At 38.3% G+C, this 60,907-nt stretch overlaps 2 protein-coding genes across 2 annotated transcripts; both read left to right on the top strand.

Moving 5' to 3' along the window:
- Positions 1-21,013: 21,013 nt before the first annotated feature.
- LOC121053098 lies at positions 21,014-21,844 on the top strand. The gene is made up of 2 exons (XM_040519500.1): positions 21,014-21,040; positions 21,188-21,844. Exons 1-2 carry the CDS (start codon positions 21,029-21,031, stop codon positions 21,758-21,760), a joined length of 585 nt encoding a protein of 194 aa, XP_040375434.1. The 5' UTR covers positions 21,014-21,028; the 3' UTR covers positions 21,761-21,844.
- A 9,271-nt stretch (positions 21,845-31,115) lies between these two features.
- On the top strand, positions 31,116-32,576 carry LOC112201426 (putative pectinesterase 11). Its single transcript, XM_024342300.2, has 3 exons — positions 31,116-31,577; positions 31,659-32,086; positions 32,219-32,576. The coding sequence occupies exons 1-3, from the start codon at positions 31,191-31,193 to the stop codon at positions 32,415-32,417; spliced, it is 1,014 nt and encodes a 337-aa protein (XP_024198068.1). The 5' UTR covers positions 31,116-31,190; the 3' UTR covers positions 32,418-32,576.
- The last annotated feature ends 28,331 nt before the right edge of the window (positions 32,577-60,907 follow it).

Here is a 60,907-nt window from a genome sequence, read left to right as displayed (position 1 = left end):
AGATCTCTATTTCGTGGCTTGGTTTTCAGGCTGTGCGACTGAGTTGGGACTACTATTTTGGTGGATTTGTTGATTGTGGTGGTTATGTCAATCTTGGTTCTTGGAGGTTGATAGGGTGAATTCCCCCTTATCATACTTTTGTAAGTGTATGACACAGAAAACAATGACTTTAGAACCAAAAATAAAATAAGATAATAAAACCTGAATCACTTATAAGTTACAACTCATGAACTTCTATGAAATGAGCATAAAACTCTTAATATTCAAAATTTTAAATCCAACCTGGATCCTAAACTTTTATACAATAACCACATGGATCCCAAACACAAACCCAAGTGATTATAGGTCCAAAATGCCACCCAAACATAGATCTTCCGGACCTAATCTAAAGAAAACTCTAACATGGTGTGTCGTGCACACCAAACAACCGCCACCATTAGGAATTCTCTCAACTTAGTCTTCGTTGTCAAGAAGACTTGTAGCAAAAACTTAACAGTACGTTAACCTTGATCAACAACGACCACCATCAGAGGACCAACTAGTGCCCACAAATCACAAAAAATCCTAGCAGTTTCAGCCATGTTCCACAAGCATCCAACATCTTCTCAAATTCACAAAACAAATTCTAAACATCATTTGCAACTAACTTCAAACGGAACTCCACCAATGTAATCCTCAAAGAATTAATTTCACCCATGCCACTAGACAACTACTATCATCAAAAGGTCTAGGTGCACATCTCTTATGTTGTTTCTGCCACTAATCAATCTTAAGATACCATAAATCTTAAAGAATCTCCCAAAAGAAAAACCCTTGAAACTTTTTTAGCGAAACCGAAGCCTTCTAGGTTTCGTGGAGCAAGCGGCGGCGCTCCAATCCCGTCTGCAATAGGGCTCTCTAGCGCTACAAGTGGTAGAAGGATGAGGCTTCACCTCCTTCGTGTGTTTGCAGAGGTGGTTTGACCGGAGGTTCAAATATTGCTTCGGGTTTGTAATCACACCCTGTTTTGTTCTGGGGCGGCTTTCAGGATCGACCAGGAGGAGGCAACGACAGGCTTTCGGGGTCTAGAGGAGGACCGGGTCGGAGACGTCCTTCAGGCGAGGAGGAGATGTCCACTGAGGCTTTTGGTTCATGTTTGCAGGGCCAGATAGGTGCAGCGAGCAGTTTTGGTAGGTGGTGAGATAATTGCTATGGCCATCAGACTGACGAGGGGGTGGCGGACGGCTTCTTGGAGGTTCCAGATCCGGTCAGTGAGGGTTTGGGAACATAGGGTTTGGGCAGCGGGTCTTGGGCCTCTGCCTTCATGGGCTGCAAAGTTGTAGTTCAGTGAATTGGGCCTAATTAGTCCAATTCCCCTATTTTCTCACTCTTGGTCGAGTTTGAGCTTCTTGGGGGTGGTCTGTCCTACTCTTTGTCCTGCACCTGTTTCTAGCATGTTGTCGAGGGTGTGTTGAATATTGCGACGTACACCAGGAGGGTCTTAGGCATCAAGATTTTCAGGACATTGGTTCCATTTTAGGGCAGTGTAGGATTATGGGGTTTTTAAATTCTGCATTTTTTTTCAGCAGTTCTTTTAGGATTTTAGTCTTTTGGACTTTAGTTTTTTTGGATTTCTTTTGGATTTAGTTCTCTTCGTGAGCATGCGTTGTAATATGAGGGGTGTTCTGTACCCTTCATGCTTGACTAAGTGAGGTCGTATGATTTACCATAAATGGATTAGTCTTCCGTTGCCCTAAAAAAAAAAAAAATCTTAAGATACCGCTAAAGAGGAGCATATGCTGAAAAGAGTGTACAAGATGGGGCACACCAGCGAAAACCAAGTCCAAAATCAACGCCGCTAAAATTCTTGACATCGTTGTACTACAAAACTTCAAAAGGATTTGCTATCAAGAAGAAGAAGAAGAAGAAAAAATCATCTAGCTAAGAATCACTAAAAATTCAATAAATCAACTTCATATATACGACGCCGAAATCCTAAAATCTCCTTGTTTCCTAGTTACATGCAAACTTTAACCATAGAGATCAAGAAACGCAAAACTGTGAAAATTAGGACACTATCTTCTAGTTAATTTGTAAAATAACCCAAATAGAAATGAAAGAAGCCGAGAAAAGAAGAAAATGGCTAGAGGCTTCAATTGCTGGTCAACTGCATTCCTGCTACAGCAGCTCAGGCTCTCAACTTGGATCTCCCAAATTTTAGAAAACATAGAATTTTCTTCTTGTGATCGGATATTTATTTTTGTTTGCCCGAAGATTTGACTGGTCAAATTTCCACTATTTTAACAGTAGTTTCAATTTATTTTCCCAAATAAGGGAAAGTACTAGACTTAATGTAAAATAATTATTGTAAACTAAATGTGAACATATTACCAATCAAAATCAATCTGTGTGAGGGAAATAATATTCCCATGTGACCCTAACAGAAGCTTTGAATCATTGTTAAGGGAATATTTGACCATAAGAGGGGTTCTCATTTCTCAATAAATTTCAACTTGATTAAATTAGTGAAAAGTACAAGTTAACCCTAACAAGTCTCTGTAAGGTAAACAAACAGGAGCACATGCTTTAGACACAGGCCGCGCCTTTGTATGGTCACTGGCGCATGGCATTTAGTTGTTCTCCAAAATTTTCGTCAAGAATGAAGTACTATATATGTGTCTAGCTACTTGTTTAATCAATAGTAGTACATGTTACTCTAAATGACTCTTTATTAAGGTTCTTTGGTTATCACGGGGAAAATCAATTTTTAGATGACTCTCTATATAGCGGTATAGAAATAATTCAGAGTCGATCCATACCATTATTTAAAAAAATTGATTAAAATCAGTGAAATTATATATTTTTTAACCAGTCAAATGATTGTTTCGCTTATGACTCATAAATGTAGAAAGCGAGAATGACTTTTTAGTATTTTGGCTAATTTAAAAATTCTTGTTTAGTTACTTTTTTTTTTTTTTTTTAAAATAAAGGGTCAATATCATTAGATGACCAGCCAACAGACCAGAGTCTAACATACACTTAAAGACAGAAAAATGGCGAGATAACAACCACGCTCCTATCTAAGCAATGTAAACTCATTACAAGACAATTTTGAGCCCGCTTTGTAAGCGAACTCATAAATAAAGAACAAACTCCGTGTCTTCTAGGGCAAAATCATCGATTAGCATCCCCATTAGCCAGGGGCGCAATTGTGGTACTAACAGAGGAGCCACTTCCTAGCAAACAAATAGGAGCAATTCCTTATCCATAAGCCGCTTGAAAATGAAACACCAATCTTATTCCAGATAATTACCAACTCCCGTAGCAGTCTTGATCTGAAAACGATTGGGCATAACGAAACTTAAATCAAAGCAAAGGAAAAATGGGCTCGGCCACTCCCCGACAATCACCACAAGCTCGATCCAAAAAGAGAAAGAAAAGGAATGGCCCACATCTCCAGGCCCAACCCAAAACTCTAGTTAGAAACTAGGATTTCCAGTCGAGAAACCCGGAGACGTAGATCGGACGACTCCGGCAAAGCCACCAAAGCTTGGCCCACCTCGGCGACCCGACCGGAGCTGAGCCCATCATCCTCTCCTCCCTTCCAGATCTGCATGTAGAGCATCGTCGGAAGAGCAGCGACCAATCACCAATCCGACGGCCGGCCACTATCTTCCACCATTGTGGGAGGAATCTGGACCTCGACCCGGATTCAAGCGACGATCAGACTGCTTCCCTGCAGGAACAGCCCGCCGCCCTTCTCAGATGCTGCAGCGCTGGTGAAGTCCCTGACCTGATCGCCCTCCTCTGACCCACAACCACCCAAATGAAGACATCGTTCGAACTGGTTGACCTGAAAACACGATCAAAGAAACCCCCGATCGGAAGCTTCAAGACGCGAACATGATCGACGCTTGAGGACCTGCTCCGCGCCGCCGTTGGACCCTGCCACATCACGATCGCCGCCTTGCTCGAGGGAAGTACGCCTCCCCCTGTCGAAACCAAAGTTTCGAAAAACCCTAGTTCGCTCCGAGAAGCTCGGAGACGTCTAGCTTGCACGCTTGTTTAGTTACTTTAGTTAAAGTTCTAAACAGATTTAATTTTTTTCTTTCTTTGGCCATTCAAATATATCTTCAAAATGCATAGGGCTAGGAGTGCTGGTTTTCTTTCCAATATTCTCAATCAGAAAATGAAAGTAAATTTGAAATATAAATACCTATCAAGGCTAATAAAGTAATCTGGGGTTCACATCCAAAACCAATTAGCAATGGATGGAGTGGCCCAAACCCTTATAAACTCATAGGCAAAGTCCCATTTTTCCCATGTGGGATGGTATATATTCTCAACACGCCCCCGCACGTGTGGCGAATTTTCAAGCCATACACGTGGACAACTTTTTGGGTGACGTGAAGCCTGTGTAGTCGTTAGGCATGCACACGTAGGTAACCCGCTCTGATACCATGATAAAGTAATCTGTGGTTCACATCCAAAACCAATTGGCAATAGATGGAATGACCCAAACCCTTATAAATCCATAGGCAATGTCCCATTTTTTCCATGTGGGATGGTATATATTCTCAACAAAGGCAATGATAAAAAAAGCCTGATATTTCAACTAGAGGAGCGACCTGCTGGCTCTATGATGAGAGGGCTGAGGGCCTTAGAGGAGCCTTTAAATAATGAGATCGAAAAATGATGTAAATTTAAAGATATATAAAATACAGAGAATCGATGGAGATGCATTTTGAAATTAACTAGCTAATAAAGTAGAAAAGCTTGCTAGAATGGTTCTAACTTCTAAGTCATATATGTGGCCAGTTCAAATCATAATTATGTTAATTGTCAGTATATGTTGTTGTCGTGTAAATTTTTTAGTTGTTATATTGGAGGATTTTTTTTTTTAGTTAAAAATGTCATTCATTATGCAATTCAGCAAGCAGTACAATAACGATCGACCTCTATGGAGTCGACAAAAAACACCGACACATAAAAACTACTACAAAGTCACCCTATATTGGAAGGTGTTGAATTCATTCATTATGAATTCAACAATGTCATTCATTATGAATTCTCTTTATGTATTTTCATACCAACTCATTTCTCTGTCATTTCTTACCGTTTGGGTTATATGAAATTGAAATGATCAGAACAATTTGATCCCAACTTTCCTCCTGCTCTCTTTTGATGACAAAGCCACCAGTTTCCCACTTCATATAAAATTAGCAAGATGGGACCTCTTAATCTCCAGACTATTCAATGACAAAAAAAAAAATTGAGTACCTGGTCAAAGAAATTTTTGTGACGGGTCAAATAAACATCACATGCTATGTTGAGGTCGGTATACAATGCATCCCTTTTTAACTTTTCTAGCTAGCAAAGAAGGGTGTTTCAAATTTGTGTTAAACCAAGTTATTATAGTCGGTTCAAAAATCATGTGGGATTGAGAATATGAGCATTTGGCAGTTGGGGAGTGACCCACATGCACACATGTGAGCAGCATGGGATGGGTACCCTAGAAGGGCGTGGACCCTTTGTACTACTCCTAAAACTCAAAAGAAACTGGTCAAACCCCACCCTCTATGATTTTGTCTATGCAGCTTCGTTTAATTAAATTTAAAAAGCGCAAACAATAGGGTCTTCACGTTACAAATGGTTGGCCTTCATATATACCCCAGAAAAATATTTTGGTTCCCAGAGACAACAATGTCAGTCTGACGTTTGAAACCGATCGATCGGGCTGTATATTATGCTGGGGGGTTTCGGGGTTTGATTTTATTCAGATTTCTGTAAGCATTGCTGGACTTAATTGGTTTCATAACTTCAAAGGGTGCACACTTTGCTCAAGCACCCATAACATGACCGACTAACAGTGCCTTACTTAACAAGTATCATATGTTTATTGACTGATTATACATAGATCCTTAAGTAATGTTATTGATTTGCATGCACATAATAATGATGGTTGATTTCTACTGACATTTGAAATATTTTCACTCAAATCTTCTGTTTTAACATTTTAAATTATAAAATTTTAACCACTACATTTAAAAATCTCATTGTGTGAAAATAAAATATTATAAAGTCTTCGTATTAAAATTTTATTTAAGTTTAGTTGTAGATAAATTTACTCACAATGTTCTCTAGTCAATCAAAGCTGCTGAATTAATGCTTAACACAAGTTTATATTGCTAAGTTGAAATGTGAAAAATTAAAAAATAAATATAAATAAATAACCTAGATGACTACATACTAAAAAATAGTTGAAATGTGAAAACACGAGCTTAAAAGTTTAATGAAACCTTATGTCGAGAACGAAAATGAAACAAGCAATAATCTAATGCAGAAAAATATACGATCAAGCCGAGGAAGCGATCTGTATCAGGCCCGGCGCTTGCTGTGGAACCTCAAAACCAATTTCGTTAGGGGGAGGCGACCAGTTAGGTCACTGATCTGTAACCTCCTCATGCCGTCCCATTTTACCTCTCTTGCCTTCAGTTACCTCCTTGAGCTCTTTCTAGAATATCATCATCCATTAAAGGAATCTCGTAACTCCATATAATCATTGGCGATTGATATCCGCTCCTCATCACATTTCCCCAAACACATGTAATGTGGTTATTCTTGTGGCTACGATCATACACTCAGATTACTGCAGCAGAGGTTAGATATCAAAACTGATAATCGCACCAGTTGCTTGAATCCATTATTATTTTGATGTCACTCCCAGATCTGCAAATGGACCCAATAAAAAACCCACTAAAGATGTGCTTGCTGGCTCTGGGTACTTGACTAGTTCTCTGTAGGCAGAAACTGAGCAAAGGAGGAAGGAGCCTCCCCCACACAAAGGGACCCAATCCCTCATGGATGTTGTCCTTCTTGTTGGCAATGGGGTAGAAATATTGGAACAATAATCCATCATCCACTTTCCTCCACCACAACTACCATTTCACTCCATTTTGAAGGTAAAGGTAATATTCAAGTAACTGCAGAAGTAACAAGGAACTCGGAAACAAATAGACTATCTGGCTACATAAGTGAGACCTAACCAGAAAAGAGCTTGAAATGCAATAGCAGGCCGGTAACGATTGGAAGACAACCAATAGATGTTGCTAACTCTCTCCCTCACGTGCAGAGGCAAAGAGAAATACAACAAAAGATCAAAGGGTGTAGCCTTGGCAAGCGCCCTCCAAAACAAACAGAGATTGGAGGTTTTGTACCTAAGAAATTGTGTCAATCAAGCTCAGATATCATGTTAGGCAATGAATAATTCAAGCTATAAGGAAATAGACCAATCATGGATATGCTATAGCCTATTAACACTAGTTAGATTTGAGAAGAAAGATGACTGACACGTTAAATCCATCGGTATATGCTATAGCCTATATTCGAACATCACCAGGAAAGATTTATACTTTATATAATGTTGTCCCTGCAGTTAGCACTGTCAGTTATTCTCTTTGTGGAATACAGGCCAAGGAATACAAAGCAAGTCAGGACTAATAAGGCATTAAGTTATTCCCATGCATGACTTGTAAGTTCTTAAAGCGGTGTCAAAGAACTGAATAAAACTATGGTATGTTAACATTTCTCATACATCAACTATTTTTACCCCTCTAAAGACTCATGTTATCACTTTGAGGACTAATATTACTATTGTCAAGACTCATATGGTAAACTAAGAAAATTTACCACTTTAAGGACTCATGTTACCACTTTGAGGACTAATATTACTATTTTGAAGACTCATTTGACCACTTTTAAGGTAATTGTATGCATGTCATACGTTAACACATTGTAGAATTTTCTCAAATAACTTAGCTATAGAGTAAGTTCAACAACGCAATATGCTCTGCATAAACTCTAAGGTAACATCAAAGTTATCAAAGTGGGTAGCACTGACCTATAGTGCTGAAGAAGCTAGCTAGCTACTGTAAATAGAAGTTGCAATGAAGAATGAAGTCTGCGGCAAGCAAATGCCCTCTTAAGAGAATCCGAAACTTTGTTTGATCCTTAAGCTGCAAGCTTTCAACCAAAGAAAATAGATGCAATACCTGTTGCCTAGCTTAGAAAACACATGCCGCTGGCATCAAACCAGAGAATATATTCAATGCCCTTCATGCATTAACAAAATGGTAAACCAATCTAATTATTATTGCTATTCAGAAATCATCACCAAATTCGGAGCCTATTTTCTTGTACTAGATGTTAAAATGTTATATATTGTATTATTCTCAACTCTCTCTCGTTATCTATGCAACTTAAACCACTCTAACCTCCACAGTAACTAGTTTATGATAGAAGCTTTATAATCCATCACAAAGATAAACATATAGATAATAAAGATGTTCGTGTGTAAAAGTGTCCTGCAATTTGCATAGAACAATATTTTGTACCGGAAACCTGAAATCTCTGGAACACAAAACATCAGATTCCTCACATTTTTGGATAAACCATAAATTAGACACCAATAGAGGGGTTTGAAGCAAGGAGTCAAACAAACATCTGAGCTCCAACTCCAAGCTACATAAAAATCTGATAACAACAAAAGAATAAGCCTCAATCAGATAAAATAATATTATAATATAAAACAAACCTGGCAATGGATTGGTTAAGAAATCTACATTACATCTTCAAAATTATTAACTAAATCATGCGTTAAGGTAAAAAGTCGAATAGATTGCATCGACTGCACCAGAGTGAAAATCAAAATATATGATATGATCGAAGCAATATTCATACAATATTACCCTGCCCTCGTGCAATTTGTGTAAAAATACTAAAAACGCATAGAATTCAATATAAACCAAATAATCAAGCAAAGGTATAGTTATTGGACATACTATACGAGTATGCACCAATATTCATCTTAATTAAGAGCTAACCGGACAATATATGCATAGATAAAAAATATAGAAAACTCGGGTCAAGTAAGATCATTGATTCATTGGCCAAAAGAGAAGAAAGAGAATATAATTGATTTTCATACTGATTTGACTCGTCTGTAAGGCAATTCAATCGAAGGAAGCAATCAAACAGCTAGATATGCCATAGCCTATATACCAAGATAACACATCTATCCTCACTAGACAATACTCTTCAAATCAACTGAAATTACAGGAAAACTCTTTATGATCGGGCTGGAACCCTTACCATGTTCTTCTCAATCTGATCTGGTCCTGTTTCAAATTGGAGAAAGATTGGGAATTATTCAATCTTATAGAGTCATGTACTAGCTGATGCAGCATCATCAAGATTCCCAGTACTTCATAGGCATGAACTTCCGGTTAAAAGTATGTGAATCTTGATGATGCCGCACCACCGAGAACTGACTATCACTGTGACCGAGGGGCGCAGATCATCGCCCCCATGCAAATTACTTCACATGAAAAGCAGAAACCCTAACCCTAAAAAGAAGACAAATTAATCCACCAAGTAAAAGTAGAAAAAAGTTTAAAAGAAATGGGTAAAGCAGACAAAAGCTATTCTATGAATCATTACTACGGAACTACAGAAGCAAGATCCACCTGAATGAAATTCCAATGGATCAAACAAAAGCAGAAGCAATAGATTTGATGCGGATCGAAATCTAAGGGAAAGACTCAGGACCAAAGGGAGGGATTTGTAGTTTATATTAAGAGAGGGTATATACACAGTGCCACTTTCATAGTGGTGTGCGCAAGCTTTTCTATATAAAGCCTGAGGATCTGGCTTTTTACACGTGGGAGTAATGTACGATCTACGGCCTAAATGACCCAGATCGCACAAGCTTTCCAACTTTTACAAGATGTATAATTTGGGACTAGTTAGAACCAGGCCGACTTTATACTTTCCGGCTTTAATTATGCTGAAAAATAAAAAACTGTAAATCTTTTAGGTGAATAGCTATGGGAAAATGAATATATTCGCATGACTTCACTGAGTATCCTAAACCCCGAAAACAAAATACTGCCATGCCTATTTGGCCTAAGTGGCAAGAAAATTGTTAGAAGGTAAAACCTATTACATAGTTTTTTTTTTTTTGAATCAATAATAATAGGGTTTTCATTCACTAAAGCTAGAACGGCACGGATACATATCAGTCACTGCTCATAGGCAAGTAAGACGAGCGATATGCTAGCACCACTCACTACTGCAGATCAATGCTCACTTATTCCAAGTGAGCCTATAAACTACACAAAGGAATAGTAAATAGGCTAAGTCACAAAACAAAGAAACTTAAATTTTCTACTTGCCCTTCTCACTAGGGCTAGGAGGCTTAGTCAGGTACTCAAAACAAGCGGCTTGTGCAGCAGCAATCTTCTTTGATTTGGGTGGATTTTTATTTTTTGATCCCAGTGGCCTGCCTCTCTTCTTTGTTGGCTCTATAGTAACTGCCACGATCGGCTCCTTTGGCACCAGAATGTTGCCCGGGGCTTCCAGGAGTCCAAGAGACCTAGCTGAAAACTTAGTCGGGAAACATGGGGTCTTCAACTTCTTTGTTGGAGCATCATGCATATCCACTTGTTGGAACAAGTCCGGGAGCAAAATCTTCAGCTTTTTGGGAGAGGCCTCAGAGGTGGGAGGGCATACCCTCTTCTCAATTCTTGGCTCCACCTTGGCAGAAACATCAGTGTCACTATCCAACTTCTCAACAGACTGCCCCGTATCTTTATCTCTTTAATGAGAACCAGCACAATAGGTTCAATCCCAACAGTATCATGAGGATCAGAGACTGGGACTAAGGCCAGTGAATTATCCATTTTTTTGGGAAGCAACTTCTCCCGTAGTATGATAGGTTTAGGGCCAGGAGTGTCATGACTAAAAAGAGCCCTGTTGACTGGTGGAAGGACCGGTGTTTGTACCCCCTGGAATCGAAACATGTCGTCCATGAATGTACTTGCATTAAAACTCAGCGATGGAGCAGTGATCTCCACTCTCTTATCAATATTGGCTCGAACTCCAGTATGTATAGTATCCACCCCACTAATCGGACACCGACTCCCATCATGCATCAGAAAATGGCAGGAGTTGCACATACCTACCAAGTTTTCGAAGAAGAATGAGATATCCGCTTCTATCCCCGAAGCAAGGCGGAGCGTTTTCTGCATAAAGAAGGGTTTGGACAATTCATGAGCAACTCGAACCCTAACTTTACCCACAATGTCGAAAAGTTTATCATCCATTTCTAAAAACTTTCCCACCACAGAAGCAATAGCTTGATCATATCTGGGTCCTCAAACGCAGGTGGGATGTTGGAGATCCTCACCCAGAAGAATAAAGAGTTCATCTGCACCGAACTGATCGGCGACATGCCATCATATTCATTCATCACAATCGGGGCATGGTTAAAGCGCCATGGACCACCACGCAACACCTTTTTTCGATCACATTGGAGGTCAAAAGAGAGCACAAAATGGTTTTGCTCTCTCTCTGGGATCTTAAATCCTTTATTGAGCACCCATACTCGTCTGAAGAATCGCCTGATGTGGTTGAGGGCAGCACGCTGCTTTGCCAAGGGTTTGGCCAGTAGGTAGGATTGCTGAGGACGGCATTGTGCACCCCCAGTTCGACGAGACAGATCGATAACTTCATTGCTGGCTAAAGCAAGAGATGCCGCAAAGGAGGCAGTGACATCCTCAATGGACTCTATGAAGGTGAGGAGATCACAGGAAAATCAGCCAGCGGCCGCTGTAATCACTTTTAGGGTTTGGATGCGTGTAGAGAGAGAACACACGCTTAGGGTTCAAAGAAAAGGAGAGTTATAAACCTATTACATAGTTGGTACTTATTCACTCAAAGAAACTCGGCAGGACATGTAATTGTGGTCTAAAAGCCGAACCAAAGTAACTAAGGAAATAAACCAAAGGCCTAAGCCCAAAAACCCTTTCATGATCCAGGTAGCACGGATCTGGTTAAGGCACAAAATCCAGGTCCACACCAAATTGACGCCAAGTCGATCCCCTTGGCCTCCTTATTGGGGTCATCACACTGATGGAGACCGGGTCTCCGACAGCTGAGTTCGCCACCAGGAATAGTCCATCCAACATCCTGGCAGCACAATTCAATCACAATGTACAAATAAATTTTAAATTTAACGACTAAAGTAATAAAGCTCTATACCTCAGACTCCATATATAGTTTAGGACAAATTCTTTATAGTTCCTGCTTTACTAGCTTTTGATCTCCTATATTGAAAATGTGATTCTCCATATTAAAGTAAAAAACTTGATATGCAAAACATGAAACATCAGGGCATCTCCAACCCTTTAGTCAAAAGTCATAGCCATTTCAAAATTTGACACCCCTAGTGTCATTACTATTTATTCAGATTTTGCATCTCCAACCCCCTTTAGTCAAAAGTTATAGCCATTTCAGAATTTTAATCATTTTAGACAATTATTTAACTACAATATGAATTTTACATATCATATTTAATTACTTTATATAATTTTTTTGAATCATTACTTTATATAATATATCGTCATTAACTGATTTTTCATAAATTTTTCTTTTATTTTTTCAGTTTTTTTTTTGTTTAAAACTCCGTTACTTTATTATTAGCCGTTGAATTTAATCCATCGTATTTTTCTGACCTTCAGATTAGAAACTAAGAAATTATATATTTACATTTTTGTTTTAGGTACCAATTAATTTGGACCTTCCATTTTGAATCGAATTAATGAAGAGTGAATCAGGGCCACCCATTTCATAACCGTTGGATGCCCACAACGGCTTCTGGTGCATGCGGGCCCCAATGTCGAGCATCCTTCAGCCGTGTGCCAAGCGTTGTTTCTCCTTCAGGCCCCATTATTTTGTTGTTTTGCGCAAGTCTCTCTTCGATCAATTCTCCCTCTGGCACGTAAAGGCTTGCGACTACAGATTGGAAAGTGGAAGGTGGGGCCCAGTCGTGTCCCACTGAAGCCATTTTGGCTTTCTACTTTCGTTTCTTAGTCATTTTGACTTAACTTTTGACGAATAAGCCATTTTGACTCCACTTTGGTTTAGGTTGGAGATAATGAAATTGGGCTACCCTAACCATTTTGACTTTTGACTTTAGGGTTGAAGTCGGCCTCATATCCAAACAGACCAGGACATATTGTAAAATAGTAATATTGTATACAAAGTAGGTAACTAGAGAAAGTGTGTGGTCTACGTGTAAAGACACAACACATCAGAAGTAATTAACCAGTTTAATCTGCATATTAATGATTACAATTAATCCTGTCAATAGTTCTATAATAGTCATGCCGAGTTGGAGTGTTGTTCGTGCTTATCACCAATGCATGATATGATTTTGTCACATTTTATATAAGGATTGCATGAAAGTAACAATAAGATGAGTAATTAACATATCTTTGGAATGAAGATAAGTGGTTGAGTTAGCTTTGAGAGCATATATGTGAATATTTCGTTTTTCAACAATGAGTTGAGTTACAACGTTTCACCAATGCTTCAAATAATTTGGAATGGTAGATTTATACATAAACATGACAATACTTGGATGAAACGTTTTTCTGGGTTTTGGGGATTGATGATAGACACGTTACAATCCTTACAGGGCAGAAATCAAAAATTCACTCAGAAAGCACAATTTTAGTTACGTAGTGAAAACCTCAATTTTGAGATTAAAAACACTGTGGGACTCTTACTCTTGAGAACCCAAATAAAATCAATCAACATATTGATGAAGGATATGGTTCTTTACAAACACATATAGCTCTCTACGCGGCTACAATCTCTAGACTCACTAGAGAGGTGCTTGTCTTGAATCTCGACCTTCTTCTTCACTTGAACGAACTGCAAATATCGCTCCACTTGCACCACCAATCTTCTCTACTGATCTCGAGATCAATGTATGTATATGAATGAACAATGAAACACTTAGACACGGAACAAGTGTTTCATGGACTCCTATCGAACTCTTTCTAAGCAAGCAAGACGCATAATAATTCTTGCATCAAAATCCCTACATAATCAACGCTGCTTTTCTGAATATATTGAGAAGAAAATAAATTCTCAACAATTAAGACTTAACCCTAATTGAACTCCTACTAGGAAAGATCTTTTAATAAAAGATATCCAATTAAAATAAACAAATCCTAAATCACCTAGGACTTCAAAAGCACGATTTTATTAGTTGAAAAATATCTTTGTCAAATAAAATCTAAAAACCAAAATATACTTTCTAAAATTGGACTGCAAAAAACGTAGGGTTTACTAGAACTGACTCGGGGATTGCAACACATGTTGCAATCCGGTGCTTATGCATGAGATGCAATTACCTGAAATTCTCTGAGATTAGTTTTGATAAACTTTGTAGGCTTCTTCAGTGCTTTGTATAGGGATGCCAACACATCAAGTGTAAACCTTGTACCTACAATCTCCCCCTTTGGCATTCCTATACAAAACATCCTATTTTAGGCACACCCCCCTCAACAAGTACTTGAAGATCATTACATTCCATCAGCAATATGCCTTTCCTGAAACACTTATCAACACACCTTGTAGAAAGTAAGTTAAAGATAAGGCATAGGAGTGTCAACACAATTTCAAGATCAATATCAAAATATTTAAACAATCAAAACACAAGTTGATCAAATTCACCAATATCTCCCCCTTTTTGTCTAGGAATGATAAAGGCAACTTATGTAGCGAAAGCTATGTAGAATCAATCAGTTGGAAATAGTCCAAGTATCAATACTCCCCCTAAGTGTGATCATGCTATGAAAGATGCAAGAATGAAATGCAAACACACAATGAGTGGGTTTGTATCCTTGTACAAATGAAAGAGACAAAAGCATAGTTTTTAGACAAGAGTGTTAGCACCAATCCTCAAACATGAAAGTAATAAGTTAAGGTCACATGAGTGAAGAGATTTTGACAACAACAAAGTAAGCAAGAAGATGATCGAGTATTCTGTACCTTTATTGTGTAAGTGAACATAGCTCAAAGTGGGGTTTGTAAGAATCTCAGAATCAGATAAAGTAGAACACACATAAGAAGTGAAGAAGGATAATCACAATCAACTCAAATCTCCTCTTATGACACCGTGTGGGCATAATATTTTTTCTTTTTGCCTTTCACACACTATGAAACTTTTTCACATTTTTTTTCTTCAAGAAAACTAAGACTCATGTAACAAGTTTTATGCCAACAACTCCCAAGTCAGTTGACTTTAGGGTACTAGATGTAACAAGGACATCCCAAAGGACATATCAACTCGAGTCAATAGTTTCACAATCCACCGGGGTGACCAAACCATTCCCTTTTCTTCCCAAACCTCATATCGTTCACCACAACCAAGGCCTGTTTACTTTGGGAATAGCCTGGACTTGCTCTAAATATTTGTACCTTTTCAACAGGGAGCAACAACAATATTCACTCACTTAGTATGTGTGAACTAAAATCCAATCAACCAAGAGGATACGTACCACCACAAAGGAGTATGTGTGCATGTGAGAATACAAAATGATAAAAAAATATGTTGTTCATGCTCAAGATTACAAAGTGATGCAAGAACCCATTCAAAACATGTTATTCGACTCATGACAATCATATTTAAGGAAAATATCAAAACACTTGTCAATCTAAGTTCAATTCGATTGCTGTCAGACACGTAGGGATACAAACCACACATGCAATCTTGATTTTCCAGAAAACTGAAAAAAAAATGCAGAAATAAAAAGCATAATGCATTTATACTAATATGATATCATACACTATGAATTCATGCAAAATGGATCAAGTGAAGTGAGAGTATCAATACTTAGAGCATCTACCAATGGTGCTTCTAAGTGATTCAAATCGAGCTGTGTTTAAGGGATTAGTAAACGAATCAACCAATTTATGTTCAGTAGGAACAAAAGCAAGTTCAAGCATATTATCAAGATTATCCATACGAGCAGAGAAACAATGATTAGAACCCTTTTTAATCCAGATTTGCTTATGCTTCAAATTCTGCTCTTTGGGGATTGTAATACGCTTTGCAATCCTATTAATCAACTTCAAATGCTCTTTCAGCTTAGCTTGCAGCGATGCAGTTGGGCTAATTTTTTATATTTTCCTCTGATTTTGAGTGGCCTTGCGAGGTATATTACACCTAGGACATATGTGTCCCAATTTTCCCCAAAAATGACAAGTGGGAGTAAAATTTTTAGAGTTATGAACATACCTGGGCTGACGTACAGAGGTGTGACTGTCAGAACTTACCTGAGCAACTTTCTAATGGGTTTTAAGGGCCATTTTAGGTTATGATCTTTTGAGCAACTTGGGACTAGAATCATTGTTATTTGAAGCTTGTGGCTGTCCCAACGAATTTCCACATTCAACACCTTTTACAAAGGTCAAGGGCTTGCAAGACTCACCTTCATACCCTAAACCTTCTTTGTTGCAATGAGATTTACCAAATCCAATCATCTTAGAGACCTTTTCAGACCCTATAGAAAACTTGTTGAAGCTTTCCTTGACTTTCAATAGCTCATCCTGCAATTTCTCATTTTCAAGGGTTAGTGAAACATTTAGAGTGGACTGAGCCTTGACTTCAACTTGTAAAATTTTGATTTTGTTAATAAGGTCATCATGCTCCTTGTCCCAATCTTGAGATTTGACCTCACCCTTCAAAACTTTAATCTTATCAACAAGATCAGTACATTCTTTTTCCCATTCTTTTAAGGAAGTATCAAATTTTTGCTCAATTTTCTTCTTTTCCACTCTTAAAGATTCAACTTCTTCTTCAAGTTTGTTATTTTTTCGAAGAACAATTTTTGAAGCATTATACAATTGCTTACACTTTTCATTTTTTTTCTTCATCAAGAGTATCATCTTCCAAGTCAAAATCATTAGAAAAATCAATATTAAGAGAGGAAGTAAGAGCAAGATTTACCTCTTCATTCTCAGATTGAGAGCCTTCATCGCTGTCACTCCAAGTTAACTTAAGAGCCCTGTTATTTCGTGAGCTATATTTTCTGTTTCCACAATCAAAAGAGATATGATCAATACCACCACATTCATAACATTTAGGTTTTTCAACAACACTTTTCTCTTGATCAAAATTATTGATTTTTTTGTCAAAACGTTTTTCAGATAATTGCCCCCCTTTTGATTCAGATATACTTTCTGAAGTACTACCAAATGAGTTTTGATTTTTAAGAAATTTTTTAAATTCTTTGATTAGTAAAGCCAAATCCACATAACCACTATCATCTACTTCTTTCATTTTAACAGAAGAGAAAGCAACATTTTGTACATTTTTCTTTGGCTTGAACCTTATCATGATCTTCCATTGTGAGTAATCTCCACCATCAAAACATGGGGGACAATTTATCGAACCAGTAGCTCTGTCAAATTCACGTTCCATCATGTCCTCGGATCTAATAAAAAGCTTTAGAACCTGCTCTGATGCCAAATGAAAATACTTGGATGAAACGTTTTTCTGGGTTTTGGGGATTGATAGACACGTTACAATTCTTACTGGGCAGAAATCAAAAAATTCATACAGAAAGCACAATTTTGGTTACGCAGTGAAAACCTCAATTTTGAGATTAAAAACACTACGGGTTTCTTACTCTTGAGAACCCAAATAAAATCAAACCACTTATTGATGAAGGATATGGTTCTTTACAAACACATATAGCTCTCTACATGACTACAATCTCTAGACTCACTATAGACTCACTAGAGAGGTGCTTGTCTTGAATCTCGACTGATAGGAGCATTTTAATGCGACGTTTTAATAATTATTTCCTCATATTTTACTTAGTTATTTCCTTAAATAAATCAGTTTTAATTTAGTTTTTATTTTCTAGGTACATCGGAGAAAATGGAGAAGAAATGAAGAAATGGAGTTTTCCTGGTCCAACTAGGAATCCTAGTCAATGCAGGAATCCTGGTGAGGCTAGGAAACCTGAAGGCATTAGGAGACCACATGGCTTGAAATTGACGTTGGAGATGTTTTGGGTGAATAAATCTTTAATTTCCGTGAATTATCAAGAGAAGATTATGGAGACAACGTGAAAATCAAGGGAGAGTCATAAGAAGATTACGTTGGAGATATTATTGGAGAATTAAATCTGATTTTGCCATGGGAAATTATGGAGTTAATGTCAAAAATCAAGAGATGATCAAGGATAATGATGCCATGGAGAGATTTAAGGGAGAAAGAGTCCAGATTCATTCCTATTTTCACTCAAGAATATTTTGGCCTAAAATTAAGAGAAAAATTAGATAAAATATTGGGAAATCAGCAATAATATATTTGGAAAGATTATGGAATTATTTTGGACCTTTTTGATTGGTTGAGTGACATGGCAGAGCTGACGTGTCATTAATTCATTAGTTGGAGCTGTGTGGTGCAACCAGAAAATTCTTTGGAAATTAAATTCATGAAGCCTTGCCTTCCTCTATATATAGCCTCCTTTCTAGATGTTTTACAATACAACACCACCACAACACAACACACCTCTCTTCCTTAGTAAATAAACATCAGAAAAATTCTCTCCATTCTCTAGTCTTCAGAAGCTCTGCGTCTCAAGCAAGGAGGAGAAGAAGTCATGCAATACATCAAGATCCTAACCGCCATCCACCCTTGTGTCGTCCCTAGAAGATTGCTTGCTTTCAAGGATCTTCGAGTTCTTCGTCTCAAGGCTATGTCATCCATCTTTCACGGTGTATTTCATACTTTCTTTTGTTTTCCTTTGTTTGATTCGTATAGTTATGGATTCTCGTTAACATGGCGTTAAGGGAAAAGTTTAAAGCCTGTTTATATGTTTTGAAATAAAATTGTGATTTTTATATGTTGATTTATATGTTGCTTATGTGAGATTGCTTGATTGATTTTGGATTACAGAAAACTTTTGCATGTTTGTGTTCTTTGGTGGCCAACTTAAGATATATGCATGTAATTGGAGCTAGATTGAAGTAGTAAAGGCTTTGGACAAAAGTCGAAATCAATTAAGGAGGATTGCAAATAGGTGAACTTATTCATAACTAGGTTGTGCACTTTGGTTGACATCCTTTATTTGTTCTTAATGCGTTGAATGTGTTCTTGATTAGCTAGTTTTCTAGACTGTGATTGCATGTTCAATAGGATTGATTTAGGTGCTTTCGCTTGGATTAATTATTGAAGGAAAGTAAAATATGGGAAATCGTTTGCTTTCTAACGTTTCACATGGTCAACTTCTTTCTCATGACATAAATAATCAACTATAGGAATTGTGATTGGATTTCATTCATATGATTGTGGTTTTGATTTTATTCCTTGCGTTCCACCCTTGTACATGTATTTTACATTTTTATTTTTGTTTCTTTTAATTTTTAATTTTATAATTCTAAAATCCCCCCTATTTGTGTTTACTTGTATATATTTTCATTCTTTGTTTTATTTTTGTAAATAATACTTCTTATTTTATTAATTATTTACTTGTTTATGCAATTACAAGTGTACCCTCAATCCCCGGTTAGAACGATCCCTATTTACCATATACTAACAATGACATTTTCAGGGTTAAATTGCGCGCTTATTTTTAGGCGTATCATCGACCTTCTTCTTCACTTGAACGATCTGTAAATATCGCTCCACTTGCACCACCAATCTTTTCTACTGATCTCGAGAGAATCAATGCATGTATATGAATGAACAATGAAACACTTAGACACGGAACAAGTGTTTCATGGACTCCTATTGAACTCTTTCTAAGAAAACAAGACACACAATAATTCTTGCATCAAAATCCCTACACAATCAACGCTGCTTTTCTGAATATATTGAGAAGAAAATAAATTCTCAACAATTAAGACTTAACCCTAATTGAACTCCTACTAGGATAGATCTTTTAATAAAAGATATCCAATTAAAATAAACAAATCCTAAATCACCTAGGACTTCAAAAGCACGACTTTATCAGTTGAAAAATATCTTTGTAAAATAAAATCTAAAAACCAAAATATACTTTCCAAAATTGGACTCTAAAAAACGTAGGGTTGACTAGGACTGACTCGAGCTGACTCGGGGATTGCAACACATGTTGCAATCCTGTGCTTAGGGCAACTCCAACCTTGGGGTGCCAAACCTATTTTTGGGCCATTTTGAGACTTTGGATCTCCAACCTTGTGTTTTTGGGGGCTCTGGTCCTATAAATATAGGACTTGGACTCATTTGTAGTCTCATATTTGAGACTTTTCCAAGACCAGAACTGATCACTGTGCATGGGGCTCAGCCCACTTGCTGTCTCAGCCCACATGCCGAACCAACGCGCCAGAGGCAGAAATTGAGGGAAACGCGCGCCAAAGTTGCTGGGAAGAGAGAGCACGCGCGGAACCAACGCTGGAGAGAGAAGATCGATTGCTTTTCTGTCTGCAGCTGTGGGCCCCTCGCACGATGCTGTCCCCTGGTGACCGTTGGAACCCCCAACGGTCATGAAATGCACGGTCCAAAAGTTGCCCTGATCAATTTGGACGGTCCGATGTTACCTTTTTTTTTTTTTTTTTACTGTAACAGATCTATTCAAGATCCAATGGCTCAGATTATTTGGAAAAAAGTGATGAACGGCTCTTATTAATTGAAGGGTTATTATTTCCTTTTTGTTCCAAAAACAATAAAAAAAATTACCAAAAAATTGGGGAAAAAAATATACCCGTTGGAACAGTGAATTATAGGAAATTCTATAAATACCTACCCATTCTTTTCTATTTCCTCACACCAAATATCCTCCATTTCCTTCACAATTTTCCATTCATTGTTACATCTTCTTGTTCTTAAATATATCTTCCTTTTATTTTTTTTGTCTTGGAAAAAATGGCTCCAAGAGGGGATTCTTGGAGGCACAATGAAGAAGTTATTCTTTGCCAAGCTTGGATCACTGTTGGGGGTGATGGTTGCGTTGGAAAAGATCAAAAGTCGGACTTATTGTGGAGTCGTGTGGCGGAGGAGTACAATGCTCACAAACCGGCAGGTTGCATGGATAGAACACATTCTAGTTGCCACGCTCGTTGGAAGAAAATAAGTCCGGCATGTATGAAGTGGCGCCAAGCTCTTAACAAGGTCGAACACTTTCAACGAAGAAGCGGTGAAAATATGGAGGACGAGGTAATTATATTGAAATATGTTCAATAATGATTATTGATTTATTTATCATGTAGTTGTTAAAAGTAAAATGTTGTTATATAGTTTATTCATCGATTTATACTAAGCCAATATTTTTTTAATATTTTATTTACTTAATATTATATGTAGCTCATGACTGTTAAATCAACGTACTACGACTCGGAAGGTTGCGATTTTGTGTTTGAGCATTGTTGGCAATACTTGAAAAATACGGAAAAGTTTGGGAAAACACCATCAATGGGAAACACCCACTTTAGTGTTCCTAATCATGTCAACTTGGATGACGATGGAACAACCACTACCGAGGATGAGCTTCCGTCATCAAGAAAGGCACGTCCTCAAGGACAAAAAGCACAGAAGCTAGCTAAGAAAAAAGGCAATAAGCAGGATGCGGATGGCCTACGAGTTCAAATGCAGAAATGTTATGAACAAACCAAACGCGAGTACCAACAAAGGCAAAGACAGTTTGAGGAAGGTCAACTAATTGAGCAACGCGCTGAGGATGCTCGCACGATGCAGGTGGATCCATCAATTTTCACCCCAAGAAAGAGGAGTTATTGGGAGAGGAAGCAACAACAAATAATTGATAAGGAGGCAGAAACTTCAAGCATCCCGGAACAATCTCAAGATCCTACACCCCCTGAAGGAGACAACACAGCCTTGACCACTTATGATCCACTTGGCGAGACATCTTGGATGTAATGAATATTGTTAGTTGCTTTGAATGGTTTGTGTTTTAATTTATGATAATAAAAATTATTTTGTTGAGTAGATCATCTTCGTAAAAAAGCATTGAACTTTTATTTTCATAATAAAGCACACCACACAAATTAAAAGCACACAACACAAAGTAAAAGCATACCACACAACAATACAACCAAAGTAGGCCATGACCACTTATCATGACAACATGGCCACTTATTGAAAGCACAAAAAAAAAAAAAAAAAAGAAGCTCACTGGTGGTTCTGATCAGCTTGTAACTTCATGGTCCATAGGTGATCGACTAGATCATCTTGGAGGTTTTTATTCATCACTGGACATCTAACCTTCCTATAACGACGCAAGAATTGATTTAGTTGTTGCGGATTGCGATCAACATCGGTGTCCATTACTGGTCTCTTATATATCTCTGCTTTCCTTGGTCTGGTTGGGATATCAGGCAGCCAAAAATATATAAAAAAAAAAAAATATTTGGTTTCGAGAAAATAAAATGATCCTAGCGCACGCACGTGTTGATGCAGGTGTGCGTAGCGATGTTTTTGGGCTTGAGAAAAACTAGGCCGCTTCCTCTGTCTTTCAGCAGTGGGCCACAAGGCCTTGTTTTTTTTCTTTGCTTTTCTCTTCTTTTTTTTTCTGGGCGGCAGGCTTGCTTTTTTTAAAAAAAAAAATTTGGGCAGCAAGGCCTGCTTTCTTTTTTTTGGATTGTTGTTGGACCGGGTCCTTTTCTTTGGGCCAGGTCACACCGTTTTTTTCTCTCTCTTCTTTTATGCATCTTCTTCTGGTTTTTTTTTTTCGTCTTCTGACTCTCTTGCTAGAGATCTGCTGCCGGCGTTCAAATGGCTACTGCAGGTGCTAGGCGAGTTGCTGCTACAAGATGGGCTGCTGCAGATCGAGTTACTACTGCAAGGGTGAAGGCGGGGTAGGCTGCGGTGAGACCATGGCTAGGGCGGATTGGTGTTGGGATGGGCTGCTGGGCGCGGGTCTGCAACGAGGTCTGCGGGGGCTGTGGGACGCGTGCTGGAGGCCGGTCTGGCCTGCGAGGACGTGAGCTGGATGCGGTAGGGAGCAGCGCTGTTGCAGGCGTTGGACTGCTGGGGGATGCCTCGTGCAGGTGGGTTGGGGTGGAGGCCCGTGTGGGCTTGCAACAAAAGGAAAAAGCCAAATTTTTTGTTTTTTTTTTTTGTTTAGGGTGGCTGTAAAGAAAAAGTTTTTTTTTCCTAGGGTTTTGTTTCTCTTGCCTATTTGCTCTGAGCGTGCTGATAACGTGTAAAAGTAAAAATAGATTGAAATTGGTCTACTCATTTCATTTCATAGTCCCTTTATATAGGGACAAAATTACAATAGAAATATCAATTACAATGACAACATTAAATGCTGATTGATCCGTAATTGTGTTGATTGATGGTAATCACTGATTCCTTGATTCCCTCTCCGTCAGACGAAGGCACATAATATGTTTTTCCTTTAACACTAAAAAGTCATTTTAGCTAGCCACTTTAGAATCACATCTGCATCAATGCTCTCTATATTAGCTAGTTTTGAATTTATATTATTTTTTAAATGAATATTAAATAGTTTAAATGTATTTATAAATTACATAAAATAACTTAAAATTAATATTTTAAATTATAGAGAGCCTCATCCCGCTCTCTATATTTAGGAGTGAGATAGCTAAAAGTTATAATAGACAGCCACTTAGGAGTCTGGTGCAGCTGCTAAAATAGATAAAAAGCTAAACATGCTCTCTAAAATAGTTAAGAAGCTACAATAGAGAGTCTGCTAAAGATACTCTGATGGGGGCAAATTGTATACTACAATGTCATATGTCATAATCTCAAAGGGGGCAGTGGTCCCCACTCGTCCTGAACTACCTCCGCCCCTAACCGCAACAACATATACCTTAATCAGTACCTATACATATATAGGACAGCAAATCTTGTATTGATTTAACACAAAATATGTAATTGAGAAAATAGCTAGATTCGATTAGTTACATTTGTTCTTCCTCACATTTTTATTTTGTAACTTAGAGTATGACTGTATGAAATTTATAGAATCGTAGCATGGAATGATGTTAAAGCTATTGCTACGGTGATATTTAAGTGCTCTTTGACACATGCATGTCATCGATCAATAGATTAATTGGACGATCAACATGATTCAAGATAGAGCTGTACATTTTAAATATACTAAACGTCAATCCACTATTCATACTGTTCACAACTACTGTTCATAAGGGTGCGCAATGACGGTTTTGCCCTTTCTTTTCCAAAAATTACAGGTTGCCACTGTGAATCTGGGTTAAGACTTAAGAGTGGTCGGTCGTCGTTTTCTTGTTTGTATTTTGATGCTCTAGAAGGGACCGGGTTTGGTTTGGAGACTGTGGTGCTCGAATAGAAAGAAACAAGGGGATTTGGTTTCTACAACACTGAATTTGTGGCTTTGCTGGGTTTGGCGAGAGTGAGGATTGCAGGTCTGGAAGTTTTCTTATGGTATTGTTTTTGTTAGTTTTCGTGTCCTTTGGTGTGTAATTGATATGGGTTTTTACGTTCTAGGGTTTGGTTTATCTTTGGCTTTGGAATTCCAGTTATTGATCAGAAAGGTTGTAAGGTATCGTTTTGATCTTCAGTAATTTTGAAGTTTTGGTTAGAAGGTGGTTCATTTGATTCGATGGATTTGCTTTGTGATTTTTGATGGATTATTCAAGAATTTACTTTGTGATTGTTGATTACATTGATTGGTGTTAATTTTCTAAGAATCTATTGAATTTGGTTGATATAGCGATCATGCAGAGAAGTATCTGAATCAATTGAATACTGAGATAAAATCTCCATTACCTGATCAGACACGTCCATCGTCATATAGTTTATACCAATTGTCTCCCCTGCCTTGCTGAAAACAGCTTTCATATATATATATATATATATATATATATGTATATATATATATAAACGTCTTTGTCCCAAATAATTCAGTCTTGAATGTAATCTCCCTTTTCGCCGGTATCCCTTTTTCTAAAACCCCTCTCTTGAAGTCTTGAGATTCCTTAACTCCAGCCCCACTGAAAATCTCAACGTCTGTCCTCCCTATAATGTTCTGGAAAAAGAAAAGAAGAAACTTAAGGCAGTCTGATCTACTGTGACACTTAAGTCACTCCTCAGATTAGAACTGCAGTGACAAGAAATTACTTGAATAAACATGTGCTGCAAGAAAATGCAATGAATTTGGTAATTCTGATCCATGATCTACGGTATTCTCCATTTAACTTTTGATCAAGAGTATTTGGTTAAAGTGGAAACACGTGGTAGTAGCTTCTAGCATTATGGATGAAACTTGGCTGCATCTGAATTCCTCACTTCTGATCTGATCCCCTGCATATAAGCACTAGCTTTCATTTCTTTCTTAGTTTGCACAAGAGAAAACTGAGAATTGATACGTCACTCCTCATTTTTAGAAATGCAGTTTTAATGAGGGAAATCTGATGAACATCCCGGTTAATAATCAAATATCAATAACTGGTGTTAAGCAAAGTTTTTATCTTCTTGCTTTATAAACCAGAGTTTCTTTGTTGAGGGAACTAGATAAATTGAAAGGTACTGAATTTGGCTATTGATATGTCATATTTATATCTTTGTTGTAGTCGCAAACTATAGGAGGAACTCAAATGTCATTGTTCTAAATTTATTGTTGTCCACTGTATTATAGGCGTTTGTTTTTCTTCTTTAATATTGTGATTGATATTTAGCAATTCATATCTGTAACAGATGCCTCTGTTATTTAATGTTGGAATTGATGTCAAGGATACCCACAATGTTAATTTAGATCAGTTTCCAAGTTGGGTCCAACATATTGCTAAATGGTCAGATTTGATAGTGGATTGTGCTAGATTTTTTTGGTGAAGATTATGGCTATAGTCTTAGCTGTGTAATATACAGTTTCTTTTTCGTTTGGGGATTCATTTGACTGTACTGACTACAATTGGAACAAAGTTTTCTTTTCAACTTCAATTCAGTTCTCTTTTCCTGACTTCATTTTTTGCAAATTTCAATTCTATTTTATATACTTCTTCTGCTTAATGGGCAGCAACATGGTTCGTGAATCGTGAACAATAAAAATCATTAATTAGTCTCTATATTTGCATGGACATGCGCATATGTCCTTTCTTTCTACTTAGACATGCATATCTTCCGTTTTCTTTATTCTCTCTTTTTTTTTTCTTTTTCTTTTGTTGGAAGTTAATTGATGAAAAGACATGATTCATTTCAGAGCCAAGTTCTGATTTTTTTTAATTCTTCAATCCATGGTCTTCATAAGTAGTTTTTGAACTGATAGTACCATACCATTCAGCGTTTTTTGTGCAGGAATTGATCTTTCTATTGATTTTATTTGATTGTGACCTTGGTATTTTGTGGTTTTAGCGTTTAATTGCTTCTGATTAAATCAATACTTTGTGAATAAATTTTGTATTCATTGTTTCAGGTTTGATGCAAAAAATTGTGGCTGTCATTCTTCTGCTGCTGTTCCTCAATCTGTTGTCCCTTCCTGTTTCAATCTTTTGCTTTTATTCAGGTTTGTTTTTCTATCTTTTCAGTTATTCGGGTTGCAATGTATAAATGAAGTAACTATCTGTAACCATTGTTCCTCGAATTGTTATAATTGATTACATTCATCTTTTTCTATTCTTTGTTTGAGAAAGTGAACACCGGTGTTTTTATTCTGCAGATTTGAGGAACAGTTTGTTGTTACGTTGTTTAGCTCCTTCAAATTCAGGTATACATTTTGAAACAGTATTAACTGTTTATACTCTCACTGTGAAATTTATCATGATGTAGTGGAGTTTGATTTCTAATTGCTAAAGTTGTCTCTCTATTTTGTTTATGTCATATGATGTCTGAGGTACAAGTTTGTTTGTGATTAGTCTTTCAAAGACTTTGAAAATTTTTAGGTTTGAAAAATGCAGTTTTTTTATGTACAAAAGTACCTGTTACGAAAATGATTACTCTTCTGCTCTTCACATTTTCGTATAGTGCACTAAGCCGTTTAGTGTATCGGCTCGAGCCTAGCCGGTTGGTGGAAATTATGTTTCCGTCCTTATTTCCTGATATATATACCGATGTCATCTCCTCGACCCTTCCAGACTATTAACTCAGTCACAATCGAGAGATAGAGAGGTTGGGTGTGTTTCTTTGTTTTATGAAGAAAGATTGTTGGCAGCAGGTGTTGACATTTATTTGGCTGCTTTCAAAAGGTCTACGCCCCGTTTTTTTCTTCCCTTTCGGGTTTATTTGTAAATTTCAACAAAAATAATTACCGATCAATTTATCTCAGTCGCATGTAATCATTTGTTTCTTCCGTTGCATACTTCTAGTTCATTAATAAAAAACAATCCCGCAGCAAAGCGCGGCCTAATTCTCTAGTGTACTTTAATGACTACCAACACATATATAGGCAACAAGATCTTGCATTGATTTAATGCAGAGTATGCAGCATCAAAGCGCGGCCTAATTCTCTAGTGTACTTTAATGACTACCAACACATATATAGGCAACAAGATCTTGCATTGATTTAATGCAGAGTATGCAAGTGAGAATATTGAGTCAATTACACATTTATACTTCCTTACTTTTCTTCGTTTTTCTTACTTAGAATACCAAATTTATAGAATTTGAGCAGTTAAAGCGGTTGAGCAAATGAAATGCGGTGCGTCTCTTCCCTACTCTAGCTAGTTAATTAAGTTCACATTTGTAAACTTTCTGCATGTCAAGTTATACATAGTTTTAAATTACTCTGTCATCGCACTATCTAGAATCACACTAATCCAATATAAGACACGTGTGTATAGGTCCGTTCTAGAGAGGACCTCCTTACTTTAAGAATTTGAGGATTTTTGTTATGGGATTATTTTACACTAGTATGTAACCTAATTCAATGATTTCAACCATTGGTCCTTTAGGTTCCTATGCAAGAATGATGTATACAAAAAATAAACCAAATCCATGATCATTTGGTCATTTAAAATTATGTAAACAAATGTAATCCGTTAGATAAAATTAAAACGAACATTGTGCTAATCAAATGGTTAAACATTTTTTTATTTAGCTAATTTTTTATAGGATTCATATGTGTGTAGGTAACTAGAGAATTAAAACACATCCTAAAAATAAAAACATCCTCACTTTTCAAATTTAAGGAGGTCCTCTCTTGATCCTCCATAAATATATAGCCCTTCTAGTGAGGGATCCCATTTTTTAGTCTTTTCTAGGGAAAGGGCATTAGACTAAATTTTCGATCATATTTTGGTATCTTAACCGTTCAGTTTTTAGTTCTAATGTGCAGATCACTTCTGCAAATTTTCAACCAAATTGATTATCGTTAAGGCATTCAAAACGGCGACTTAAGATTATAAGTATGAATGATTCAAGTTTGACAGATTTAGTTCATCTGTTGATTTAATCTAGTTTGATACCTTAACGATCACCGATTTGGCTGAAAATTTGAAGAAATGATCTACACATTAGGACCTAAAAAATGAATGGTTGAGATGCCGAAATGTGATAAAAAAAAAGTTTGTCTAGTGTCCTATCCCTAGAAAAGACCAAAAAAAGAATCTCTTAGTGAAAGGGCCCTCATACACACACACACACACACACACACACACACACAAATCCCATCCAGAGCGAGGCCTCACTCTGAAATTAACGTGTGAGGTTGGAGTTTAGGGTCACTTTCGGTCTCATATCCATATATCGACCCTTCAGTTTCTAGGTACTAACGTATAGATTATCTCTGCAAAATTACAGCTAAATTGATGATATATAAGGTATCTAACTCGCTTAAACCAATGGACGAACTAAATCTGTCCACCCTCAACCGTACTAGCTTTAAGGCAGTTATCAATGCCTTAATGACCATCAATTTGATTGAAATTTTGCAAAGAAGATTTATACATTAGTACCTAAAAACTGAACGGTCAAGATGTGGATATGTGACCGAAAAGTGACCCTAAACTCTAACCTCGCACTTTAATTTCAGAGTGAGGCCCCGCTCTGGATAGAATCTGTGTATATATACATATATATATATATATATATATATATATTTACATGCCATTTCCACCAAAATTATACCATGCATATTCACCGAGATGAGTCCATTACATGGTATTTTTCTTTTAAAAAAAAAAAGGGAAAATGATCATTTACCCGATTTTAGGCTAAAAATTGCCCACTTGCTCCACCAACTGTTTTTTAACCCCATTTACCCAAAACACTCTAAGAGATTATTTCCCCTTTACCCAATTAATTCTTTTTTCTTTTTTTTTGAGACTTTTTTGCCCTCTCCTTCTTTCTCACTTAGAGAGAGAAGTCACCTTCCACCTTGCTGTGCTCCGGTGACCAGTGGCAGGAACGGTCTCCGGCGACGGGACTCCGGCGAACGGTGACAGGATTCCGGCGACCCATGACCGGATTCCGGGAACCGGTAACCGAAATCCGACGACCGATGACTGGAATCCGGAATCGGGCTATTATTGCCCCCCAGTAATCATATTACTGCCCCCCAGTAATCATATTATTGCCTCCTAAAACTCATATTATTGCCGTCCAGTGAATTGTATGAACTCCCAAAACCAAAATGAATACACTACAGGCACAATTGATCAATTTATAATCATATTATTGGTTCCCAATAATCATATTATTGCCCCCCAATACTAAGTCCAATGTCTCTACTGCCTCCCAATAGACCACCAAAAATGCACCTTTTTGTAGGATTCACAGATAATTTGACTTTAATACACAGAAAACAACATGTAACTTATCAAAACACCACACTATAGTGATCCCGGTCCCACGTATCAAAGTCTACTGGGGGCTAATAATGTGTCTACTGCCTCCCAATAATTATATTACTCCCCTCCAATAAACATAATTCCAATCAATACAAGTCAAGTTTACATATCCAATTGACCCAAATAGATAATCACAATGTCTGAAATTGCAAGAAGCTGATTAAGGCTTTATTGCCCCCTAGTGATATGGGCACCCAGAAATTGCTCTGGGCACCCACCGGAGTGTGAGGCCCGTGGAGGAGTTGTCGGGGCGTGGGCAAATCGGGTTGGGATCGGTGTCGGATTGGCGAACGGGCCTTGTGGACTACGTGTGGGTCTGGTGCGAGGCCGGGTTCCTCGATTGACATGGTTGTTCCGGTTGATGAGATCACGGTGGCTGGCTGGAAGGGGAAGATCGAGTTGGTAGTTGGGTTTGGTTTGCTGCCTCGCTGTACTCATCGGTGGAATGGCTTGGAGGTGCAGGTTCGAGGGTTGCCAGGCGATGTCGTATCTGTGGCGGCCTGGATCGCATCGGATCGGACTAATCCGATCTGGACTGGGTTTCACAGATCCAAGCTGGGGATCAAATTGCTTGGAGGAGGCGGCGCTTTTATTTGGCGCAGCGGGGATGGCGGAATGACGGCGTTGCCGGAGTCAGTCTCCGGTGAGAGAAGAATTCGGTGAGGGGGAAGGAGAGAGAGAGAATAAATCGCAGAGGGGAGGGAAGAGAGAGAGAGTCTGTGAGAGAGAGAGAGAGAGAGAGAGAGAGAGAGAGAGAGAGAGAGAGAGAGAGAGAGAGAGAGAGAGAGAGAAATATGAGTGTAATTTATAAATTAAAATGAGGGTAATACTGTCAAATACTGTTGGATTGGGTAAACGAGGTTAAAAAACTCTTGGTGGAGTAAGTGGGCAATTTTTTGCCCAAAATTGGGTAAGTGGTCACAGCCCCAAGAAAAAAAAATTGTTGACAGCAAAGAATTGCATTCTTCTCTTCCTTATCAGATAAAAAGTCATATATATTGTCCACGCCGGCAGTCATGGGCAAGGGCAAGACCCAATCGATCCAAGGAACGTACGTAGGCGCAGCCCCTCAATATGTAACTTAATGGGTGAGCAACAATGAATCGCACACAAATGACATACCAAACCTGGTTCTTAAGCGACCTCAAGATTTGTGTAACATCAATAATTCACAACCGCCGCCTCTCTTATAAGATTTTTCATACTAAACTATTCCAAACCTGGCTCTTTTTTCAAACGTTAATTTGTTTCTTCAGCCTCAAGCACAAATCTTGCTGCCGGCTACGTCTACATATGGAAATCCGTTCTCTCTAAGTCATTATCTTCTTCCTCTTGCCCTGGCCTCCACTCACTTACGTCGAAACTGGTTCAAAAATTTGTGAAAGCTTTATCGGCAAGAAAGCGGCCAGTTTTTCTTTGACATTCACATGAGACGACTATATAATCTCTAACAACACTCATAATTGTCATTCAGAACTGCAAAACATTCTTTGATTCTTGATTCATTCATTCATTTGAGACTACTTACTCTATCTCTAGCTACTAGATTACAATTGTCCAAGATGGTTCGTGGTACTTTTATGATGAACTTGGTATTCATAGCTTTGTATGCTTTCATGGCTATTTCAAATTCTCAAGCGGAAGGAACAAACACGAGTACTTCAGCGATTCTCATAACAGTTGACCAATCGGGCAAAGGTGATTACAAGAAAATACAAGAAGCCATTGATTCAGTGGCGTCCAACAACGCAGAGCTCGTGTTTATTAGGGTTAAGCCCGGAGTATATGAAGAAAAAGTTATGGTTCCGGCGGACAAGCCGTTTATAACAATAAGTGGCACAAAGGCAGCTGACACGGTTATAACATGGAACGATAGTGGGGACATATTCGAGTCTCCAACTTTCTCTGTCCTGGCCTCTGATTTCATAGGGCGTTACCTCACAATTCAGGTATATATGTTCATATTCATTCTCTCATTTTATCAAAAAAATTATGTTCGGTTCTGATTTTTATTCATCGTCATTCAACAGAATACATATGGAGCTGGTGTGAAAGCGGTGGCATTACGGGTGTCTGGAGATAGAGCAGCATTCTATGGGTGCAGAATTTTGTCTCATCAAGACACCCTCCTAGATGATACTGGGAGGCACTACTACAACAACTGTTACATTGAAGGAGATGTAGACTTCATATGTGGAAATGCTGCTTCTTTCTTTGAGAAGTGCCATTTGCATTCTCTTTCGGTAGGAACCGGGGCCATAACGGCCCAAAGGAGAATGTCCCCGGCTGAGGACACCGGGTTCATGTTCTTCGGGTGCAAGATCACCGGTGTCAAAACAGCAGTGTTGGGAAGGCCTTGGGGTACATATTCAAGAGTGGTCTTTGTCTTCACTTACATGACTAGCGCCATACTGCCACAAGGTTGGGACGATTGGGGAAACTCAGCCGACCAATTAAGGTACTTAATTAGTAGATGTACGAAGCCGTAGTAGACAATTTTATTGCTCGATCAAAAAACAGAAACTCATAAAATTTCATTCTAACAAGGATGAATCTAAAAAACTCATCTCTCTTGTTCTTGGTTTTGTAGAACCGTATACTATGGGCAGTATAAATGTTCTGGACGGGGAGCAACTACATCGAAACGAGTAGAATGGGCACGCGACCTTACGAGCGAAGAAGTCGAACCCTTCTTGACTAAGGACATGATTGATGCCAATGCTTGGTTAAGGTCAGCACCAACCAGTTTCAAGAAGAAAGCACTCAGTGCCAATGACACCAAAAATTAAGAATTAAGGAACATATACTTTGATTGACTTTGTTCGTTCTTGTGTAGTTATGTGTATGAGGTACTAATGAATAAACAATCTGTAGAGAGATTAATTTGGAACTCTCACATTGTTCACGCTAAAGAGGGATCAATTTTATATATGCACGAATGCAGTTTGTATGGTAAACCTTCCCTTGAGTCGAGTGTACAAAACAGAAGCCAAAACACGTTAGTTTTTTTTTTTTTGATCAAATAAGAACTTCATTAATAAAAACGAACATTACAATGAGAATGGGAAAAAACTTCAACTGAAACTTTTCCCACTTGAGACGTCACGATGGACGTCTATACCAATGTTTTAAAACGCTGAAGGCGTACCCGAGGCGTTTTCGGGAGAGCCTTGCAGCCTTGAGGCATAAGGCGCATAAGGCGTAAGCCTTGCGACATAAATTTTTGTCGTCATATTAAGAGCAACCACTAGTAGTAGTACTAGAACTCATTGTTGCTGCACTAAACAATTAAACATAACATCCTATCAATTACATAAATAACAATCTGGGCAAGGAATTTGAACAATACCAACCAACATATACAAAGCAATGATACAGAGCAACATATTCAGTCAAGATTTGTACCTTCAAATCTTGTCTGCAAGTCGAACTCCAAATCTGCAAGCACCTCTTCAAGCCTGCCAATCGAACTCCAAGTCTCGAAATCCAAGTCGAACTCCAAATCCAGTTCAGCCAATCATATATTATAATGACAATCATATCAATTAGCACAAGAGACAATAATATAATAACTCGGCCTCAATATAGTAAACCCAGTTCAACCATCTCGATATCTTCCAGCTGCTACTTCAAAAGAGGACCGAGAACAGAGCACGCAAAAAGGCTGCTGGAGAACTGCATTAATTATTCTCCAAGCCTCCAACCTATGGCTGTTAACCTTAACTTCAATTATATTACGACGTATACATGTCCAAATTCTCACAACTTTATATATAGTCATCACCTACAACCCAAACCCGATAGCAGAGCAAGCTAATAGCCCCCTTCAATGAGGGCCTGGGGAAGTCTCTTGAATTTTCAGATTGACGGATTCAATATATATGTTTCATAATCACTATCATATAACCAAACCACTCCATTGTAGGAACCCACAATTCAGAAATATGAGTAGTTTTCTGGTAATCAACGATACCAAGATTGCAGTTTTGATTTGCATACCAGGTCTGCAAAATTAACAATAACCCACAAACAAGATATCTAAAAGATCAAAATCTGCAAAATTGACAATAACCCACAAACTATTGCAACCAAAAGTAAGACATTTACTCAGACCCAGATACATATATGATTTTCTAGATAGGAACAACTCAAACCCAGATAAATATAGACGGGAAATAGGGAGTCATAACTTCAAATTGCCTGTTGCGAATCCAAGTATCCAACTCCAAAACGTTCAAATAGCCTGCTGCGAATCGACCTCCAATTGACTCTGGGTTAGGGATCGAATTGCAAGCTTTTGGAACAGAGAGGGCTGAAATCGGCTCTCCAAAACTCAATTACTCTAGGGTCGCGACCTAGAAACGCTTTAAACCCAATCTGTTTCAAAACGACGTCATTTACCATTCTTTTCTGCGCGTACGCCTTCAGCGCCTTGGAGGACGCCTTTCACGCCTTTAACGCCTTGGAGGACGCCTCACCAGCGTCGTCGCCTAACCACTAAAACACACTCAATTTCAGGCCAGAATTTCGCCTTTTGAGCCTCAGGGGCGCGCTTTTTAATTCATTGGTCTATACTGACACACTGTTGAAGCCAAACTAGGCCCCGACTCCAAAACGCACTAGAGAAAAGACTTAACTAAAAAGACTAAACTGGCACCAGACAAAATGGCAGAAACAACAAAACGTGTTGGGGTAGAGAAACCATAACATTGCACCTCTCGTCAGCCAAGAACACTAACTTCCACCCAGAATCCACCTGGCCAGCCTTTGATCGACCAAGCCAATACTTGTCGTTGCTTCGAACCCGACCAAAAGGATTGCTGGACAGTCAGACCTAGGACTAAAGAAAACCCAACATCGTCACCGTCCTATCATCAGCACCATCAACTCATTAATGCTCCAACACGCAATCGCCTCCGACCCAAAACTAGATAGGAAACGCCTTACTAGAAGGCCATTAATGCTCGTCTATGCCACAGGCAGACTTTTTTGCTCACCCAAAACTAGAACCGGAGTGACCCACTAGAAGGCCAAAGAGAAAGGTTGTCTCTGCCAAACCTTGTAGTACCCTTGAAACAACAGCTAATATCTAAAACCATAGACCCAAACCTAGGTGGCATCTTATTACCAATAAAACGAAACAAAAGTAAAAACCAAGCCCTAAAACACTATTGACAGTAGCCCAAGCACGCAAACTCGACCCAACAACCTCTTACCCCAACTCGGAACACCAAACCTCCAGGCCACCAAAACACGTTAGTTAATTAAATTATTTTCATTTGAATTTATTTTACTCTTTTTAGAAGAAAAAAATATCGTATTGAAAAACTATACAAAACTCACTATCAAACGATTATACTCACCAAAGTCCAGACCTCAAAATAAGGATTAATTATATTTTACCCTTTGAACTATGAGGTCGTTTTCAATTTCATACCCAAGTATAAAATTTTATTATTTGAATACCCGAACTGTGCCCCATTAGACATTTTCATACCAGGAGTAAAATACTTTGTTAAAAAAAGATATTAGTCTATGATGTGGCAGTTAATTGCTGATTCAGCTGTTATCCGATGATGTGGCACTGCCACTTAGATTAAACAGATTGAAAAAAAAAAAAAACAATTCTATCAATAAACCCAAATCTAAACTTGCACACCTCGTCTTACTCCTCACCTAACCCGTTTCCTCTTCTCCTCCTTCACCTAAATATACCCAAATCCATCTTCTGATTTGCCAACGTACATGTTATCTGCAACATGAATACATAGCAACAATTAGCCCTATCCCCAAACACACAAACACAACACAACAACTACAAAGTTAGATTTTAGAAGCAGAAGATGGCCAGACAATAATAACCACCAGTCAGACTCTCTGCTTCTGAGTCTCTGTAATCTGTTTCAATCAAATTGAGTTCACAAACAATGGAGAAGCCCATTACTGCTGTGAGGTCAAAAATCAGATGGATCTCAAGAGCTTGGATGAACAACTAGAGAAGCGCTTCAATAGGGTTTTGACTAGACCAAGAAACCAATTCGACCATCAACAACCTCACCACCGCTGTTGCCGCCGCTGCAACCTTTACTTCCGGCATGACTCTATACCAAAATTCATCTTCCAATTTGAAATTTAAAACCCCAGATCCAAAACTCTTCAACACAGAAAATAATGCACCAAAAAAAGAAATCATGGAGGAGATAATGAGATCATCAGACCAAATCGAATTATGTCTAGATCGAAGCGATGCCGGATCGACTCTGGATCTGGCACTATGCTCGAGTCCATATATAGCCCAACATCTAACCCACAACTCTGCTACCTTTCTTATTGCAGATCATGACAGTGACAATCGTCTTTTTGAAGCCATTGATTATCGGGCAATCGAGCGGCAGAGCTCCAACTTGCAGATGGGCTTGGTGTTGTTCCTTGTCATTGCACTCGAAGTAAACAGTCATTCGAATTGTAAAGTTAGGAATGTTTAGGTGAAGGAGGACTGGAGGAGAAGAGGAACTGGGGTTGGATCATCATGTTGGGTTTGGTGCCTACCCCTCCTTGGTGGAGATATTTTGCATGACATGAATGCATGGTAGTAATTATTTTTATTTTTATTTTATGGTAAAAATGGTAGTAATTATTTATGCATTTAAGGTGACAACTTATGCATGGAAAATTGGTGTATGGTCAAGTGCATGTATTAGGTATAAATGCATGGTCAAGTAGATGCATTGGGAAGAAATGCATAGTTAAATTCATGTTTTGACCTTTTAGTCTTCCTAGAGAGTTAATATGGGAGATGGGCGGTTGATTCATAGATGAGCATTGATGAAGCAAGTCTAGAGACTTCTATCAATGGTATAAATAGATGAAGCTTGTGTGGAGGCAAGTAAGGAGAGCAAAAGAGCAACTCTAAGGGTCTTCGTATATAGAAGCAAAGTGAGTTGTGTTCAAAAGTGTGAATAGCTCTTGGGGTAGAGTGATCTTCTAGGTTGAGAGAGGGTGTACAAGGGGTATCCTATTGGATACAGGGGCTTAGGTTGGGCATAAACTTGAGCGGTGTAATCTTGTACTTGTGTAATTCTCTCATTAGTGAAGGTGAAACTCTCCGAGGATGTAGGCAAGGATATTGACCGAATCTCGTTAAATCTTGTTGTCTTCTTGGCTTGGTTATTTTTTTTTTTTGTTAAATATTGTTTACTCCCTGAACTTTTACTCAAAAAACACTTCAGTCTCTGTCCTTCTAATTTCACACGTTTACTCTTTGTACTCTCAATTTTGGACCAATAGGTCCATTCCGTTACTCTTCGTCCAAATAAATCGCTGACGTGGCAATCCATTTCCCGCTTAAATGTCTATTATACCCTTAGTTCATTTTTTTTTTTTGAAATAATATTTTTTCTTTTTCTTAATTTTTTAATTTTTCTTTTTTCTGTTTGTCTCTTCTTCTTCCAGCTCTCTCTCTCTCTCTCTCTCTTCTTCAACTTCACCAAACCCAATTGCTTTGTATCTGAGATGTGGGATCAGAGCCGTTAATAGTCGAACCCGCCCTCATGATAAACATGTGTTTACCAGTGACCCAGATTTAAAAAAGCAAATTTTCTGAGCAATAAGTCAACTGGAAAAATGGTGGGCGGCCAATTCGATCCAGAATGCTTGGAATTGAAGCACTGGGAGAAAATCACCAAAACCCAATTCAAGGAATGATTAATGGTAGCCATCAGAGACTCTAACTGCTCCGTCTTCCCTCCAATTAATCACGAAAATCTCCACCTCCCAACCTCCCCATCACTATCGTCTTCTTCCTCCTCCTCGTACACGACGGTGAAATCCAGGTCGTCGAAGCCTCCGAAGACCTCAGAGTAGTTGAAGTCGAAGCTGCGCACATCAAAGAACTTCTCATTATCGTCATCGTAGGTGACAATGGGGACCTCGAGCACGAGAATCGAGGAGGGGCGTGAGGCGTGGAAGGCGCCTAAAATCTCGCCGTAGTCGAGGCCCTAGGAGAGGGAAGAGGAGGAGAGGCCGAACTTGGGCCGGCCGCTTGCATCAACACCTTGGGTTTGGGATAGTGCCCGTCGCTTTGGGTTTGGGATTTCGTAGCTTGATTTCAATTCAGGTAGGGATAGTGGAATTGATGCTTGCTTTTGGTTTTGAATGAATTGAAGTTCTGGTTCTGCAGGGGAAGTGGTTTGGCTCTGTCGACCTAGATTCTAAGATTTTGGGGAACAAGGGTATGTTAATTGTATGGTTTTGATGATTTGAGTGATTAATTTTTAGGGGAATGGTGTAAGAAATTTAAATACATAAAGTCAAGATCTAGAACTTACATGATCTCACAACATTAACCGTAAGGTGGAAAACATAAACTACATACCTTGTTCCATTGAGCAATATGTAGTATACCAAGACGCAGCGATTCGGCGAAGTCATCAATCCTAAGGAAATGGTTTCTCTCTCAGCCCTTGCACCTCAAACTCTCATACGTGTTTTGAGTACTTTATGTGTGTACATAAGATGGAATTGTGCACTAGTTATATCGGATGAGAGAAGATCAATTTCCATCAATGACTTAAGTGATTTCCATCCATCATGGAAATAGATATAGGAAATTCCCTCTGATTGATCAATTAGGATCCATCAATTAGTCTATCAAATCATATATGGAATATACACCATAAGCACCAATTATTTTATATGATCCATAGTTAAAGGAGTAAATTCTTACATTCTCCCACTTGGATTGTGTGATAGAAAATTGGTGGTTTAATAGACGAACATTAGGTGCGCAATACAATCGATTGAATCCATACTTTCATATGATCATCATACACACCATTGCAACCACCCTACTAAAGTAAGTCATGGCTGTCATACATCAAATTGAAATAATCCCTTCCATATACTATATCATTAGTAAACTACAAACAGTAGCCAATAAGTCAGAGGTCTCTTAATGGTCCAACCATCATATCTCTAACATATAGAGACGTTCCTGTTGTCATTCATCCAGACTCATACATGTACATTCAATGGAAAACAGGAAAAATTACTAATCAGAAACATATTCCTTATAGATCTCAGAGTGTAGCAAAAATAGAACAATCATTCTACAGACCAAAATTTTGAAACAGTCATGGGTTATGACAAAGACCCATTCTTTCAACATGATCAATGAATGCCTTTGGTCCTAACCCTTTTGTAAGTGGATCTGCAATCATGAGTTTTGTTCCAATGTTAAGAATAGACACTCTTTGTTTCTGAACATCCTCCTTCATGGTAAGGTATTCTAGATCAATTCGTTTAGCACCTTGAGAATTCATATCATTTTTGGAGAACAAAATAGCTGCGGTGTTGTCACAATAAATTCTCAGCGGCCTAGCAATACTGTTGACAACACTAAGCCCTAAGATAAATTTCCGCAACCACAATGCATGAGTAGTGGCCTCAAAGACTACCACAAACTTAGCTTGCATGGTAGATGTAGTGATACAAGTTTGCTTTGCACTTCTCCATGAAACTGCCCCTCCAGCTAGTAGGAACAAGTAACCATAAGTTGATTTTCCAGTATCAAGACAACCACCAAGATCAGAGTCTGAATAACCAACTACCTCAAGGTTATCAGATCTCCTATATGTGAGCGTATAATCCTTTGTTCCTTGTAAATATCTCATCACCTTCTTTGCAGCTTTCCAATGATCCATTCCGGGATTGCTTTGGTACCTTCTAACATCCCAACAGCAAAACTGATGTCTGGTCTTGTACTTTGTGCATAAACCAAACTTCCTACAATGGATGCATAAGGAATTCTTTCCATGCCCTTCCGCTCCAATTCATTTTGTGGGCATTGCTTAAGGCTAAACTTGTCCCCTTTCTGAATTGGAGCAATGCTTGGTGAACATTTTTCCATTCCAAATCTCTCTAGAATTCTCTCAATATATGCTTTCTAATACAACCCCAACCGTCCACGTGATCTATCTCGAAATATTTCAATTCCAATCACGTAGGATGCCTCACCCATATTTTTCATTTCAAATTTCTCAGAGAGAAAATTCTTGGTTTCATGTAACAAACCAAGATCACTACTAGCAAGCAAAATATCATCAACATACAAAATCAGAAATATAAACTTACTCCCACTAACCTTCAGGTATATACATCGATCAACAATGTTTTCCTTAAAACCGAAGGAGACAACAGTATCATTAAACTTGAGATACCATTGTCGGGAAGCTTGTTTAAGTCCATATATCGATTTCTTTAATTTACAGACCATGTGTTCCTTTCCTTCTGATGAGAAGCCTTCAGGTTGATTCATATAGACTTCCACCTCTAAGTTCTCATTTAGAAAAGCCGTTTTCACATCTATTTGTTGTAACTCTAAATCAAAATGAGCTACAAGTGCCATAATAATTCTGAGAGAGTCCTTCTTAGAAACAGGAGAGAAGGTTTCTTTGTAATCAATGCCTTCTTTCTGAGTGAAACCTTTGGCTACAAATCTGGCTTTATATCGTTCTATATTGCCATTAGAGTCGCGTTTGGTTTTGAAAACCCATTTACACCCAACTCTTTTAAATCCTTCAGGCAACTCAACGAGTTCCCAAACTTTGTTTTGGTCCATTGATTTCAGTTCATCATTCATAACATCAATCCATTTCCCAGAATTCTCACACTGAATGGCTTATGAATAAGAAACCGGATCCATACTTGACCCAATGTCAAATTTAGATTCTTGCAAGTATACCACATAATCATTCGAAATAGCAGGTCTTCTATTTCTTTGAGACAATCTTACTCCTATTTCTTGTGGTTCTTGTGCTACAAGTTCATTGTCAATGATTTCATCATTATGTGGGTTTTGGTCATTCATTTCTTGATCATTGACTACTTCCTGATCGTTCATTTCTTGATCATTTATTTCTTGATTGTTCAATTGTTGTTCATTGTCGTTAGGCTGTACAACAACTAGAGCAACAACACTTCTTTGAGAAGATATAGGTGCAGAAAACTGCATCCTAACTTCTTGAATAATCACTTCCCTCTTTTCACTCCCACTAACTTCACCATTTTCAATGAATCTAACATTTCCGGCTTCAACAATTCTTGTACTATGGTCAGGACAATGAAACCTATATCCTTTAGACTTTTCTGGGTAACCAATGAAGTAACCACTTTTCGTTTTAAAGTTTAATTTCTTTTCTTGTGGATTATAGAGCTTAACCTCTGCAGGGCATCCCCAAACATGTAGGTGCCTTAAACTAGGTTTCCTTCCCGTCCATAGTTCAAAAGGAGTCTTTGGAACTGCCTTACTAGGAACTCTATTCAGTAAGTATACAGCGGTTCTCAAAGCATGCATCCACAATGATATAGGTAATGTTGAATTACTCAACATACTTCTAACCATATCCATAAGAGTACGATTACGCCTTTTAGCAACACCATTCTGCTGTGGCATTCCTGGCATAGTGTATTGAGCACAAATGCCATGCTTTTCAAGAAACTTAGCAAAAGGACCAAGATGTTATCCTAACTCATCATACCTTCCATAGAATTCACCACCTCTATCTGATCTCATAATTTTCATTTTTCTATCTAACTGTCTCTAAACTTCAATGATGAATACCTCAAGGGCATTTACAGATTGAGACTTTTCATTCAATAAATAGATATAACCATAACGTGAAAAATCATCTATAAAGGTGATGAAATATTTTTCTCCACTAAAAGATGGAACATCAAAAGGTCCACAAATGTTTGTGTGAATAATTTCAAGAAGCTTAGAACTTCTTGTGGCACCTTTCTTTGTGTGTTTGGTTTCCTTTCCCTTTATGCAATCCACACAAACACCCAAATCAGTAAAATCTAGGTTCGGAAGAACCTCACTCTTTACCAATCTCTTCATTCTTTCTCTGGATATATGACACAGCCTTTTCTGCCACAAGAGAGAGGAAGATTCATCTATCAAGTTACGTTTAGTTCCAACCTTAGCATGCAAGGTTAAAAGTGTTTTAGCAAAAAGACTATCAAGCTTAATTTTATACAACCCATCAATCAAAATACCAAAACCAACAAAAGATTTATTCTTAAACAAACTCAAACTTTTATTACCAATATTGAAAGTAAAACCATCAAGATCAAGTTTGGAAACAAAAATTAAATTCCGAGAACAAGTCGGAACATAAAGAGTTTGAAACAAATCCAAATAATGGCCAGTATCTAAAATCAAATGAAAAGTTCCAATGGCTTCAACTGGTGCTTTCACCCGATTCCCCATATAGATAAAATTTTCATTTGGATTTAGGCTTTGGGTTATAAGGAATCCCTGCATCGAATTAGAAACATGAACAGTAGCACCTGAGTCAGCCCACCAAGTATTATAAGGAACTTCAGCTAAATTTGATTCGAATATTACATAAGCCAAAGACTTACCTTTCTTTTCGAACCATGCCTTACGTTTTGGGCAATCATACTGATAATGTCCATCCTTTCTACAGAAATGACATTTGTCCTTCAATCCCTTATTAGGAGCTTGACCAGCATTAGCGGGTCCATTGTTCTTTGGTGGTCCTTTCTTAGCATCCTTTCCAGGTTTTCTGTGACGTCCCGAACCCGAATTCACCGGGTTACTAGTCATTTGGACGGTAAACAACTTTTACTTTTACTTTTACTGTCGTTTCAATGCTTTTAGGGGGCCCTAAAAGTTGACTTTTTGTTCGGGTCAAAATTTAAGAAAATTTCCTTCATGAAAGTTGTAGAGGACGTTAAACCGAGCGCGTGCATATGTGGTGCGTAAAAATTGGACTTAGTATGTGAGAGTTATGGCCAAAAATGTAGAATTTACTGTTCATGGTAAGTTGTATATATATATGGAAATTACTGTTGGTAGATTTCCATTTTTGGAAAATCTACCTAGCCCCCGGTAACTTTCTCTTCTCTCTCCCCGACCCTTCCTCCCTTTCGGCCCGATCTCTTCCCCCTCCGATTTCTTCCTCCTCCGGCCGACCCAGAAAGTAATCCGGCCACCCCCAAGCTCGGTTTCTTCCCCTTATCACGTCTGTGGAGGTATATTACGGTGATTTGGCCGGAGAAGCTCGATTTGGAGCGGAGGAATCTACGGTGGCAGTTAGCCATTTTTGCCGATTTCCGGCGATTCCGGCCACCTCTGGTCACCATTTTGCCGTCGAAGGTTTGGTTTTCCACGGAGATCATTTCGCCCCTAGCCTCGAATCAAGATTTGAAGTGTAGAGGCAGAATTGAAAATCTAGGGTTCTTGATTTTCTGGATTTTCTTCACCGGTTGAATTCGACTGTTTAAAGGTAAAATTGGGATGTGTTGTAGTTGAGAAAATTGATCAGTGTGTTGTGTAGGTGCTGCTGTCAAAATATGGTGGCCATCGGAGGTGGTTGCCGCCTGCGCGTGGGTCCCACGCGCCGCCATTGTGGGTGGCGGGTGGAGGCGTGTTGGGCTGTGTTTTAATTCCAGTTTTTAGCCCATTAAATCCTATAAATATTGTAGAGCTTATATATGAAATTTGGTGAATTTTGGAGAAGCTTGGAATTAATTATGAATTTTTGAAGTTTAGGGTTTCGATTATCAAATTACGAGAATCCGGCCGTCGGATATCTCTCGGTTCTGCCTTGGAACCTTTAAATTAACAAAATGGTATTAGTGGTATAATTTGGGTTGCATCCGAGGAGAAGTGGAGATGTAATTATGAGGATTTGATTTTGAGAATCGTATTTAATTGTTGAATAGTTATTCACGGAATATAATTGTGTACAGGGCGATGTACCGAGCTATTGCTCGACGAAGGAACTCGTATGCATGGTCGCCTAAATAGTACTGTGAGTGGACATTTGTTTTTAAATTAATTCCGCATGCAGTATTATTATTTTCTTCCAATTGAGATTTAATTATGTTTTGAATATTTGAGCGTTGATTTATCGAGATTAGTATTGAAATTCCTTCCCGAGGGCTTTTAGTAGATTTTTGAGATAGTTATTTAGGAGTTATTGAGTTGAGAAATGATTTTCGGGAAGTGACTGATTCAGAAAATATTATGAGAATTTTGGATTTCGAATATCGGTTTTTATGAGGATTCACGAGTACGAATGTTTCATCGAATATTTGAGCATGATTGATTTATCGAAATTTATTGAGCTTTGAGCTCCGTACTTATCAGCTTTGAAGTTAGATTGAGTTTTCTTTCCGAAAGCATTTATTGATTTACAGAGTATTTGATTTTATGCTTTCGAGGATGCTTTCGAGGATTTATTGAGATATCGAGGATTGAGTTAGCAAGTTATTACGGAGTTATGCTTTCGGTGAATTATTATTGATTTATTGAGGTAATATCGAGTTTCTTTCCGAAAGCAAGTGATTGAAAGAGGTTATTTTCAGTTCTTGAGGAGGCTATTCAGTTTATTAAGGAGGCCAGTTTTGGCGCATGCGTATCTTACCTAGTTGGCAGTCCCTTCTAGGTAATGGTCTGGTTGGCAGTCCTTTCCAGACTACAGCTTGGTTGGCAGTCCCATCAGATGCGTCACCTGGTTGGCAGTCCCTTCCAGATGACATGAGGTAGTTGGTCGGCAGTCCCGTCTACTACCTGTGGTTAGTCGGCAGTCCCGCTACCACATGTGGCTAGTTGGCAGTTCCATCTATCCACCGCCTCCTATTCCGGTTGGCAGTCCCTTCCGATGCGTCATCTGGGTGCCAGTCCCTCCTAGATGGCATGAGATGACTAGACAGCAGTCCTTTCTAGTCATCAAACGAGCCTCATGAAAATGATGTTTTTATAAGGATTGAGGATGAGATTTTAAGAGACTTCAAGATGTTCTTGTTACGTGATTGAGATTTCAGTAAAGAGGATGATTAAGAGTGTGTTCAAGATTGTTACTGCATGCGAGGTTTTAGAGAATAACTTGGGAAAGCATTAAGTTTTACTTATTCATTTGAAATTACTTATTTTTCGTCCACTCACTCTAACGGATTTTAAATGTTTTCCCCTGGGCCTTTCGGTTTTAAATGCCCAGTTTGCAGGCCAGTTTAGCTTGAGGTCGAGCGTACTTGGGGTTGAGGCATAGCTGTCATAGCTTCCGCATTATAAAAGTATTGGTCGTTTATCTTGTATTCTACCTTCTTGTACGCCTGAGAAATAGATTGCTCTGATATCTCTTGAGATTAATATTCTTAAGTTTCAGAATTGTTTTGTGATATGAGAGATGTTGTGATATAGGGAGCAGGGTGGCTCCAGGAGAATAAGGATGGATGATTTAGAAGTGTAATTGTTTGTTTACAGGTTTTGGGTTGTCCATTTTTAGGGGAAGTTCTGTCAAATTTTTTGGTAGAATTTCTTCTAAGGTGGGCCCCGCAGGGCCTTTTCGGATTTCAGGGTGAAATCTGGGGCGGGTCCTGTCATTTTCTTCCAAATTTTCTTTCAGCTCCATGACCTACAAGATGAATGGAATTTTGTTCTTGTTGCTTAAGCCTTCCTTCCTCTTGAACAAGCATACTAGACAATTCATTAACATTCCACTTATCCTTAATAGTGTTATAGTTAATCTGAAATACTTCATACTGAGGAGGTAAGGAATTCAAAATAAATTAAACAAGAAAGAACTCATCCACACTCATTCCCAAGGCCTTCAACTTTGCTGCCAGATTAGTTATTTGGAGAACATGCTCATGCATGCTTCTCTTACCATCAAATTTCTTGGTGGTAAGTTCAGCCATTAATGTCCCTGCAAGATACTTGTCAGCACTCTTGAAACGATCCTCAATGTTCTTCAAGAATTCCTTAGCAATTTCAGGTTTCAGAAGTGTAGTCTTTATGTTGTTTGCTATAGTCATTCGCATCAACATAATGCTCAGTCTATTCGACTTTTCCCAAGCCTTATGAAAAGCCTTTTCTTCATTTGTGCTTTCATTAGTTAGAGCAGTAGGTTTCTCGGTTTGGAGTGCCGAATCCAGATCCAGAACACCTAAGTGAAACTGAACTTGTTCACACCATTCCGAGAAATTCAATCCATTGAGCACTGGAATAGAAGAAGCATGAGAATGAAGCGAAACATGAGCTACAACACAATAATACAAGGGCTCACAACATTAATTCTTTGAGTCATTAAACACGTATAAACAGTAAGTATATCAACATAATACTCCTTTGGATAGTTATCATGCAGATATTTAACTAAAATGATGCATTTATCGTCATTTGAGCAATGAGTATATTCCTAATCAGACAAGCTTGTAATCTTTGGATCTCCAAAACTAATCTAATAGGATATATATCAAAACTCCATTCTATTCATTAATCATATGAATGGTTAATCTACCTTTGGGTGATTCTTAAATTCTTATGAATAATGAAAATCAATATGCTTATGAGTAAGCCTTAAAACTTTACAAGGCAATTTTTCATTTCATATGCATCAATATCATAAGCAATTGATAATCATCTAATTTGATATTCATGAGACCTTACTGGTTTGACCACTTTGGTGACTAACAAACCGCTATACTATGAATTCAAAAGTTAGATGAAATAAACAATCAAAATTGACATTCATAAAAGGGCTAAATACAAATTACTACCCTGTGGTTTAGGTCCAAAATCAATTCAGTCTCTGAACTTCTAATTTCATCAAAAACACCCCTGCACTTTCAATTTTGATCTAATAGATCCAATTTGTTAGTTTTTTGACAATTGAGTTATTTAACTTGTTAATGTGGCTCATATATGGCCTATCTTTTATGATGTGGTGCCGAGGGGTTTGCATAGTCAATTTAGGAGTGAGTCCTACTATTAAAAATAAATAGTTTTTCAACAAATAATCCAACTATAAGTTGAACCCATAACAGGATATTAATGAATTGGACCTATTAGATCAAAATTGAAAGTGCAGGGGTGTTTTTGATGAAATTAGAAGTCCAGGGACTGAATTGATTTTGGACCTAAACCACAGGGTACTAACTAATATTTAGCCCTTCATAAAACTAGCAAAACCAAACTACTAGCGTTATGCCATTATTTCATTTGTGCTTATAGTACCATATTCATACTCATATATCATAATACATAAGATGCAAGTCTGATAAAAACAAACAGCTACAGATGAACAACATATCATCAAACCAGATTAATCATATAACTAGCGAAGCGTTCATATAAATATATTTTGTTGTAAATAAAATTCATATGTATATATAAATGCGTAGGAAATATATGAACAACAAAACACTATATATTCCATTAATGGAGAATCATGAAAGCTCTATTATTAAGCTCTGATACCACATGTAAGAAATTTAAATACATAAAGTCAAGATCTAGAACTTACATGATCTCACAACATTATCAGTAAGGCAGAAAACATAAACTACATACCTTGTTCCATTGGAGCAATATGTAGTATACCAAGACGCAGCGGTTCGGCCAAGTCGTCAATCCAAAGGAAATGGTTTCTCTCTCAGCCCTTGCACCTCAAACTCTCATACATGTTTTGAGTACTTTATGTGTGTACGTACATAAGATGGAATTGTGCACTGGTTATATCGGGTGAGAGAGGACTAATTTCCATCAATGACTTAAGTGATTTCCATCCATCATGGAAATAGATATAGGAAATTCCTTCTGATTGATCAATTAGGATCCATCAATTAGTCTATCAAATCATATATGGAATATACACCATAAGCACCAATTATTTCATATGATCCACAATTAAAGGAGTAAATTCTTAAAAATGGTGTTGGAGAATCAACCGTGGCCATGAAGAGAGAGGTGGAAGAAGAAGATATAAACAGAAAAAGCAACAAAAAAAAAAAAGAATTGAGGGTATAATAGACATTTTAACGGGAGATTGATTGTCACGTCAGCGATGTAAGTCATATAACAGAGTTTTTAGACGGAGAGTAACGGAATGGACCTATTGGTCCAAAATTGAGAGTAAAAGGTAGGGCTGGGCATCCAAAACCGAAGTCCCGGTACCGTTCCGAAACCGTCCTGAAATCAGTCGGTACGGGCCGGGACCAAATTCTGAAATTTACTATTTGGGCCCGTCCCGTCCCGTCCCGTGGAAACGGGCCCGGTACCGGTACTAGCTTAGTCGAAACCGATTGATCCCGTCCCGTCCCGGTAAAATTAATTAAATTAAATCTTTAATTTTTATATTACTTGATTGGCTTTGATTGGGTAGTTTGTGGGAACACAAAGGAATGACCACACTTGATCAAAACAATTTGACCTAAACTAAACGGCCTAAGGCCCTAAGCCGATCGATCCCCAATTCTTCTAGTCCAGTCTCCAGTCTCCAAACCTCCAAAGACATCGATCGATCTCCACTCTCTTCTCTACTCTCCACTCTCCACTCTCCAATTCTTCTTCTGTTCTTCATCTAAATCCTCGATCCCCAATTTCTTTCCAATTTCCCTTCACACAGGCACAGCAAGCCCGATCCCCAATATCTTTCCAATTTCCCTTCACACAGCAAGCCCGATCCCCAATCCTTACTTTATTGTGAGGATTCAAGGCTTCAAGCACCATCCTCGACCTTACTTTTGAACAGATCAGAAACAACCGAGGAGGAGCTCGATTTGGAGCAGTCCGACCCGGAATCGTGGCTTTTTCGTGATCATCAACAATCAAGGAGGCTTGGTACTCGCTAATCTGTTCGATCTGTGCCATATGAAATCGATTTGATTTTGAATTTGAAATCGAGGAGAATCGAAGGTGTGGAGGGAGGGTTGAAGATCTGGGGTTCAGTATCTCGTCCTCTTTCGCAAGGGTTTCCAATTTCTTCAGGAGTTACTGAATTCTTCTCATAATTTCGCTCCTTTGGATCTATTACAAGCTATGGGTCTCTCTTTATTTTATCAGAGGATCTTTAAATTGTTGTTACGGCCTCAGATTTGTGAATTGTGATGTTTCATATCGGAATTGCCACTTGAATTATGTGCTACGTTGATGCAAATCTTGTGGTTTGAGTTCTGGACTTGGTTGAGATCAAGCAAAATGATGATTCTTTCTGGTATTAGAATGGTATATTTGGTTCGCAAGACTTTCCTTTTCTCAGGGATCGATGTGAGCGTGGATACACTGCTCAAGGTACTATAGAAAATCCATGTTTTTACCTGTTTGTAATTGACCACTTGTTTCTGCATAATGTGATTTCGGCTTAATCGTTCAATATGACATATTTTGGTTGCAGTAGATTCTATATCTATGATGTGGGGTGGTCTTGTTCCGGTTTCCACTTGTTTATAGTATTGTTGAGTGGATTATTACTGAATTAGTTCATTCAGATCCACAGTTTGAATCAGATAATGTGATCATCTGTGTGGGGAAAAACAGAAAAGAAAAAGGAATCGGGTATCCCGACTTGGGCCCGGGCCCGACCCGATCCCAGTCGGTTTCGGTACCTTCGGTACCAACCTTGAAAAACCGTAATCCCGTCCCGTCCCGTCCCGAATAATATTTTCGGTATCGGGCTCGGTATCAGTCAGTAACCGGCCCGTCCCAGCCCGTGCCCAGCCCTAGTAAAAGGAGTAAACATGTGAAATTAGAAGGACAGAGACTGAAGTGTTTTTTGGGTAAAAATTTAGGGAGTAAACAGTATTTAACCCTTCTTTTTTCTATCTCTATTTCTAGTACTTGCGTGGCGCAGGGATTAAATTCCCTAACACATCATACATTCATTAAGAGAGAGTTTGAGAACAACTCATGGCTTGGAGAAACTAGAAAGCAAGGCTAACCTCAGAAAACAAATTTTATTCTTTGAAGTTTTGAGATTTATTTTTTCCCCTTTAATCTAATTACTCTGTGGCAGTGACATATGGGTCATCATGAGCTGGGCTAGGGCCGGCCCTACCCTAAATTTTAGGGCTTAGGGTTGGACCGAGCAGGGCCTAGTCAAAGTCAACAAAATTTAAGGCCGGGTAGGGTCGGGCCGGGACTTAAATATGCTAATCTTTACTCGCCCGAAAGACCCGAGCCACAGGACCGAAAGGGCTGGGTCGGGCCCGCCTTCCGAATAGGGCCGAAATGGTCCTAAAAGGGCCTTAATTTGTTTAACAAAAAGAAATATATTATTTTTATTTTTTATCTCAAAATGTGGCTCAATGGCTATATAGGTAATACAAAACTCAATGTTTTTTGTTGATCATATTTAATATAAATATATATATTGGAATTAACTTATAAGTTATAACATTTATAAATATTAGTTTGTTAAAGTAAATTGAGATTGGAATTGGTCTACTCATTTCATTTCATAACCCCTTTATATAGGGATAGGATTACAACGGAAATATCAATTACATTGATGATAATAAATGCTGATTGAGCTGTGATTTGTAATTGCTTGATTCCCTCTTCGTCTGTTTCTTTGACGAAGGCACATAATGTGTTTTTCCTTTAACACTCCCCCTTGTGCCAAGTCAAAGATGAAATGGTGCATGAGTTGTTGCCTCACTAAAAAAACCTTGCCAAGTAATAATAAAAACCCTGTGGGACAAAAATACACCTTGGTCGAAGGAAAAGAGCACAACGCACCTTTTACATTTGAGAATGACATGTGTGTGTTAGACTCCCCCCGACGTCTATACCTCCCCCTAATACTTACATTAATCAGGGGAGCTTGGAAAGTCTTCGCATTCCTATCTTTTCACATGTTTCTCAAATATGGCTTTAGGGAATGATTTGGTGAACAAATCTGCCACATTCTCTTCAGACCTTACTTGATTCACTTGAATCTTGAGGAGGGCCTGTTGTTGCTGATTGTAGAAAACTTTGGCGATATGTGTTTTACGTTATCACCCTTGATATATCCTAGCTTCATCTGTTCGATGCAAGCTGCATTATCTTCATAAATGTAAGTAGGCTCTTCAGTGGTAGAACTCAAACCACTAGTCCCTCGAATATGTGTGATGATAGCTCTTAACCATACACACTCATGGACCGCTTCATGTAGAGCGATGATCTCTGAGTGGTTCGAGGAGGTAGCCACAAGGATTTGCTTGGTTGATCTCCAAGATATCGCCGTGTTCCCAATGGTGAATACATAACCATTTAGAGGTACCCAACATCAGCAAAACCAACCAAAACATCATTTGGCGTTTCGGTGTAGTGAGTGGCACTTTCGCCATCAATATTTTCTTCAGGGATTGCAGTTCCATCTGCGGTCCCTCTTGTCTCTCTGTAGGGAAAGAACAGTCTCAAGTCAATGGTTCCTTTAAGGTATCGAAGATGCTCTTGATACCATTCTAGTGACGCTGCGTTGGCGCTGAGCTAAATCTAGCTAACAAGTTCACTGAGAATGCAATGTCTGGTCGAGTAAATTGGGCTAAGTACAATAATGCGCCTATTGCACTTAGATAGGGAATTTCAGCTCCCAACACTTGTTCATCATCTTCCTTTGGACGAAATGGATCTTTCCTTGCATCCAAACTTCGACCGATCATGGGAGTGCTAGCAGGATATGCTTTGTCCATGTTATATCGCCTGACTTTTGGACATATGCAGACTGGTGGATTAATATTCCACAAACTCGGTGTTCTAGTTCAAGGCCTAGATAGAATCGAGTTTTCCCAAGATCCTTCATCTCAAATTCGGATTTCAAGTAGCTCGCGGTTTCTCTTATTTCATCAAGAGTACCAGTTATACTCATATCATTGACATATACTACTACAATTGCAAATCCGGAACTTGTTTTCTTTATGAATACGCAGGGGCATAATTCATCGTTCTTATATCCCTTCCCAATCAAGTAGTCACTTAGACGGGTATACCACATCCGCCTGGATTGTTTTAATCCATAAAGTGAGCGTTTCAACCTAGTTGCAAACGCAATCCGTGGTTTAGAGTCACTTGACCTGGGTAATGTAAGGCCATCTGGCACTTTCATATATATCTCTGAATCTATATCCCCATAGAGATATGTAGTAACCACATCCATGAGCTGCATTTCCAGTCCTTCGGAAACTACTAAGCTAACTAAGTAGCGGAACATTATTACGTTCATTACGGGAGAGTATGTCTCCTCGTAGTCAATTCCAGGGCGTTGTGAGAAACCTTGCGCCATAAGGCGAGCCTTGTACCTCAGGACTTCATTCTTCTCATTACGCTTTCTGACAAAGACTCATTTATGTCCTACAGGCTTTACACTTGGTGGGGTTAGCACTACCTGACCAAATACCTGTCTCTTTGTCAGAGAATCTAATTCTACCTAGATTGATTCTTTCCATTTAGGCCAATCTGCTCTTTGTTGACATTTTTCAACAGAGCGTGGTTCGATATCATCGTGCTATATGATTCCTTGAGCAACAGTATATATCATCAATATGTATGGAAGATCTTTCTATCAACTCATATGCACTCTCATAATCCTTTGAGATTTCTTCGTTTTCTGGAATCATTTCAAACATCAGAGCGTCCTCCAGTATTGATTCATGGACATAACTATAATCAGAGACAATCTCATGAGAGGGATTCTATACATTGATGATTGGTTTGTGCCTTACTCACCCTCTTCTTCCTTGGGTGAGTGTCAATCGAACCAAGTGACCTCCCCCTCTTCCTTGGGGAGCCACGGCCTCAACCACACCTCCACTAAGTGCAGTTGCAGTGCCTCTATCTGCGGCACCGTGCCCCTTGTTGGGGACTTCTAACCTTGCAGGCACATTTGCAGCTGGTATATGTGTTCTCGTCACTTTTACGATATCAGTAAACGCATCAGGCATCGAATCTGTTACGTTCTGAAGATCGATTATTCTTTTCACTTCACTTTCACTTTGTGAAGTGCGGGGATCAAAATGAGACTGAGTGGGAACAAACCACGACAATTCCTGTCGTTCCCTTGGAAAATCCTTTTTCCTATCTCCCCCTAACGACGGGAAGACTGTCTCATCAAAGTGACAGTCCGCAAATTTAGCGGCAAAGAGATCGCCTGTCAAGGTTTCCAAATAGCGAATAATTGTTGGGGATTCGTATCCAACATAAATACTCAATCGTCTCTGAGGACCCATTATAGTGCGCTGTGGGGGTGCAATAGGCACATATACTGCTAAACCAAATATGCGTAAGTCAGGCTCATATCCAGTTACCAACTGGTACGCAGAAAAATGGTTTGCTAGGAATGGGTCTGAAACGAATAAGTAAAACTGCGTGCAATATTGCATAACCCCAGACAGATATGGGCAGGTTGGTGCGCATAACCAATTGCCTTAGCCACCATCTATAGTCTTTTGATGGTGGCTTCTGTGAGACCATTTTTTGTATGCACATGGGGTACAGGATGCTCCACATCGATCCAATAGACATGCAATAATCATCAAATGCTTTTGATGTAAACTCTCTAGCGTTATCAAGTCTTATAGACTTGATAGGGTGATCAGGGTGGTGAGCCCTTAAACGTATAATCTGTGTTAGGAGTTTTGCAGCAATTCTTGTGGATAATAAAACGACATGTGACCAGATTGTCGAAGTATCCACCAGAACCATAAAGTACTTAAAATGGTCCGCATTCTTGATGGATAGGTCCACAGATATCTCCTTGTATCCTTTGTAAGAATGGAATGTGTTATTTTATATCTTTAGCATAGGAAGGTCTCAATCCTGTTTTTGCTAAAGAGAAGGCTTTGCAAAATGAGTGATGTGCCTTTGAGATAGTCAATGAGGCATAATGGGAGGGAGGTAGTGCTTCTGGTACTTCAGAAGGCAATGACTGCATTTGAGCAGTACTAGGACCGACACCTTGCAGTGTGGCGAATTTTTGTCCCATTTTATTTTTCTCTCGAAAGAAGGGATGTCCATATGAGTTCGTTAAAATACGGATCATCATGTCACGACCGGGGTGCCCTAGGTGGTCATGCCAAAGCCTGTATAAGTCAGTGTCCCACATTTCACTTTTGGTGACAGTATAGGATTCAATGATCCGAATCGTAGTGAGGTACAGTCCACTAGATTGACTCATAAGTTTCTCTAAAATGTATTTCCTTCCACATTCATTAGAGGTAATATAAATGTATTCAGTTCCATTCTCACAGTGTATTTTTACATGATAACCGTTGGCACAAATAGCTTTGAAACTTTAACAAGGTTCGATTAGCTCTTGGTGCATATAGAGCGTATGTGACTTTAAATATATCTCAAATTCTTTAGAGTATTTGTATTTTAGTAGAATGATAATCTTTTCATTCTAATAATAATTTTTCTCTAGATGTATTACTTTACATCTTTATATTGCAATTTCGAACCATGTAAATATGTTAGTAAATAAATTTGAATAAATTCAGTGCTTGAGAATAAAATTCAAAATTTATTAATGAGCCAACAATAATCAAATCACGGTCTTGTTCTAATTCATCAAACCATTATTGAAATAAACTTTAAGACCAAGTAATAGTCTAATTAAAAATGAGGCATTATCCCTTCACAACTGTTTTTGGAAAATAAATAGATAAACCAGGTCAGTCAAAATCTAGTGCATCAATTGATTGAGCAAGTTCCTTGTTGCCATTGAGGTCTGCAATTGTGAGGTTGACATCTGGGTCATGGCCTCCTTCTTCCATACAGTGAGTTTCTGGTTCTTTAGACTCCCTATATCTCTTGTAAGTGGCTGCAACTATATGTTGCTTGCTTGGCAGTTCTTGTACCAATGCCCAATGATTCCACACCTATAGCATGGTTCATTGCCAATCTTTCCTTTTGCATCTTGTTTCCATGATCCCCATGTCCCTTTCCACGTTGTGCATGGTTGCCACGTAGGTAGGGATCAGCACGTCTAAACCCCCTTGCATTGGAGTTATTTCCACCTTTTATTTAGCCTCGGGAATTTTCTTTGTCCTAGTGGGCCTGGCATTGTTATTCAAGAGAATCTCATTTTGTCTCTCAGCCACTTGCAGTAGGCTTATTAACTTATTAAAAGTTGTGATTCTTTTGGTGTCATACTCCAACTTATACTGGTTCGCTAGTATAAATGCTGAAGTAGGAAAGGTGGTAAGAGTCTTATAGATCATATCATCTTCTGTGATTTCCCTTCCACAGAAATTGAGACGTGCCTTAAGGCACAACATGTCCTTGTTGAAGTCATTGACCCTTTTGTAGTCAAGCAAGCGGATTCCATTCCACTGAACGGCCAGTTCTGGGAGCAAAATGTCATGAATGTTCCCAAAACATCCCTTAACGGCATCCCACAGTTCTTTGGGTGTCTTCAACTGAAGGTACTCCCAGCGTAGGCTAGGATCAATATGTCACCTCAGAAACATTAAGGCATTTGCTTTCACCTTATTAGATGGTTCATCATCTTTGGGGTCGGTAATGGTGGCAGTGTAGTCTTTTGCCACAAAGGCAGTTTCCATATCGGAAACCCAACGATGGTACTCAAGTCCTTCTGAGTCCAAAATGTCAAACTCAGGTCGAGTTGGATCAGCCATCTACATAAACAAGAGGGAAGATATAAATTACGCAGTCATAAAGATATCCACGTGAATTATTTTCCAAAAATATGAATTAGATTTCAAGACCAAGATTCGTAATGGTCACATTTTTCCTTTCTTTCGATGCTATGTGAAAATGCTTTATCACAGTAAGTGTGTATGGATAATGCACATGAATTTTCATTATCATGGCCAAACAGTATTGATATGTTGCATTAAAAATAATCACAGCACATTTAAATATAGCATATAAAAATAAACTACATGGCATGCTCAAATTTCACAAATATACAACAAATTATATACTACACATAATAATAGTAATAATATAGCATGCGAAAAATAAAATATAAACAATAGCGTAATTAAAGGCATGCTTAGGAATAATTATATAAGAGTAAATAAAATTCACAAAACATGCTCACAAGTGCATAAATAATATATAACAAGATATATATGGCATGTTCAAAATAAAGTATAAACTATAACATAATTAAAATATGCTTAAACATAATTATGTAAAACATAAATAACAAAACATGCTTAAAAAGATCAAAATTATCTAACTAAACATGCTCAAAAGTTCTAATTATATGAAAATATACCATAGTATGAAAATAAATAAAAGAGAACATACTTGGTTGCTAGAAAATAAAACAATCCTAGAGCACGCGCGTGTTGATGCAAGCGTGGGTAGCAATTGTTTTTTTTGTTTTTGTTTTTTTTTTCAGCAGTGGGCCGGGGCCTTCTTCCTTTTTTCTTTCTTTTTCTTTTTTGTTGGGCTGATCACCAGTGAGGCCTGCTTCTATTTTTTTCGTCTGGGCCAGGTCACAATAGTGGGTCATGGCCCTTTTTTCTTTTTTCTGGGCCTTCAGTTCTTTTGGCCTCTTATGTCTTTTCTTTGTTTTGTTTTTTCCTTTTTCTTTCTGGGCCGCAAGGCCTTTTTTTTTGTTAATTTGGGCCGGGTCTTTACTTTGGCCCGGTCACCCTTTTTTCTGTTTTTTTTTTTTCTTGTTCTTCCTTCTTTCCTCTGTGTTTTGTTTTTTTCGCGTCTTCTTCTTCAATCTAGCAACCTGGTGCAGGTTGGATCGCCAAGAAAACCTGTTGGTCGGAGCTGCAGTTCATGTCCTGCGGGAGTGGGCTGCATGGGGCTGTGTTCGCAGACGGGCGCTAGGGCTGAGACCGCAAACAAGGTGGGTTTGCAGGTTCTCCTTTGTTCTTCTCCGCCGGATCTGGTCTGGTGCTGCAAGCGGGTCGAGGTGGAGATCGGTGGGTCTTCAAGGGCGGCACCGGTGGACAGGCTCGGGGCTGTGCTGCGTGGGGATGGGGAGCAGCAGTAACTGGATCGAGGGCCTGGGTGGAGGCTGTTATGAGAGAAGATGCATGCGCTTATGCGTGAGAGGAGCCGCGCGGGGGCTGGGCAGGGTGGGCCGGGGCTGTATGTCTGTGCAGCAGCGAGGTGGAAGGTAGGGTGCTGCCGTGTGTGGACGACGAAGTTTGTTCTGCTGTGTGTGGGCACGGGGTGCGGCTGTGCGGCCGGGGAGAGAAGAGATTTTTTTTTTTTTTTTTGACAATTGGTGGCGGCAGAAAAGAAAATAAAATTTCTCCAGGGTTTTGGGGTTTTTTTTTTTTTTCGAAGCTAAAGTTTTCTTTTCTCTTGGCTTATTTACTCTGAGCGTGCTGATAACGTGTTAAAGTAAATTGAGATTGGAATTGGTCTACTTATTTCATTTCATAACCCCTTTATATAGGGATAGGATTACAACGGAAATATCAATTACATTGATGATACTAAATGCTGATTGAGCTGTGATTTGTAATTGCTTAATTCCCTCTTCGTCTGTTTCTTTGACGAACAGACGAAGGCACATAATGTGCTTTTCCTTTAACATAGTTAAGATTGTTATATTTAATTAACTATCTCTCTAAATCTCCAAAAATCAATTGTTGTTTAACAAAAGGAAACAAAAATTAAAGAAAATAAAGGTTAGAAAATCAATTACAAAAAGAGATAAGTTGTATGTTATAGACTAAAGTTATATGTTATCAATTACATATTTAAAAAATAGAAAAAAATAAAAAATTATTAGGGCTTAAAGGGCCGAGCTTCATTTATATGATCCTTACTCTACCCTATTTAAAAAAGGGTAGGGCCGGCCCGCCTTAATGCAAGGGCCGGGTAGGACTTCAGCCCTACAGGCCGGCTGGGCGTAGAGCTAGATGAAGAGGCCTATAGTGACACATGACCATATAGCCACAACTCAGCATTTAACAGCCACGTCACCGATTGACAGATTTTTTTTAATAGAGTATCTAACCCTGGGTACAAAAATGTTTATCGGATATTCAAATAACAACATTTCACACTTGAATATGAAATTAAAAATGACGTTATAATTTATGGGGTAAAATGTTATTTATTCTCAAAATAACAAACTTTCACTTCTCTCGACCAAAAATTTCTAACAAATAAGATCTATAACAAGCTTGAATAAAAAAAAATTAAAAAAACTAAAAAATCCTCAAAACCCTAAATCTACATCTCTGTCAGTACCCACCAGACACCAGATATATTAAAGATCCAAGAAAACCTGCCGAAGCTAATGCAGACTTTACTACCCAGTAGTCCTAGTGAGGCATGAAGAAGAGCCTAGCACCTTCACCATCCCCAACTTTAACTTAAAAGAGTTATTGGTTTGTTTTTTTTTTTTATCAGTAAAAGAGTTATTGGTTAGAAACTTAGAATGGCATTAGTAAACAGATTTAATCCCCGAACAGCTAGTCAGGCCTCTTGCTAATCCAAGCCCAGGCCCGGTTAATTGCTGTGGGTGGGTGATCCAGAAGGCAAGAACCACCCGAGCATCATATTCGTTACAAAATCCAACACCCATCAAAGACCAACAAATTATTGAATACCAAATGAACAAAAAGCCCAGACCACTCCATGCCATAAAATTTCCTTATGTAAAACATCTACTATATTTTTTTAAGAAATGTAAAATAATTTATCAAAGAAAAGTAACTAAAATAAAAATTCCATATGTTATATATCTTGATTCCAAACTACAAGCCCTTTTGTAACCAAAAAAAAAAAAAAAAACTACAAGCCTTTTTGTTGATGGTAAAGCTTCCCTTGAATCAAGTTTACATGACCCAAACAAAACAAGTCAATCAGCAATACCACCATATATACATAGATATTAAAAAAAAAAAAAAAAACCCTCCTAAAAACTACCAAAAGAACAGAGGGATTAGCTTCTTAACTAAGCAAGCTAGTTTGGCTTCTCGGAGTCATTGCTGCGAAGAAAACTTCGATATCCGGCGAGTTGAAATAACCATCCTTCGGGGGCCCCGGCTTCTTCTCCCCCAAAAAGTACGGCTTCTTCTTCGGCTGTGGAGGCGGCAGCGACCTCTCTGGAATCCGACACTCACGGCGTTTGGGCGTGGAGTAATCCGCCTCTTCTTTCCTCATGCGCTTGGGTGTAGAGTAACCCGCTTCCTCTTCCATCTCTATCATCATCACCACCATTTTGCCTCTACTGCTGTGAACTGTGAAGCTCCGAGTTTAAGAAGAACGATTGGCACAAGCTAGAAGAGAGGAAAAGGGTCCTTTTATGAAGAAGTACTAGTGGCCTTGGCTTACTCTGGAAGTTGCTTTTTTAGGTAAATAAAGCGTCTTCTGGAAGGAGCTACTTGCTTGGGGGAGGGCTTTATTCATTTTGTGGTTGCGATGGGGACAGCTAAGCGGGTTTGACGTTTACGTGTCGTCAATCTGATGAGCTTTACTCTACGAGCTCGTGCCACCTGTTCTACCTAGGGTTTGTGAAAGCGCGGGAAAGTGGAAACCCAACCTTGGTGTATCATTACTTTCAAACTTGATTGCCGTGTTCATGGAAGATACTAGGTTTCCAAAGACGAGAAAATCCGTTCTCGAGTGTTATAGAAACCATAGAAAATTTACACACATCCAAAATAATATTCATCAAAGAGTGATATGTCTAAGAAGTCTCTCTTCATATAGTCTCAAGGTAGCATTTTACTTTCTTGGTTTGTCTTCCATGGACCCGTGGCCACTTGTGGATGGAAATCATGGAATAAATTTAGCAACACTTTTCACTAAGGATCCATTGCGAGAAAGAGATAATTTAGAATTTTGAGTTGTAAATTATATATTTTATGAAAATGACTAATTAATTTGAAAAATTTCTGCCACAAATATTCAATTAGTTCAAACCTGTTTAATCTTGATCATTCTCTTCCAACCAACAAATGAATTCTTAATGTCATTTTTCTTATGTTCTTCTCATAGATAGGTTCCAATATTTTTATGTTATATTTATTACTCATCATATTGAATCAATATTTTATTATCTTTTATTTTATAACAACGTTTTTTAAAAAAAAATTATATTTAATAAAATGAAACATTCACTTTGTTTTTTTCTCTCAATAACACTAAATTACAATGTCTCATTCATTGGAAAATCCAAAAACTTGTATTATTAACTTTGTTTTAATGTGCTGCTTATAAGAGATTCTTAAGTACTCTACCTAAACATTAAGTGTGTGTTTGGTATGGCTGTACTTTTAAGAAAATATGGCTTATGCTTATTTCTGAGAATAATTGGCTGAAAAGCAAAGAAACTGATTGTTTGGTAAACTGACTTTTTATAAATGCTGTCAGTGGCAAAAGCAGTGGAAAAGTGTTTGGTAAACTCATAACTAGCTTGTGTTTTTTGTATTTGTGGAATGACCAATTTAGACATAAAAGAGTATTTTGCCTTGATTGTTTAGTAATATAATGCAGTTCAAGTTTAAATAGAAGGTTATTTTGAGGATCATACTCTTTTGAATACCTCAAGTCTTGCTAAATCTCATTATTCTCATGAACCGATGAAACAAAACATGTATGAAATATACTCTACCAATAACTATGTACTCAAATCTATTTCTTCATCATGTAAAACTGCATTCTACATCATGTAATCAAATCTATCAGTCATACTAAGCTCATTTCTATCTATGAATGAGAGCTCAGTAGAGATTTTACAAACATAATTTCTCAACAATATTAATTTACATGCGAAATTGCAATATCCACTCTAATTACAACAGACATCTCTATACATCTCAAATCAACTAATTGGTCACCGTATAGTTATGATTAGGGCTGGGCTCGGTTCGATACCGACGCCTCCAGGCCCATACCATATACCGTACTGCTCTAAGTTGGTTAGCCAAAATCCTAACCACTACCGCCCACAGAAGTTGGTATACCAAGAAGTTGGTAGACCGACATAATTGGTCGAAGTTTGTTATTGCGCCCTAGTTCTCCAATGACCCAATTTATTCCCAAACCAATTTACTTATAGTTTATGACCTGAGGAAAAAAAAAAGATAGAAGAGCAATGAACAAAACAAGACTACGGTCTATAGGGTGATCAATTTTGCAGACCTCGAGAGATAAAAGTTTAGGAACTAACTAGAATTGATACCTTCAGTGGTGAATCTATGACAACTCAGAATATCAGATACTTTGTAAACTATTCTCCAAATCCATCAGATTTTAAAAGGTATCTTTAACATAGACGAAGCATCGTAGTGAATTGGGTTTATTATTTAAGGGTTTCAAAGATTTCTGGGTGTCAAATGAGAGCTGCCAAATTGGTTTATGGGTTTTGATGGAGAGGGTGAGAGAGTATGGAGATCGTAGAGGGTGATAATTTAGTTTCAAACTTTCGATGGGATTTGCTGATTTAAGATGGAATGGATGGTTGCCTGGTTTCGTATTATTTTGAAAGAGAGACTAAGAAAAGAGATGATGAGAGACTAGAATGAATTTGTGATG

The sequence above is a fragment of the Rosa chinensis genome, chromosome 5, assembly GCF_002994745.2.
Source record: "Rosa chinensis cultivar Old Blush chromosome 5, RchiOBHm-V2, whole genome shotgun sequence".
NCBI classification, from domain to species: Eukaryota; Viridiplantae; Streptophyta; class Magnoliopsida; order Rosales; family Rosaceae; genus Rosa; species Rosa chinensis.
The sequence above is the reverse complement of the archived record's forward strand: the minus strand, read 5'-3'. Positions and strand labels throughout refer to the sequence as shown.

What these genes read in the sequence shown, in the direction of transcription:
- LOC112201426 (XM_024342300.2), top strand. Translation starts at nt 31,191, where the DNA reads ATGGTTCGTGGTACTTTTATGATGAACTTGGTATTCATAGCTTTGTAT. An exon ending in GGCGTTACCTCACAATTCAG is followed by an intron (nt 31,578 to 31,658) that starts GTATATATGTTC and finishes GTCATTCAACAG; the next exon opens with AATACATATGGAGCTGGTGT. An exon ending in AACTCAGCCGACCAATTAAG is followed by an intron (nt 32,087 to 32,218) that starts GTACTTAATTAG and finishes TTGGTTTTGTAG; the next exon opens with AACCGTATACTATGGGCAGT.